At 38.9% G+C, this 72,089-nt stretch overlaps 1 protein-coding gene and 3 long non-coding RNA genes across 10 annotated transcripts in view; 1 reads left to right on the top strand and 3 right to left on the bottom strand.

The window, feature by feature from the left end:
* Nucleotides 1-1,430, bottom strand: part of LOC127511374 (uncharacterized) — a 4,890-nt gene extending 3,460 nt beyond the window's left edge. The window contains exon 1 of the long non-coding RNA XR_007930015.1: nt 817-1,430. This is a non-coding gene — a long non-coding RNA (uncharacterized LOC127511374). The remainder of the gene's footprint in view (nt 1-816) is intronic.
* The window catches only part of LOC127511373 (uncharacterized), a 10,463-nt gene extending 8,727 nt beyond the window's left edge, over nt 1-1,736 (top strand). For 2 of the 3 annotated variants that reach the window (XR_007930012.1, XR_007930013.1), the window contains one exon: nt 1,461-1,735. This is a non-coding gene — a long non-coding RNA (uncharacterized LOC127511373). Of the gene's footprint in view, nt 1-1,460 lie in introns of all 3 variants that reach the window. The other variant, XR_007930014.1, reaches the window with a different exon arrangement.
* An 18,958-nt stretch (nt 1,737-20,694) lies between these two features.
* On the bottom strand, nt 20,695-28,844 carry LOC127511376 (uncharacterized). Its single transcript, XR_007930016.1, has 3 exons — nt 28,689-28,844; nt 27,918-28,029; nt 20,695-20,781 (listed from the first exon to the last, which is right to left on the bottom strand). It is a non-coding gene; the product is annotated as an uncharacterized LOC127511376 (long non-coding RNA).
* A 7,704-nt stretch (nt 28,845-36,548) lies between these two features.
* On the bottom strand, nt 36,549-71,437 carry atp2b1a (ATPase plasma membrane Ca2+ transporting 1a). 5 transcript variants are annotated; one of them, XM_051889845.1, is made up of 22 exons: nt 71,183-71,437; nt 62,388-62,815; nt 54,279-54,476; nt 53,916-54,173; nt 53,570-53,695; nt 52,372-52,533; nt 50,717-50,755; nt 49,100-49,255; nt 46,941-47,155; nt 46,348-46,590; nt 45,662-45,903; nt 45,129-45,366; nt 43,714-43,893; nt 43,534-43,621; nt 43,319-43,425; nt 43,010-43,201; nt 41,271-41,484; nt 40,768-40,979; nt 40,513-40,620; nt 40,134-40,322; nt 39,637-39,723; nt 36,549-37,893 (listed from the first exon to the last, which is right to left on the bottom strand). In XM_051889845.1, the coding sequence occupies exons 2-22, from the start codon at nt 62,578-62,580 to the stop codon at nt 37,564-37,566; spliced, it is 3,777 nt and encodes a 1,258-aa protein (XP_051745805.1). In that variant the 5' UTR covers nt 62,581-62,815; nt 71,183-71,437; the 3' UTR covers nt 36,549-37,563. The 5 variants fall into 5 exon arrangements, with proteins under 5 accessions (XP_051745805.1, XP_051745807.1, XP_051745806.1 ...); XM_051889849.1 differs by lacking the exon at nt 71,183-71,437 and having other exon boundaries at nt 37,668-37,893; nt 39,560-39,723; XM_051889847.1 differs by lacking the exons at nt 39,637-39,723; nt 71,183-71,437.
* Between the last annotated feature and the right edge of the window lie 652 nt (nt 71,438-72,089).

The raw sequence follows: 72,089 nt of genomic DNA, 5'->3' as shown, positions 1-72,089 counted from the left end.
TGTTAACACATAGATTTGTGATCTTATTTTACTTCAATAATTGCTTATGGCAAATTAAAACCTGGTCTTAATCTTAAAAGATCCAAATAATGTAAATACTGCATTGAACCAACAAACATCTGTTTTGTTTGGTCAGCACTCAGAACTGAAGGATGGGAAGAAATGTGTTTGTTTCTATGCAGTGTTCTTATAGTTCTGTGGCCTGTAAGATATTACAGTCATTTAATTAAAAGATTATTATTGATACAGCATTCATAATATACTATGTATTATATTTCTTACACTGCACAGCTTTAGGACTTAAATTCATGTTGTCGATTACATTGAACTATTATTTAGACTAACTTTTAAATTCTGGTGTATTTAGTTATACAATGTGTAGTAATTAGGGATGCACCGATGTATCGGCCGCAGATTTTGTGCTCCATTTACAACCATCGGCATATCGGCTATAGCAGGAAAAAGGCCGATATAACAAACAGATGGTTTATTAATTAAATGCGTGAAGGCACTGAGCCGTATGTCTCTTATATAATCCTAGTGCTGCTGTCTGCGCTTTAATGTTAATCAAATAACAAAATAGCACACTAAATAACTTTTGTAACTTTCATAAATGTAGCGGACCCCATCCGAATGATGACCAAAACTTGATGTTTTGTTAAGCTTATTGCGTCCGTTTTCACTCCAAAAAAATCACCACAAGAGCTAAACAAAACACAGCACATTAAACTCTCTTTCTCCATTGCATTATCATCAACATACAGCGAATTAGACAAAACACTTGTTACAACTGACAGTTAACAAATATATACAGACCTTATGCCTTTTCTGGCGGTGCTTAATAAACTGGCAAACTTTAAATCTGCAAAATATCTCTGAAGAACTGCGTGCTCTCCATTACCCGTTTCACTCAGTAGTCTAGAACACCCGTCAAAATAAGAGTCCCGCCTCAGTAAAGGAGATCTTACACATATTTAAACTTACAAAAAGTATTAAAATGTATGCAAAAACAAATTAGAAGATTAATCATAATAAAGTAAATAAGGAAGGATAAATATGTATTTAATTTATACAGTGAAGAATATGCAGTATTATTTTACATTTGTTTACTTTATTTCTGTACCTGAAAACTGTTAAACCTACCTAAAAAGCACCGTTTATTTTATGTTATGAATGTTATGAATGATCCAATCCATGTTAATTAGAAATTATTTGATGATGCAGCAGCAATAAACCTGCTAGTATAATTTAATGCAGGTGTTTTTGAACTTTGCTGATTTAAAACATGATCAAAATACTATCTATTTTGATGACAAAATTTCAAATAAGAGATCAAGTGACAAATATCGGAATCGGAATCGACCAATAATTGTTTGTTAAAATTGGCATCGGCCCCAAAAAATCCTATCGGTGCATCCCTAGTAGTAATATTTGTGTTTATTTATGTGTTTCCCCTACAGGATAAAGGATGTGTTTGGAGCGTACAGTCAACAGAAGCAGAGCACTGGGACGTGTGGACAGACATTCACTGTAATGATTGACGTGTACAGGTAAGACTTTTAACGTGCGAATGTGTGTCATTTGGCGCTAAACATGTAGGTTATTATCAATTTCTTTTTGGAGGGTCACTCTAAAAAGCAAATGATGGTAACCTAAATAGGCGGGGAAGGGATGGCAGGCCAAAATTTTTATACAGCTAAATTTTTTTCATTGTATCAAGAAGCATAACCACTGCTGGACATCGTGTCGGGGTTCGGGGGGGGACCCGAATCATCCCCGCCCCTTCATGCACACACCATTCACTCATATCGCAGGAGATCTGGCTGGTATCGAACCAGCAACCTCTGAAACCATGAGGCAGCGCTCTTAACCTGTGAGCCACAGATCTCTTGTTGAGATGTTTGACGGAACTTATATTTCATTATTGTATGATTTTATAATAAACTAGAACAATGCGTCATTCCAACATGCTGAGTTGGGGTTTGAACCCGTGTCTCCAGCGCAACCTCACCAACAAAAACACCATGCATTTAGCCATTTGTGCCACTGTGGCTCTTCCTCTGAGTGTTGGTGTTTGGGGCACTTTGTTGAATATAGCATCAATAGATAATGATTTAATGTTAGTAGTAATGCAACAACATGCTGAGGTGGGGTTTGAACCCGTGTCTCCAGCGCAACCTCACCAACAAAAACACCATGCGTTTAGCCATTTGTGCCACTGTGGCTCTTCCTCTGAGTGTTGGTGTTTGGGGCCCTTTGTTGAATATAGCATCAATAGATAATGATTTAATGTTAGTAGTAATGCAACAACATGCTGAGGTGGGGTTTGAACCCGTGTCTCCAGCGCAACCTCACCAACAAAAACACCATGCGTTTAGCCATTTGTGCCACTGTGGCTTTTACTCTGAGTGTTGGTGTTTGGGGCCCTTTGTTGAATATAGCATCAATAGATAATGATTTAATGTTAGTAGTAATGCAACAACATGCTGAGGTGGGGTTTGAACCCGTGTCTCCAGCGCAACCTCACCAACAAAAACACCATGCATTTAGCCATTTGTGCCACTGTGGCTCTTCCTCTGAGTGTTGGTGTTTGGGGCACTTTGTTGAATATAGCATCAATAGATAACGATTTAATGTTAGTAGTAACGCAACAACATGCTGAGGTGAGGTTTGAACCCGTGTCTCCAGCGCAACCTCACCAACAAAAACACCATGCATTTAGCCATTTGTGCCACTGTGGCTCTTCCTCTGAGTGTTGGTGTTTGGGGCCCTTTGTTGAATATAGCATGAATAGATAACAATTTAATGTTAGTAGTAATGCAACAACATGCTGAGGTGGGGTTTGAACCCGTGTCTCCAGCGCAACCTCACCAACAAAAACACCATGCGTTTAGCCATTTGTGCCACTGTGGCTTTTACTCTGAGTGTTGGTGTTTGGGGCCCTTTGTTGAATATAGCATCAATAGATAATGATTTAATGTTAGTAGTAATGCAACAACATGCTGAGGTGGGGTTTGAACCCGTGTCTCCAGCGCAACCTCACCAACAAAAACACCATGCATTTAGCCATTTGTGCCACTGTGGCTCTTCCTCTGAGTGTTGGTGTTTGGGGCACTTTGTTGAATATAGCATCAATAGATAACGATTTAATGTTAGTAGTAACGCAACAACATGCTGAGGTGAGGTTTGAACCCGTGTCTCCAGCGCAACCTCACCAACAAAAACACCATGCATTTAGCCATTTGTGCCACTGTGGCTCTTCCTCTGAGTGTTGGTGTTTGGGGCCCTTTGTTGAATATAGCATGAATAGATAACAATTTAATGTTAGTAGTAATGCAACAACATGCTGAGGTGGGGTTTGAACCCGTGTCTCCAGCGCAACCTCACCAACAAAAACACCATGCGTTTAGCCATTTGCGCCACTGTGGCTTTTACTCTGAGTGTTGGTGTTTGGGGCACTTTGTTGAATATAGCATGAATAGATAATGATTTAATGTTAGTAGTAATGCAACAACATGCTGAGGTGGGGTTTGAACCCGTGTCTCCAGCGCAACCTCACCAACAAAAACACCATGCATTTAGCCATTTGTGCCACTGTGGCTCTTCCTCTGAGTGTTGGTGTTTGGGGCACTTTGTTGAATATAGCATCAATAGATAATGATTTAATGTTAGTAGTAATGCAACAACATGCTAAGGTGGGGTTTGAACCCGTGTCTCCAGCGCAACCTCACCAACAAAAACACCATGCATTTAGCCATTTGTGCCACTGTGGCTCTTCCTCTGAGTGTTGGTGTTTGGGGCACTTTGTTGAATATAGCATCAATAGATAATGATTTAATGTTAGTAGTAACGCAACAACATGCTGAGGTGGGGTTTGAACCCGTGTCTCCAGCGAAACCTCACCAACAAAAACACCATGCGTTTAGCCATTTGTGCCACTGTGGCTCTTCCTCTGAGTGTTGGTGTTTGGGGCCCTTTGTTGAATATAGCATCAATAGATAACAATTTAATGTTAGTAGTAATGCAACAACATGCTGAGGTGGGGTTTGAACCCGTGTCTCCAGCGCAACCTCACCAACAAAAACACCATGCATTTAGCCATTTGTGCCACTGTGGCTCTTCCTCTGAGTGTTGGTGTTTGGGGCCCTTTGTTGAATATAGCATCAATAGATAACAATTTAATGTTAGTAGTAATGCAACAACATGCTGAGGTGGGGTTTGAACCCGTGTCTCCAGCGCAACCTCACCAACAAAAACACCATGCATTTAGCCATTTGTGCCACTGTGGCTCTTCCTCTGAGTGTTGGTGTTTGGGGCCCTTTGTTGAATATAGCATCAATAGATAACAATTTAATGTTAGTAGTAATGCAACAACATGCTGAGGTGGGGTTTGAACCCGTGTCTCCAGCGAAACCTCACCAACAAAAACACCATGCGTTTAGCCATTTGTGCCACTGTGGCTCTTCCTCTGAGTGTTGGTGTTTGGGGCCCTTTGTTGAATATAGCATCAATAGATAACAATTTAATGTTAGTAGTAATGCAACAACATGCTGAGGTGGGGTTTGAACCCGTGTCTCCAGCGCAACCTCACCAACAAAAACACCATGCATTTAGCCATTTGTGCCACTGTGGCTCTTCCTCTGAGTGTTGGTGTTTGGGGCCCTTTGTTGAATATAGCATCAATAGATAATGATTTAATGTTAGTAGTAACGCAACAACATGCTGAGGTGGGGTTTGAACCCGTGTCTCCAGCGAAACCTCACCAACAAAAACACCATGCGTTTAGCCATTTGTGCCACTGTGGCTCTTCCTCTGAGTGTTGGTGTTTGGGGCCCTTTGTTGAATATAGCATCAATAGATAACAATTTAATGTTAGTAGTAACGCAACAACATGCTGAGGTGGGGTTTGAACCCGTGTCTCCAGCGCAACCTCACCAACAAAAACACCATGCATTTAGCCATTTGTGCCACTGTGGCTCTTCCTCTGAGTGTTGGTGTTTGGGGCCCTTTGTTGAATATAGCATGAATAGATAACAATTTAATGTTAGTAGTAATGCAACAACATGCTGAGGTGGGGTTTGAACCCGTGTCTCCAGCGCAACCTCACCAACAAAAACACCATGCGTTTAGCCATTTGTGCCACTGTGGCTCTTCCTCTGAGTGTTGGTGTTTGGGGCACTTTGTTGAATATAGCATCAATAGATAACAATTTAATGTTAGTAGTAATGCAACAACATGCTGAGGTGGGGTTTGAACCCGTGTCTCCAGCGCAACCTCACCAACAAAAACACCATGCATTTAGCCATTTGTGCCACTGTGGCTCTTCCTCTGAGTGTTGGTGTTTGGGGCCCTTTGTTGAATATAGCATGAATAGATAACAATTTAATGTTAGTAGTAATGCAACAACATGCTGAGGTGGGGTTTGAACCCGTGTCTCCAGCGCAACCTCACCAACAAAAACACCATGCGTTTAGCCATTTGTGCCACTGTGGCTTTTACTCTGAGTGTTGGTGTTTGGGGCCCTTTGTTGAATATAGCATCAATAGATAATGATTTAATGTTAGTAGTAATGCAACAACATGCTGAGGTGGGGTTTGAACCCGTGTCTCCAGCGCAACCTCACCAACAAAAACACCATGCATTTAGCCATTTGTGCCACTGTGGCTCTTCCTCTGAGTGTTGGTGTTTGGGGCACTTTGTTGAATATAGCATCAATAGATAACGATTTAATGTTAGTAGTAACGCAACAACATGCTGAGGTGAGGTTTGAACCCGTGTCTCCAGCGCAACCTCACCAACAAAAACACCATGCATTTAGCCATTTGTGCCACTGTGGCTCTTCCTCTGAGTGTTGGTGTTTGGGGCCCTTTGTTGAATATAGCATGAATAGATAACAATTTAATGTTAGTAGTAATGCAACAACATGCTGAGGTGGGGTTTGAACCCGTGTCTCCAGCGCAACCTCACCAACAAAAACACCATGCGTTTAGCCATTTGCGCCACTGTGGCTTTTACTCTGAGTGTTGGTGTTTGGGGCACTTTGTTGAATATAGCATGAATAGATAATGATTTAATGTTAGTAGTAATGCAACAACATGCTGAGGTGGGGTTTGAACCCGTGTCTCCAGCGCAACCTCACCAACAAAAACACCATGCATTTAGCCATTTGTGCCACTGTGGCTCTTCCTCTGAGTGTTGGTGTTTGGGGCACTTTGTTGAATATAGCATCAATAGATAATGATTTAATGTTAGTAGTAATGCAACAACATGCTAAGGTGGGGTTTGAACCCGTGTCTCCAGCGCAACCTCACCAACAAAAACACCATGCATTTAGCCATTTGTGCCACTGTGGCTCTTCCTCTGAGTGTTGGTGTTTGGGGCACTTTGTTGAATATAGCATCAATAGATAATGATTTAATGTTAGTAGTAACGCAACAACATGCTGAGGTGGGGTTTGAACCCGTGTCTCCAGCGAAACCTCACCAACAAAAACACCATGCGTTTAGCCATTTGTGCCACTGTGGCTCTTCCTCTGAGTGTTGGTGTTTGGGGCCCTTTGTTGAATATAGCATCAATAGATAACAATTTAATGTTAGTAGTAATGCAACAACATGCTGAGGTGGGGTTTGAACCCGTGTCTCCAGCGCAACCTCACCAACAAAAACACCATGCATTTAGCCATTTGTGCCACTGTGGCTCTTCCTCTGAGTGTTGGTGTTTGGGGCCCTTTGTTGAATATAGCATCAATAGATAACAATTTAATGTTAGTAGTAATGCAACAACATGCTGAGGTGGGGTTTGAACCCGTGTCTCCAGCGCAACCTCACCAACAAAAACACCATGCATTTAGCCATTTGTGCCACTGTGGCTCTTCCTCTGAGTGTTGGTGTTTGGGGCCCTTTGTTGAATATAGCATCAATAGATAACAATTTAATGTTAGTAGTAATGCAACAACATGCTGAGGTGGGGTTTGAACCCGTGTCTCCAGCGAAACCTCACCAACAAAAACACCATGCGTTTAGCCATTTGTGCCACTGTGGCTCTTCCTCTGAGTGTTGGTGTTTGGGGCCCTTTGTTGAATATAGCATCAATAGATAACAATTTAATGTTAGTAGTAATGCAACAACATGCTGAGGTGGGGTTTGAACCCGTGTCTCCAGCGCAACCTCACCAACAAAAACACCATGCATTTAGCCATTTGTGCCACTGTGGCTCTTCCTCTGAGTGTTGGTGTTTGGGGCCCTTTGTTGAATATAGCATCAATAGATAATGATTTAATGTTAGTAGTAACGCAACAACATGCTGAGGTGGGGTTTGAACCCGTGTCTCCAGCGAAACCTCACCAACAAAAACACCATGCGTTTAGCCATTTGTGCCACTGTGGCTCTTCCTCTGAGTGTTGGTGTTTGGGGCCCTTTGTTGAATATAGCATCAATAGATAACAATTTAATGTTAGTAGTAACGCAACAACATGCTGAGGTGGGGTTTGAACCCGTGTCTCCAGCGCAACCTCACCAACAAAAACACCATGCATTTAGCCATTTGTGCCACTGTGGCTCTTCCTCTGAGTGTTGGTGTTTGGGGCCCTTTGTTGAATATAGCATGAATAGATAACAATTTAATGTTAGTAGTAATGCAACAACATGCTGAGGTGGGGTTTGAACCCGTGTCTCCAGCGCAACCTCACCAACAAAAACACCATGCGTTTAGCCATTTGTGCCACTGTGGCTCTTCCTCTGAGTGTTGGTGTTTGGGGCACTTTGTTGAATATAGCATCAATAGATAACAATTTAATGTTAGTAGTAATGCAACAACATGCTGAGGTGGGGTTTGAACCCGTGTCTCCAGCGCAACCTCACCAACAAAAACACCATGCATTTAGCCATTTGTGCCACTGTGGCTCTTCCTCTGAGTGTTGGTGTTTGGGGCCCTTTGTTGAATATAGCATGAATAGATAACAATTTAATGTTAGTAGTAATGCAACAACATGCTGAGGTGGGGTTTGAACCCGTGTCTCCAGCGCAACCTCACCAACAAAAACACCATGCGTTTAGCCATTTGTGCCACTGTGGCTTTTACTCTGAGTGTTGGTGTTTGGGGCCCTTTGTTGAATATAGCATCAATAGATAATGATTTAATGTTAGTAGTAATGCAACAACATGCTGAGGTGGGGTTTGAACCCGTGTCTCCAGCGCAACCTCACCAACAAAAACACCATGCATTTAGCCATTTGTGCCACTGTGGCTCTTCCTCTGAGTGTTGGTGTTTGGGGCACTTTGTTGAATATAGCATCAATAGATAACGATTTAATGTTAGTAGTAACGCAACAACATGCTGAGGTGAGGTTTGAACCCGTGTCTCCAGCGCAACCTCACCAACAAAAACACCATGCATTTAGCCATTTGTGCCACTGTGGCTCTTCCTCTGAGTGTTGGTGTTTGGGGCCCTTTGTTGAATATAGCATGAATAGATAACAATTTAATGTTAGTAGTAATGCAACAACATGCTGAGGTGGGGTTTGAACCCGTGTCTCCAGCGCAACCTCACCAACAAAAACACCATGCGTTTAGCCATTTGCGCCACTGTGGCTTTTACTCTGAGTGTTGGTGTTTGGGGCACTTTGTTGAATATAGCATGAATAGATAATGATTTAATGTTAGTAGTAATGCAACAACATGCTGAGGTGGGGTTTGAACCCGTGTCTCCAGCGCAACCTCACCAACAAAAACACCATGCATTTAGCCATTTGTGCCACTGTGGCTCTTCCTCTGAGTGTTGGTGTTTGGGGCACTTTGTTGAATATAGCATCAATAGATAATGATTTAATGTTAGTAGTAATGCAACAACATGCTAAGGTGGGGTTTGAACCCGTGTCTCCAGCGCAACCTCACCAACAAAAACACCATGCATTTAGCCATTTGTGCCACTGTGGCTCTTCCTCTGAGTGTTGGTGTTTGGGGCACTTTGTTGAATATAGCATCAATAGATAATGATTTAATGTTAGTAGTAACGCAACAACATGCTGAGGTGGGGTTTGAACCCGTGTCTCCAGCGAAACCTCACCAACAAAAACACCATGCGTTTAGCCATTTGTGCCACTGTGGCTCTTCCTCTGAGTGTTGGTGTTTGGGGCCCTTTGTTGAATATAGCATCAATAGATAACAATTTAATGTTAGTAGTAATGCAACAACATGCTGAGGTGGGGTTTGAACCCGTGTCTCCAGCGCAACCTCACCAACAAAAACACCATGCATTTAGCCATTTGTGCCACTGTGGCTCTTCCTCTGAGTGTTGGTGTTTGGGGCCCTTTGTTGAATATAGCATCAATAGATAACAATTTAATGTTAGTAGTAATGCAACAACATGCTGAGGTGGGGTTTGAACCCGTGTCTCCAGCGCAACCTCACCAACAAAAACACCATGCATTTAGCCATTTGTGCCACTGTGGCTCTTCCTCTGAGTGTTGGTGTTTGGGGCCCTTTGTTGAATATAGCATCAATAGATAACAATTTAATGTTAGTAGTAATGCAACAACATGCTGAGGTGGGGTTTGAACCCGTGTCTCCAGCGAAACCTCACCAACAAAAACACCATGCGTTTAGCCATTTGTGCCACTGTGGCTCTTCCTCTGAGTGTTGGTGTTTGGGGCCCTTTGTTGAATATAGCATCAATAGATAACAATTTAATGTTAGTAGTAATGCAACAACATGCTGAGGTGGGGTTTGAACCCGTGTCTCCAGCGCAACCTCACCAACAAAAACACCATGCATTTAGCCATTTGTGCCACTGTGGCTCTTCCTCTGAGTGTTGGTGTTTGGGGCCCTTTGTTGAATATAGCATCAATAGATAATGATTTAATGTTAGTAGTAACGCAACAACATGCTGAGGTGGGGTTTGAACCCGTGTCTCCAGCGAAACCTCACCAACAAAAACACCATGCGTTTAGCCATTTGTGCCACTGTGGCTCTTCCTCTGAGTGTTGGTGTTTGGGGCCCTTTGTTGAATATAGCATCAATAGATAACAATTTAATGTTAGTAGTAACGCAACAACATGCTGAGGTGGGGTTTGAACCCGTGTCTCCAGCGCAACCTCACCAACAAAAACACCATGCATTTAGCCATTTGTGCCACTGTGGCTCTTCCTCTGAGTGTTGGTGTTTGGGGCCCTTTGTTGAATATAGCATGAATAGATAACAATTTAATGTTAGTAGTAATGCAACAACATGCTGAGGTGGGGTTTGAACCCGTGTCTCCAGCGCAACCTCACCAACAAAAACACCATGCGTTTAGCCATTTGTGCCACTGTGGCTCTTCCTCTGAGTGTTGGTGTTTGGGGCACTTTGTTGAATATAGCATCAATAGATAACAATTTAATGTTAGTAGTAATGCAACAACATGCTGAGGTGGGGTTTGAACCCGTGTCTCCAGCGCAACCTCACCAACAAAAACACCATGCATTTAGCCATTTGTGCCACTGTGGCTCTTCCTCTGAGTGTTGGTGTTTGGGGCCCTTTGTTGAATATAGCATCAATAGATAACAATTTAATGTTAGTAGTAATGCAACAACATGCTGAGGTGGGGTTTGAACCCGTGTCTCCAGCGCAACCTCACCAACAAAAACACCATGCATTTAGCCATTTGTGTCACTGTGGCTCTTCCTCTGAGTGTTGGTGTTTGGGGCCCTTTGTTGAATATAGCATCAATAGATAACAATTTAATGTTAGTAGTAATGCAACAACATGCTGAGGTGGGGTTTGAACCCGTGTCTCCAGCGCAACCTCACCAACAAAAACACCATGCATTTAGCCATTTGTGCCACTGTGGCTCTTCCTCAGAGTGTTGGTGTTTGGGGCCCTTTGTTGAATATAGCATCAATAGATAACAATTTAATGTTAGTAGTAATGCAACAACATGCTGAGGTGGGGTTTGAACCCGTGTCTCCAGCGCAACCTCACCAACAAAAACACCATGCATTTAGCCATTTGTGCCACTGTGGCTCTTCCTCTGAGTGTTGGTGTTTGGGGCCCTTTGTTGAATATAGCATCAATAGATAACAATTTAATGTTAGTAGTAATGCAACAACATGCTGAGGTGGGGTTTGAACCCGTGTCTCCAGCGCAACCTCACCAACAAAAACACCATGCATTTAGCCATTTGTGCCACTGTGGCTCTTCCTCTGAGTGTTGGTGTTTGGGGCCCTTTGTTGAATATAGCATCAATAGATAACAATTTAATGTTAGTAGTAATGCAACAACATGCTGAGGTGGGGTTTGAACCCGTGTCTCCAGCGCAACCTCACCAACAAAAACACCATGCATTTAGCCATTTGTGCCACTGTGGCTCTTCCTCTGAGTGTTGGTGTTTGGGGCCCTTTGTTGAATATAGCATCAATAGATAACAATTTAATGTTAGTAGTAATGCAACAACATGCTGAGGTGGGGTTTGAACCCGTGTCTCCAGCGCAACCTCACCAACAAAAACACCATGCATTTAGCCATTTGTGCCACTGTGGCTCTTCCTCTGAGTGTTGGTGTTTGGGGCCCTTTGTTGAATATAGCATCAATAGATAATGATTTAATGTTAGTAGTAATGCAACAACATGCTGAGGTGGGGTTTGAACCCGTGTCTCCAGCGCAACCTCACCAACAAAAACACCATGCATTTAGCCACTTGTGCCACTGTGGCTTTTACTCTGAGTGTTGGTGTTTGGGGCACTTTGTTGAATATAGCATCAATAGATAACAATTTAATGTTAGTAGTAATGCAACAACATGCTGAGGTGGGGTTTGAACCCGTGTCTCCAGCGCAGCCTCACCAACAAAAACACCATGCGTTTAGCCATTTGTGCCACTGTGGCTCTTCCTCTGTGTGTTGGTGTTTGGGGCACTTTGTTGAATATAGCATCAATAGATAACAATTTAATGTTAGTAGTAATGCAACAACATGCTGAGGTGGGGTTTGAACCCGTGTCTCCAGCACAACCTCACCAACAAAAACACCATGCATTTTGCCACTTGTGCCACTGTGACTTTTACTCTGAGTGTTGGTGTTTGGGGCACTTTGTTGAATATAGCATCAATAGATAACAATTTAATGTTAGTAGTAATGCTGAGTTGAGGTTTGAACCCGTGTCTCCAGCGCAACCTCACCAACCAAAAAAACTTGCATTTACTCACTTGCACCACTGTGCCTTTCACTCTGTGTGGTGCCGTTTAGGGCACTTTGTTGAATATATACATAATACTGAATATATAATATATATAATACTATTGAGGTGGGGTTTGAACCCAAGCCTTTGTCACAGCCCAATCTGCAGTCAACGTGTGTTTAGCCACTGCACCATCATGGCTCTCACACTGATTGTTGATGTTTGAGCAATTTTGTTCAATATAATACAATTTTGAGCTTTAACTTTGGCAATAATAGGATTTGAACCCAAGTCTTCATGATAAAAACGCAACACTTTACCTCCTGTGCCACTGATTTTGACGAGTATTGAGAGGGTTTTTGATGGGTTTTATTGGAAACTCTGTTTTATATGATTAAAAACTCTTAGTACCTGTGGGATTTGAACACAAACTTTCATGTGGGAGAGACAGACAATTATCCTCTGAACCACAGAATACATGCTGATATTTTAGTGTTTTTTATGGTCTTTTATGCACTTTATATACTGACAAGCATCATGAAGCTTCAAAATTTTTATGAATCTTTTTTTTTGAATCAGTGTTTCAAAGTGAGCATCAAACTGGCCAAGTCATGTGATTTCAGAAAACGAGGTGTCTTTATGTCATACTGTTTTGCAACATTTGGACATTTCTGTGGTTCGCCACTAGGGGGTTCGTGAAGACAAGCGCCAATGTTAAATACATGGTTTCAACTGATCTGGGTCAGTTTTATATTTAGGTTCAGTTTTAATGACAAACACAGTTGTGTATAATGGAGACTGATAGTTAATTGTCTTTCAGTTAGTCAAATACTGATTAGTCAAATACCTCCTAAAACCACAAACTACAAATTATTAAAATTACACAGTTTGTACATACACTTAATATTTAATAGTATTTAATGATTTGTAAATTACATTTAATTAATTACACTTAAATTGAAATATATAGGGTGTCTTTGCACTTCTTTTGGCTGTTTTCTCATTGCATTTACACCATTTTGACCAGCAGGTGTCAGCAGGTTTCCCATCACTTTCCACAGCTGGAGGATCCCACAGGTTTCATCAATGCATATCCATTCAGAGCAAGGTAGTGGGATATATTGTGCCATCCTGTAATGGGAATGAATGTTGGGACGTTTTTTATCTAAAAATAAATTTACTACATAATTTCTGTTAATCTTGCACAATGTGTGATATGAATATGATGATTCATCTAAACTTGTCATGTTTATTTTAAGTTTCAATTATTTCTTGAAGTAATAATTAGGGTCATGCAGTATTGTTTTCTATGAATGAATACCAGGACAAACAGATAACATGGTTTGGAAACGGCTCTCTAGCCAGGCGCTCCTCTTCCTTTCATTCCTCAGAATTCCTTCTGTCTCTTTAATCCCGCTGGTGTCGTCAATCATTACTGCAGATATACTTCATGTCCACAAGGAGGAGCTGTCAAATGTGCCGCATATGCTGCATGAATCTGCAAATACTCATAAACAAACCATTCAAAGAGGACTGGAATGTCTTTTGTTCCTTTATTTGTGTTTGTATTTCAGCCATATGACTTTTAGTTCAACACATCAGACATTTTTACCCTTCCACATCCTGACAAAATCAAAGATTTACTTTAAAATATATAAGATTAAACATTTCTGTGGTCTCACTACAGATTGCTAAGAGTTTTTATCATATAAAACAGTTTACAATAAAATCCATCTCAACTCACCAGAGTCAGTGGCACAGGAAGACCTGAGTTCTAATATCATGGGTTCCCTCTCCCCAAAAAACCCCAATGCAGTTTAAACAACTTTGATTACATTATATAGACAGAGGTACTGGAGGAGAGTAATAACTACTTGAAATGGCTGCGAGTCTTTCATCTCACCGGTTTGTCTGAAAACAGAGTTAGAGAATCCCAGATACAAAACAACAGACAAATATTAAAAAAAAGCTCCATGAGCAAACTATGCACAATGATAAACTTAAATGTATAAACTAGTGGGGTGGGCTGTAACATATTTAGAAAGCATGTGTTTAACTGCATGTTAGACCCATCATACAGGTCATAATAGCAGGAACATTAAGCTCATAAATGTGCCATTAAGCAGCAAGAACCTCAGAGCTTCACACAACACCAACTATTGTGTCATGATAAACCAAAGCCCAGGAAGTCGAGGGCATCGACTGTTGAAGAGCTGAGTCAGAGAATCCCAGATCTACATAGCAACAGAAAAACATCATGAGAAAATGCTGCTCAATGAAAACCTCATTGTGTAAATTAGCAAAAACATCAGAGCTTCACAAAACACCAACTAACTCAAACATGAATCCAGAAGACTACAGTGACACTACAACATCAGCAGATAAAAAGCTCTACTGCTTATTATTCTACTTTATAAGCTTTATAGGAATCATCTCCTTAGATTCACATGATAAAGATCATGCAACAGCAGGGTTAAAGTTAGACTTTTAAACAGAGAATGACAGTGTCTGACAAACAAAGAGCAGCTTCACCCAAATAATCCAGCAAACAAATTAAAGCCCTGCTTTGACACATCAGAACAATGATACATCAATACAAACTTAAATTCAATGATGACTGCTATATAATGTGCGGTACTGACTTTACAAGAGAAAAGCACTTTTAAGTGGAAAGTGACTTACAGGTGAGTCTTGTGATATTCTTGATTCCTGCACTTTATTACAGTGTGTGTCGGTTGTTTTTGCAGATGAGCTGAAATATGTGCTGTTGAGTGACATGATGAGTCTGTCACTGAGCTGTCATCTGCAGGATCTGTACTTGAATGGCCTTAAAACTATCAGAAGGTGTTGTGACTACTGTCATCAGGTGTCATGTTGTTGACAACGTGAATCCCGCTTCCGCCGCCTAGTGGAGCGGATGGCAAACTGCACTGGTTTACCATCTGGTTTCTACCAGACAAATCGTATTGCCACCAAAAACAAACTGAAAATAACTTCAGGTTGGGTCATTGACTCAGTTCTTAGACTTCTAGCTTATCTTAACATTTTCAGACTCAAAAATCCCTGTTTATTACTTTAAATACAAGACAGCTGATCACCGGCTCCCTCCTGTGGCCAATAAATGTATCAACAGCATTAATAGATGAAATGCCTAACTCAAACTGGCCGTCTTTGGTGAGACGACAGAAATGTTTAATCGTATAGATTTTAAAGTAAATCTATGATTTTGTCAGGATCTGGAGCAGCAAATAAACTTGGAAACTACTAGTTAATTGACTCAGATCAGCTCTCAACTGGAAGGGTAAGACAGATAAAATGTCTGATGTGTTGAACGAAGAAAGTCACATGGCCGAAATACAAACACAAAGGAACAAACGACATTACAGTTACTCTTTGAATGGTTTGTTTATGAGTAAAGAAGATATTTGAATCTTTTGATTCAACGTGATCTTTATTATTATTTTTTTTATTCACAATTAAACAACGTTTTCGTTGTGTTGGTATTTTTAGATTCAAGCAGCATATGCGGCACATTTGACAGCTCCTCCTTGTGGACATGAAGTATATCTGCATTAATGATTGACACCAGCGGGATTAAAGAGACGGAAGGAATTTTGAGGAATGAAAGGAAGAGGAGCGCCTGGCTAGAGAGCCGTTTCCAAACCGTTATCTGTTTGTCCTGGTATTGTTTGTCCAACGTTGATTCTCATTACAGGAAGGCACAATATATCCCACTCTTGCTCTGAATGAGTTGATAAAGCTGAGATACGCATTGATGAAGCCTGTGGGATCCTCCAGCTGTGGAAAGTGATGGGAGAACCTGAGCTTTATGAAACTGAATCAAATGAACCGATTGCTTTGCAAGAATGATTCACTGTTTCGAAGCGCTCTAAACACCACACGCTAGTGACACCTGCAGGACAAAATACAGTAAATGCAACGAGAAGACATCTAAACCATGTGTAATGATACATTACCATTAAAGTGTCATTTAGTGATTGTAGTCTACAAATAATTAAATACAACTATATATGAAGAGTATGTACAAACTTTGTAATTTTATTGATTTATAGTTTGTGGTTTAGGAGGTTTTGTCTAACCAGGCCAATTAAATATTATCACTCTCCATTTTTATGCTATACACATTTGTATTTGTCATTAAAACTGAACCTGAATATAAAACTGACCCAGATCAGTTGAAACCATTAAGCATTGGTTCATGGGTTCACCTGATGGTCATGAACCACCTAGTGGTGAACCACAGAAATGTCCAAATGTTTCGAAACAGTATATGACATGAAGAAAGAAACCTTGTTTTAAATCACAATACTTGGCCAGTTTGATGCTTGCTTTGAAACACTGATTTGAAACAAAAGATTCATGAAAATTTTCAGCTTCACAATGCTTGTCAGTATATCAAGCAAAGTGCATAAAGACCCTAAAACAAACAATTCATCAGCACGTATTCTATGGCTCAGAGGATAAATGTCTGTCTCTTCTACATGAGAGTTTGGGTTCAAATCCCACAGGTGCTAAGAGATTTTATTCATATAAAACAGAGTTTCCAACAAAACCCATCCCAAACCCTCTCAAAATTGCTCAGAGTCAGTGGCACATGAGGTAAAGTGTTGTGATTTCATCAAGAAGACCTGGGTTCAAATCCCATTATTGCTGAAGTTAAAGCTTACAAATTGTATTATATTCAATAAAATGGCCCAAACGTCAACACCCAGTGTGAGAGCCATGATGGTGTAGTGGCTAAACAGATGTTGACTGCATATTGGACTATGATAAAGGCTTGGGTTCAAACCCCTCCTCAGCAGGTTACATGTATGTGATAACTCATGCAGCAGCACTTTAACTGGTTTATTGGAAAATCCCAGCTCACATACAGGTGAAATATAAGTTCCTGCACATGTCCAGACAAGAGATCTGTGGCTCACAGGTTAAGAGCGCTGCCTCGTGGTTTCAGAGGTTGCTGGTTTGAGTCCAGCCAGATCTCAGTGATATGAAGGTGTGGCGTGAGTGAGAAGGTACAGGGGATCATGGGGCTTCAGCTTGATGTCTAGCAGTGGTTATGCTTTTGCCTGAAAAAATTTTTAAAAAATGCTATAAATAAAAAAAATTAGAAGCCTTACATGTATGTGAGCAGACGTCCATCGTTACAGCCAATGTCTGTCCACACGTCCCAGAGCTCTGCTTCTGTTGATAGAGTGTAATGGTCCAAACACATCCCTTATTCTGCAGGGCAAAGATATAAATCAACAAAGACGTTACTCCATATTCTATATATACATTACATTTATAAAAGCACAAAGAATCTTCATTTACAAATTTATCACCCCCCCCCCAAAAAAAAAAAACTATTTAAATATGCAATTTAAATAACTGATTAAATTATGATTAATAACATACATTATATAGACATAGCTTTGACTTTGTGCTACAGGAGGAGAGTAATAACTCAAAAAGTCTTGAAAAGTCTTTCATCTCACCGGTTTCTCTGAAAAACCAAAGCCCAGGAAGCCGAGGGCAATGACTTTGTTGAAAAGTTGAGTCAGAGAATCCCAGATCTACAAAACAACAGAAAAAGATTAAAAAAACATCATGAGAAAATGCTGCTCAATGAAAACCTCATTGTGTAAATTAACAAAAACATCAGAGCTTCACAAAACATCAACTAACTCTATTAACAAACATGAATCCAGCAGACTATTACCTACAGTGACACTACAACATCAGCAGATAAAAAGCTCTACTGCTTATTATTCTACTTTATAAGCTTTAAAGGAATCATCTCCTTAGATTCACATGATAAAGACCATGCAACAACAGGGTTAAAGTTAGACTTTTAAACAGAGAATGACAGTGTCTGACAAAGAGCAGCTTCACCCAAATAATCCAGCAAACAAATTAAAGCCCTGCTTTGACACATCAGAACAATGATACATCAATACAAACTTAAATTTAAATTCAAATGATGACTGCTATATAATGTGCGGTACTGACTTTACAAGAGAAAAGCACTTTTAAGTGTAAAGTGACTTACAGGTGAGTCTTGTGATATTCTTGATTCCTGCACTTTATTACAGTGTGTGTCGGTTGTTTTTGCAGATGAGCTGTTGAGTGACATGATGAGTCTGTCACTGAGCTGTCATCTGCAGGATCTGTACTTGAATGGCCTTAAAACTATCAGAAGGTGTTGTGACTACTGTCATCAGGTGTCATGTTGTTGACAAGAATCCAAAGGTATCGTGCTGAACGTGAATCCCGCTTCCGCCGCCTAGTGGAGCGGATGGCAAACTGCACTGGTTTACCATCTGGTTTCTACCAGACAAATCGTATTACCACCAAAAACAAACTGAAAATAACTTCAGGTTGGGTCGTTCACTCAGTTCTTAGACTTCTAGCTTATCTTAACATTTTCAGAATCAAAAAACCCTATTTATTACTTTAAATACAAGACAGCTGATCACCGGCTCCCTCCTGTGGCCAATAAATGTATCAACAGCATTAATAGATGAAATGCCTAACTCAAACTGGCCGTCTTTGGTAAGACAACAGAAATGTTTAATCTTCTAGATTTTAAAGTAAATCTATGATTTTGTCAGGATCTGGAGCAGCAAATAAACTTGGAAACTAGTTAATAGACAGATCAGCTCTCAACTGGAAGGGTAAGACAGATAAAATGTCTGATGTGTTGAACGAAGAAAGTCACATGGCCGAAATACAAACACAAATAAAGGAACAAACGACATTACAGTTACTCTTTGAATGGTTTGTTTATGAGTAAAGAAGATATTTGAATCTTTTGATTCAACGTGATCTTTATTATTTTTTTTATTCACAATTAAACAACGTTTTCGTTATTGTGTTGGTATTTGCAGATTCAAGCAGCATATGCGGCACATTTGACAGCTCCTCCTTGTGGACATGAAGTATATCTGCATTAATGATTGACACCAGCGGGATTAAAGAGACGGAAGGAATTTTGAGGAATGAAAGGAAGAGGAGCGCCTGGCTAGAGAGCCGTTTCCAAACCGTTATCTGTTTGTCCTGGTATTGTTTGTCCAACGTTGATTCTCATTACAGGAAGGCACAATATATCCCACTCTTGCTCTGAATGAGTTGATAAAGCTGAGATACGCATTGATGAAGACTGTGGGATCCTCCAGCTGTGGAAAGTGATGGGAGAACCTGAGCTTTATGAAACTGAATCAAATGAGCCGATTATTTGTAAGAATGATTCACTGTTTCGAAGCGCTCTAAACACCACACGCTAGTGACACCTGCTGGACAAAATACAGTAAATGCAACGAGAAGACATCTAAACCATGTGTAATGATACATTACCATTAAAGTGTCATTTAGTGATTGTAGTCTACAAATAATTAAATACAACTATATATGAAGACTATGTACAAACTTTGTAATTTTATTAATTTGTAGTTTGTGGTTTAGGAGGTTTTGTCTAACCAGGCCAATTAAATCACTCTCCATTTTTATGTTACACACATTTTTGTTTGTCATTAAAACTGAGCCTGAATATAAAACTGACCCAGATCAGTTGAAACCATGTATTAAGCACTGGTTCATGAGTTCACCTGATGGTCACGAACCACCTAGTGGTGAACCACAGAAATGTCCAAATGTTTTGAAACAGTATATGACTGTTTGAAATCACATGACTTGACAAGATGCTTGCTTTGAAACACTGATTCAAAACAAAAGACTCGTGAAAATTTTCAGCTTCACAATGCTTGTCAGTATATCAAGCAAAGTGCATAAAAGACCCTAAAACACACTAAAATGTCAGCACATATTCTGTGGCTCAGAGGATAATCGTCTGTCTCCTCTACATGAGAGTTTGGGTTCAAATCCCACAGGTGCTAAAAGATTTTAATCATATAAAACAGAGTTTCCAACAAAACCCATCCAAAACCCTCTCAAAATTGCTCAGAGTCAGTGGCACATGAGGTAAAGTGTTGTGATTTCATCAAGAAGACATGGGTTCAAATCCCATTATTGCTGAAGTTAAAGCTCACAAATTGTATTATATTCAATAAAATGGCCCAAACGTCAACACCCAGTGTGAGAGCCATGATGGTGTAGTGGCTAAACAGACGTTGACTGCAGATTGGGCTATGATAAAGGCTTGGGTTCAAACCCCACCTCAGCAGGTTACATGTATGTGAGAACTCATGCAGCAGCACTTTAACTGGTTTATTGGAAAATCCCAGCTCACATACAGGTGAAATATAAGTTCCCGCACATGTCCAAACATGAGATCTGTGGCTCACAGGTTAAGAGCGCTGCCTCATGGGTTCAGAGGTTGCTGGTTCAAGTCCAGCCAGATCTCAGCGATATGAAGGTGTGGTGTGAGTGAGAAGGTGCAGGGGATCACGGGGTTCCCCCTACGCTCCAGCACAATGTCCAGCAGGGGTTATGCTTTTACCTGAAAAAACTTTAATTAGCTGAGTATAAAAAAAAAAAAAAAAAAAAAAAAAAAAAGAAAGAAAGAAAATAAATAAATAAATAAAGAAGCCTTACCCATCCATGAGCAGATGACCATCATTACAGCCAATGTCTGTCCACACATCTCTGGGTGTAACGGTCCAAACACATCTCTTATTCTGTAGGGCAAAGACATATCAACAAATACGTTACTCCATATTGTACTAGTAGGATTAAACTTCAGCTTTAGGAAGCAGCTAACATGTTAAAGACATATCTTTGTTTGCATGAAGTTTAGTGAAAAAATAGAGCTCACTGATTGGCTCTGATATTTTTAAACAGAACAAGTTGAATTTTAGTCTTTAGAGCCTTTAAATCTGCAGTGATTGCAAGTGTTTGTTTTAAACTTGTTAGGTTAAAGTATATTTTACCTATTGTAATTATAGGTAAATCAATTAAAAACAGTTTTAATAAACATTCTCAGACTGATTCTGGGATGACTTTGTTTAAAACCTTTTCAAGGGTGTCAGCAGAATGACACAATATTACACTCCAAAGAGCATGAAAAGTGAGGTTTAAGACTGAAAATGGTCTCAAAAATCATCTAGTCTATTAACAGAGTGTCACCATTAGAGATGCTCCAGTATGTTTTATGTAGCATAATTTCACAAACCTAAAGTAAGACCATTCTGCTTTAAGTCTTGAAATTATACAATCTAACTTCAAAAATAAATAAATAAATAAACTGCTCATACTACATGTGTGTAACATCTTATTTTGGATCGTCATTAAAATGCAGTGGTTGCCTCTAATTTCAAATGGCTACAGATATTTTTTGTTTAAGGCCAGTTTGGCCTGTAATAGAGCAAATAAAAGACAAATAAATTTGCTTAAAGGAAAAAAAATCGGAAACTGGTATCAGAATCAGCCCATTTGCTTGAAAAATCATCAGAATCGGACATGAAAAATCATGATCAGTATACCTAGTCACCGTAAGACTATTAGAAAACATGGATATTATTTTCATTATTATTATTAATAATACTATTGCATGTGCATTTATTTTGTCAATCAACTTTGTTTTTTATGAGCGCAGTCACATGTCTGTTAAATTGCTGAAACAGACGCGTCGAATGAGCGGTGCTTTACAACAGGTTACTTACTCATAGAAATAATCTTAGACGAGCTGTGCGTGATTATTGCTTGCTTCAGTATGTTTTTCTCTTTTTATCGCTCTGATTATTGTTTATGCATCATTTATATTAATGAAATGACGTGTAGTCCATCTGGATGCTAATGAGTGTTATTTATATAATAATTTCTATTCCCAAAAATAATGATGTTTAAACCCCTTTCACACACTAGAAAGCACCCCGTCTCTAATGCTTCTGAAATTGACTCTGGGGATGTCAGAATTTCACTCTTCTCTATTTTAGAAACATTTTGGACAGCTACACAGAGTGGGGTCATCCTTCTGGGTCACAGCAACAAATTACATAGGCATATTTCTTTTTTAAATCTTTTTTTTTTTCTTCTATGAAACAATTTCATTTTACAAAATTTTATTTAAAACTTCTCAGATGCTAATGTTTTTCAACATTGTACAAAAACTATCATGTCACAAATCTCCAGTTCCAGCACGTCCCAAAGGTGCTCTATTGGACTGAGATCTGGTGACTGTGGAGAGAACTCATTGTCATGTTCAAGAAACCAGTTTGAGATTATTTGAGCTTTGAGACATCATGTGTTATCCTGCTGGAAGTAGCCATCAGAAGACGGTACAATGTGGTCATAAAGGGATGGACATGGTCAGCAACAATACTCAGGTAGGCTGTGGTGTTTAAATGATGCTCAGTTGACCATATGCACGGTTACTTCCTGGTTTTCAAGAAGCCAGCTTGGCCATTTCCGGTGAACTGTTAGCTGTCATTCTGTACTCGCTGTACATCGACACAAAACCATCAATGGTTGACTTTTTAATGTTGTATTTATATTTTAATGCAGTTATCACACTTAACTTTCACCGAACCGCTCAAGATCCAGAAAGGTACTAAAAACATATTTAAAACAGTTCATGTGAGTACAGTGGTTCTACCTTAATATTATAAAGCGAGGAGAATACTTTGTGTGCCAAAAAAAAAGAAAAAAAAGACGACTTTTCAACAATATCTACTGATGGCCGATTTCAAATCATTTGTTTCGAATCAGTGATTCAGATCGCGTATAAAACTGCCAAACTGCTGAAACCACATGACTTTGGCACTCCAAACAACTGATTCGAAACAAAAGATTCGTAAAGCTTCGAAGCTTCATGAAGTAGTGTTTTGAAATCGTCCATCACTATTTATTGTTGAAAAGTTATTTTTTTGGCGCACAAAAAGTATTCTTGTCGCTTTATAATATTAGTCAGTTATAATATTATAGTCACATGAACTGTTTTAAATATGTTTTGAGTACCTTTCTGGATCTTAAGAAGTTCGGTGACATTGGTGGCAATAGAGGACTCACTGAACCATCGGATTTCATCAAAAATATCTTAATTTGTGTTCTGAAGATGAACGAAGGTCTTACGGGTGTAGAATGACATGAGGGTAAGTAATTAATGACAATTTTTATTTTTGGATGAACTAACCCTTTAAAGCTACCTCAGGACATTGAAGATACCGACACACTAACAAGTGACATTTCACGGTACGTTTTCCAGCTGGTTTATATTATTGCGGAAGTTCTAAAGAACGCTCTGTGCATATAGTCCATTGGTACTAAAGGGCCCAAAGTGTGCCAAGAAAATATCCTCCACACCACCAGCACGTGTTCACAACAGACCAAAGTGCTTTCTAAGATGTGAAAGATGGGTTTAGACATAAGCGTTATTTTGGGAACAAAAGTTATTATTATTATTATTATAAATAACACTCATTAGCATTCATATTGACTACACATCGTTTTATTAATAGGCCTATAAATGACGCTTAAACAATAATCAGAACGATAGAGCAAGCAGTATTCACGGAGCACGCTTACGTCTTATAGGCCTACGATGCAACTTTTTGTATGGAAGAAAACAAGAAGAAATGCACTTTCGGTAAGATACTGCCTAATAGATTTATCATTTATGCCGCGCAGCAATTTTCATTTGCACGTATCAGAGTATTATTACGAAGTACGAAGGCAGCTGACGTTAATGGAGGAATTTTGCAGCTTTACTGGCAAACTACAATTCCTGTTCATTAATAAGGTGAAAACCAGACCCGTTATAAACCCAAATACACTCGAATTAAGTACATGAATTGAAAAGTGTACTATCAAAGTAGTAATAAAGATGTTTGCCGTGGTAATGATGACAGTAGCGCACACAAAAGTAGTAGCTGTTCCGTGCTTCGGCACGGTTAGCGTTTACACTGCATGCGAACCGCGCTCGAGCCCAACCAACCGAACCGCGCTCTGGCCCTCCTCTTCCAGGCGGGTCAGGGACGGATAAACGAACCGCGCCCGTGCACACTTGTCAAACGAACCGGGCTTTGGGGGTCAAACGCGCTCGGGCACGGTTCAGAGCGCCTAGTGCGAGTACACCCAAGTAACCTGTTGTAAAGCACCACTGACTCGACGCATCAGTACACAAACACGCGACCGCGCTCGCCTCACGATAAGGTGCACGAGTTCTCTGCGAGACGCCCTAACCATAAATATCTATGCTTCTAATAACGTACTGATTCCATCACTGACGGATGCGCATAATCTTCAGGAACATTGACATTTCTCTGTTCTTGCTCTACTTCATCTGCCAGTTCATGCCTCGCTCCTCACAGCCTTGCTGCCGCCATGTTTCCAACACCTGGCCTTGCCTTGACGTAATGATTGACAGGGCGGGGCGAGGGCGGGGCGAGGGCGGGGCGGGGCGAGGGCGTGATCGGCTCGGAATGCATTTTCAAATCCACACTGAATTTTGCTATTTTCATTGCGGGACATTTAATGAAAATGCAATCGCAAATGTCTTAACTTGTGAGTGCAAATGCAATTAAGAAAAATAACATTTAAATGATCATTTTGCTACAATTTTTGCTTGAACATGTTCAACATATATAAACATTTCTGTTTAATTTTGCAACTTATAAAGTGTTAAATAATTATATGTTAAAATTAGTGTAGGAAATAGCAAATGTACATGTTATTATTGAATTTGAATGATTATTTTACTCCAAACATTGCACATATGGGTATGGAAAATGTAAATTTAAATACAGAAATTCATTACCATTTTACATATTGTTTTGCCATTTTGCATATTACATTTCAAATTTGAAAATTGCTACACGGGTGCTTCCCATAGACTGTAAAAAAATATATAGACATAGTGTCTGTGACGTCACCCGTAGGTTTCTGAAGGGCATTTTTGAAGCCTAAAGTGGGCCGCTGCCATCTTGGCAGCGCGTCACTCCCGTATAACTAAAAAATAAGCAAAGAGGCGGGATGTGGTTGGAACTGAGGTGCCCGGTTGCTGAAAGTAAGCTCAGGCAAAGGAGCTATCTATCTAAAATATTAATAAGATAACAAATCATATCATTTGAAAGTTCTAAAGGTTTACTGTCAATCTACAGTGTCTGTTTTACAATATAGATGCTCTAGCAACAAGACTTCATACCTTTGTGATGAAATAGCGATCGCGAGATGAATCTAATCTGTCGCACTTGCAGTGTTGCCAATTTTGTCACTAGATTTAGTGACTTCCCTGCCCCTTTTGAGACTTTTTTTAAAAGTTTAGGGCCAAATCTAGCAACTTCTTGGACAAACATTATCTAGATTCTTATTTTGCCCACTGATCTATATTAATGTTTATGTAGATCAATGAATTTGCCATTATAATGTAATCTAGTGACATTTAGCTACCAGTTTTAGCTACTTTTAATTGAAAGCAGTTGACAACACTGCGCACTTGGGTAAAATGTCCATGAGCGTCCATTGAAAAACATCCAACAGCACTTTTTGTCCACAAAAGCATTATATCCATGAAATATTGATATATTGTCCATTGTTTGCATCACATTTCTTCTGAACGATCTGCTCTCCATCATCGTTCTTCAAGAAATTATGCAACCTGAGCAGCGTTTATGTTGTAAAACTGTATACGATTGTATTGGACTCATTTGTTTGTCACAAACAAATGAGCCCGTGTCCAAAGTATAATTTTTCAAAATAGTGCAGCAGTTTTAGTTATAATATCCAAGTAGTGCTGTCGGATTTTGTGGTGTCTTGAGAGGCATATTCTCCAGCCATTGTCACTGTATCAAATCTGGCAGACAAAACTTTTAGCTAATGCCAAGACGATCCAACAACGTGTCTTCTGTTTATCTTCTGCATCTGTCTCTAACATTAACCGCACAGCAAGCCATATTATTTGATAATTATATGAAATAATCCCAATAAAAAGCACAAACACGGCAGAGATTCCAAGTCCAGCGGCTGTAATCCTCATAGCCATAGAGATTATGCTGATAGAGTGGTATTTTTAAGTTCTTTGAGGTGCTTTACTGATATAGCAATGCAATGTAAAAAATATGAAATTTGTAATTGCGTTTTTATAGTTAGGCCTATTATTTAGGAATAGAAATTTGGAATAATAAACAGAACATAAATTACATAAAAGTACAAAATAGAACTATATTGGTGGTTGCTGTTGTTTTCTTTGAAGTGTAAGTAATGTTAATTTAACCTGAAAAATATGTTAACATTAGGTGTAACTGGAACAATGCCATTGGTTACTCCATGTTGTACTAGTATGAATGCAAGTGTCTATCACTTTCATACCACTTTTAAATATTGAAAACCTTGACCAAGACAAGACCAAGACTTTGGGGGGTTGAGACCAAGACAAGACCAAGACCAAGGCGAGACTGAGTCAAGACCAAGACCAGGGGCCTGTACCATGATGGTAGTTGAACAAACTCAGGGTTATAGGATTAGTTTCAAGTTGACAAAACCAAACCACTCCAATCTGGCTTTGTTGGTACCATGATGCTGATCATCAACTTTATCTATCAACTCAGGCTTTGAACCTGAGTTTGTGGAGCGCGTGCACATGAATGCGTGACATCAGTGGTGAACATATATATATATATATATATATATATTAATATTAATTTAAACTAAATGCTTAATAATAACTGTTAAACTAAAATTGCTTGTGTGTAATGGATTAATATTAATATAGATCATAAAATAATTCTAATTATCATTAAAGCCAGACAATTTCATCTTTAAATATTTGTTTTTACTATATAGTGACCTTTAATTTGGAGGAAGTGAAACCGGGGGCGTGACTTTATTGCGTTGGATGTGTCAGTATCACTTTGCTCACATCTGATTGGTCCAATTTCAGTTTGATCTCTTATCCAGAACATAACCTGCCCCGGAGCAGGTTAGCTGTGGAGCGTAAGTTACTTTGGTGATTAACACTGCTAAAAGCCAAGTCACTTTCATGGTACCTAAAACCCAGGATTGGCGCAAACTAATCTGAAACTTACCTGGCTAGCCAGTGAATCCGACTTCATGGTACAGGCCCCAGACTAGCACTTCTCAAATTCATCTGAAAGTCTTACTGCCTAAGAAATGTCTTATTTTTAATCAATAATTACATGTAGAATAATAAGACACTATATAGAGGTGTTACCAATCAATTGATATCACTAACAACAACAAATTAATCTTTATGCGGCAGAGGTGGAACAGAAGTTGCATCTGAATTGGTACAATTACAAATGCATAAATAATGTTGAGATTAATGTTTTGAAAATAAAATTTTGTTTATTTAACATTGGTAAAAAAAATCAATATCACGTTGATGAATTGTGCTCATATTTGTGAAAACAGCCTTCTTTCTTGTGATATTGCTTAATTATTGCTTATGTTATATAAATATCAAGATCTTATACAAGTACTTTTTTGCAATCATATCTTTAATTTTGTGGGCATTTGTATTAATTTTGGTGACATTTTTGACACAATCCCTTGTTAATTTCTGACCCGGCACAACAGTAACAAAATAAATGAAATTAGAGATAAGTTATTAATTGCATTTGAGGCAGGAGGTTTTACATCCAATCACATTAATGTTAACAAAGAAATCAGACAATGCAACGGTAATTTAGCGATATCCCCGCAGTTGTGGTCTTGAAAGTCCTTTTAGTCTGAAACCAAGACAAGACCGAGACCAAATGTGGCTGAGGCCAAGACCTTCAAAACAATGGTCTTAAGACTGGTCTCAAGTACTACAACACTAGGCTAAACTAAAAGATAGAGGAAAAGCAGTTTAACACACCTGGGTTTCTGCCAGAAGACTTGAAGAGCTACAGTGTCTCCATAGTCATGGGACTGGATGTTGATCTGCTCAATGACGCAAATGAGCAGCCAGAGTCTCAACCCAAGGAGGTCTATATTACATGGTAAACATACATATTTTAAAGACAGTTATTTAATGCTGTAAACGCTGACATAAGTCAGAAAAATCTAAATTTTTGAAATGAAACAGTTTAAAAGTTTATTGAAACTTTAGATTTATTTGGTGCAGTTGTTGATATTTATATGGCCAAAAAGTAAGCTGCAATTCTGATAGCTTGTAATGTAAATCAATAAGATCTTTACTTAGGCTACATAAAATGCATATAAATATCAGTTGTCACTCTATATTTCCCAATAATATGTCTTAGTATGATGATATTTAAATGCTTGATCGAGTTATCAATTGTAGTTGTCACCGTGGAGCAAAACATGCAATACAACGATAATTGAAAGATGTGCAAATATTCCTGTCGTCGTTTAATGCATATACTTAATGTCCACAAGAGGGAGCTGTCAAATGTCCAGTATAAAACAAAACATTGAGTCCTGCGAATTGTACTGACACAACAACAAAACGTTATTTGTTAACAAAAACGATAAAGATAACGTTAAATCAGAAGCTTAAAACATTTACTTTACTAATAAACAAATCACTCAAAAAGAGTCTTGATCTCTTGTCCTGTATTTTATGTGTTTGTATTTCGGCCCTGTGACTTTCAGTTCAACACATCAGACATTTTATCTGTCTTACCCTTCCAGCTGAGAGCTGATCTGTGTCAATTAACTAGTAGATTCTAAATTTATCTGCTGGTCCAGATCCTGACAAAATCATGGATTTGGTTTAAAATATATATAAGATTAAAAATGTGTATTCTCTCATCAACGACTCGCAACTGACACTTCCTGTTTGGCGGTTCAAACGGTGCAGTTTGCCATCCGCTCCACTAAGCGGGTTTTACTTAAGCATGACACCTTTGGATTCTTCTTGTCAACAACATGATGCTGAGACCTGATGACAGTCGCCAAAACACGTTCTGGTCGTTTTAAGGTCATTAAAGTACAAATCCTGCAGATGACAGCTCAGTGACAGACTCATAATGTCACTCAATAGCACATATTTCAGCTCATCTGCAAAAACAACCGACACACACTGTAATAAAGTACAGGAGGAATCCAGACTTACCTGTAAGTCACTTTGCGTTTCTCTGAAGTCACTATATTATACTATGTACGTATTTAAGTCATTAATGTTTTATCGATGTATGCATTTATCTGATATGTCAAAGCAGGACATAATATGTTTATGTTTAGTATTTGGGTGATGCTGCTCTTTGGTAGACACTGTCATTATAGTCTAATCCTTAAAGGACTAACTTGTCTTTGACCATGTCTGAAGGCAATATGTTCCATTTATGTTACTATGTTTCCTTTGTTACTTGGTAAAAATAAAAGCTTGAGAACCAGATGAATGTGTGTTGTGGGGTAGTAAATACTTACCTGTCATTGACATCAGTATTTACTACTCTACAACACACATTCTTCCTGTCATCTTGGTTGAGGGAGAGATTGTAAAACACAGAGACAGACTGAAGGCCATAACCTCAACTTCAACACCACGTGAGTCCCATAGAATTCATTCGACATTGAAAGATGAAGCACTTATTAAGTGAACATTCACATAGTTGAGTGCAGAAGTGTGAAGCACGACATAGCATCAGGCAATACGGTGTGAAAAAACACTCAGCAATGGGAGGGTTGGTTTTATGAGTGTTATATTTAGTTTGGTGGCTTGTAAGACAGTAGGTAATAGCGTCATTACAGCTAAACATTACATGATTTGTAGTCTGGAGGAGCTGACGCTAGTTGCTGAATGTCAGAGCTTGTATGATCTGCACAAATTCAGTTTTTTTAGCTTCAGGCTATGATTCCATCCTGTCTGGGCATATTAAACATGCTTGATATTTTGAGCTGATTTTAGAAAACACATATATTATTTGTCATATGTCCCCTAGGCACATGTTATATGTAAGTTTGTTGTTTTTGGTACGATTTGAAAATCTGGTAGTGTGTGATCCTCAGTCGTTCAGTGTAGTATGCCCTGTATTTTTCTGTAACAGTTGGCAAGTATATGATGCCTTGTGTTTTAAAATAATTAATATCAACACATATAATATGCCACATATTTTACTACAATTATGGTTACTACGATTATGAGCTTAATCACATCAATTTGATCAGTGTATTGTTTACATGAGGTAAGGTTTAATTGCAATATTGCCTCGGTCTCATTATAATCGTATTATGAGGGTGCATGTTAACAGTCATTGATACTGCTTTACTGAAGTATAATATTCTCTTGCTGTATTTATTTCACATTGTAGTTTTAGCATTATCTAGACATTATAGTGTGATTTTTGGACCACCGCTAGATCCACTTAATCCACCCTCGGTTTGTCCTGCTCTACTGGCGAGTGTGTATGTCACTTGACGTATGAATATTTAAAAAAAAATTAGAAGCTAATTTTTTTTTTTTTTTTCAAACTGTGTGCATATGTTTTCTCTTTAAATGTTACAAAATAACTTTTCTTTTTGTGGGAAGTTGATGGTCTAGTGGTCAGAGCTCATGGTCTGAAAGCTATACCTAATGGAGGAGACCAGGGTTCAAACCCCCCTTCTGCTGTTGATTTAAAATGGGTTTTTTTTTCCCAAAAAAAAATGTCTTATATTTTTTGTTTTGTAAGGTGGGATTTGAACCCAAGCCATATTGTAGCCTTGTCCGCAACCAACGTGTGTTTAGCCTTTAGTGCCATCATGGCTTTCACACTGAGTGCTGGTGTTTGGGGCACTTTGTTGGATTTAATGACAATTTAATGTTAGCAATAGTGAGATTTGAACTCAGGACTCCAAGATGAAGATGCATCATTTTATCACCTGAGCCACTGAGCCTGAGTTGCTGATGAGAGTTTTGGGTGAAGTTTTATTGAGTGCTCTGAATTAAATAATAAAAAACATTAGCAGTCAAGGGGCTTGAACCTGTTTCTCCATTGCAACCTTATCATTAAGTAAGGTGTGTTTTACCACTGCGCCACTGTGGTTTATTTGAAACACATGCTAATTTAGGAGCTTTGTTCTATGTAATGGCAACAATTTAACTTAATCAGCAGTGGGGTTTGAACTCAGGACTCCAAGACTAAAGCGCAACGCATTATTCCCTGAACCACCGAGTCTGTGGAGACTAGTTTTGTTTTGGATGTAGTTTTATTGAAGTTTATTGTCATCAAAATAAAAGAAGCATTGGTAATTGTGGGATTTGAACCAAGATTTTTCACACACAGCAGGCAAGCAATCAACCACTCAGCCACAGATTTTGTGATGTTTGCACAGATTTTGTATTAGGTGATTTAGATTTTCAGTTCAGCTACAACAATGTTTAGAACAACAATTTAACACAAGCAATAGTGGGACTTGAACTCAGGACTCCCATATTATGACGCAACAATTTATGAACTGAGCCTGTGTGGTAAAGTGTTTTGGATGGAGTTTTATTGAAAGCATTGCTTTATGTGATAAAAGAAAGCAGTAATTGTGGGATTTGAACCAAGATTCTCACACACAGTAGGCAAACACTCAACCACTGCGCTACAGATTTTGTGAGGTTTTGTCAAGGTTTTATAAAGGGTGATTTAGATTTTCAGTTCAGCTACAACAATTATTAGAACAGCAATTTAACACAAGCAATAGTGGGATTTGAACTCAGGACTCTCATATTGTAACGCAACAACTTATGAACTGAGCCACTGAGCCTGCAGTGTTCAAATGTGTTTTGGATGGAGTTTTATTGAAAGCTTTGGTTTATGCAATGAAAAACATCAACAACTGTGGGATTTGAACCAAGATGTTCATGCACAATAGGCAAACGACCAGCCGCTGAGCCACGATTTTCACGACGTTTGTGAAGGTTTTTTAACAGGTGATTTAGATTTTCATTTCAGCTACAGCAATAATTAGAACAGCAATTTAACATAAGCAATAGTGGGATTTGAACTCGGGACTTCCGTATTGTAATACAACAACTTATGATCTGAGCCACTGAGCCTGCAGTGTTCAAGTGTGTTTTGGATGGAGTTTTATTGAAAGCTTTGGTTTATGCAATGAAAAACATCAACAATTGTGGGATTTGAACCAAGACGTTCATGCACAACAAGCAAGCAACCAGCCGCCGAGCCACGATTTTTGCGAGATTTGTCAAGGTTTTTTAATAGGTGATTTAGATTTTCATTTCAGCTACAACGATAATAAGAACAGCAATTTAACACAAGCAATAGTGGGATTTGAACTCGGGACTCTCATATTGTAACGCAACAACTTATGAACTGAGCCACTGAGCCTGCAGTGTTCAAATGTGTTTTGGATGGAGTTTTATTGAAAGCTTTGGTTTATGCAATGAAAAACATCAACAATTGTGGGATTTGAACCAAGATGTTCATGCACAATAGGCAAACGACCAGCCACTGAGCCACGATTTTCGCAACGTTTGTGAAGGTTTTTTAACAGGTGATTTAGATTTTCAGTTCAGCTACAGGAATTATTAGAACAGCAATTTAACACAAGCAATAATGGGATTTGAACTCGGGACTCTCATATTGTAACACAACAACTTATGAACTGAGCCACTGAGCCTGCAGTGTTCAAAAGCGTTTTGGATGGAGTTTTATTGAAAGCTTTGGTTTATGCAATGAAAAACATCAACAATTGTGGGATTTGAACCAAGATGTTCATGCACAATAGGCAAACGACCAGCCACTGAGCCACGATTTTCGCTATTTTTGTGAAGGTTTTTTAACAGGTGATTTAGATTTTCATTTCAGCTACAACAATAATTAAAACAGCAATTTAACACAAGCAATAGTGGGATTTGAACTCGGGACTCTCATATTGTAACGCAACAACTTATGATCTGAGCCACTGAGCCTGCAGTGTTCAAGCATGTTTTGGATAGAGTTTTATTGAAAGCATTGCTTTATGTGATAAAAGAAAGCAGTAATTGTGGGATTTGAACCAAGATTCTCACACACAGTAGGCAAACACTCAACCACTGCGCTACAGATTTTGTGAGGTTTTGTCAAGGTTTTATAAAGGGTGATTTAGATTTTCAGTTCAGCTACAACAATTATTAGAACAGCAATTTAACACAAGCAATAGTGGGATTTGAACTCGGGACTCTCATATTGTAATGCAACAACTTATGAACTGAGCCACTGAGCCTGCAGTGTTCAAATGTGTTTTGGATGGAGTTTTATTGAAAGCTTTGGTTTATGCAATGAAAAACATCAACAATTGTGGGATTTGAACCAAGATGTTCATGCACAATAGGCAAACGACCAGCCACTGAGCCACGATTTTCGCAACGTTTGTGAAGGTTTTTTAACAGGTGATTTAGATTTTCAGTTCAGCTACAGGAATTATTAGAACAGCAATTTAACACAAGCAATAATGGGATTTGAACTCGGGACTCTCATATTGTAACGCAACAACTTATGAACTGAGCCACTGAGCCTGCAGTGTTCAAATGTGTTTTGGATGGAGTTTTATTGAAAGCTTTGGTTTATACGATGAAAAACACCAACAATTGTGGGATTTGAACTCGGGACTCCCATATTGTAACGCAATACCTTATGAACTGAGCCACTGAGTCTGTGGAGTTTAAGCGTTTTTTGGATGGGGTTTTATTGAAAGCTTTGCTTTATGTGATACAAGAAAACATCAATAATTGTGGGATTTGAACCAAGATTTTCACACACCATAGGCAAACAATCATCCACTGAGCCACAGATTTTTGTGGCATTTGCCAAGGTTTTTTAAAAGGTGATTTAGATTTTCAGTTCAGCTACAACAATGATTAGAACAGCAATTCACCACAAGCAATAGGTGGCTTGAACTCAGGACTCCCGCATTGAATCACAACAACTTATGAACTGAACCACTGAGCCTGCAGTGCTCAAATGTGTTTTGGATGGAGTTTTATTGAAAGCTTTGGTTTATGCGATGAAAAACACCAACAATTGTGGGATTTGAACCAAGATGTTTTTGCACAATAGGCAAATGACCAGCCGCTGAGCCACTACTTTTGTGACATCTGTCAAGGTTTTTTAACAGATGATTTAGATTTTCAGTTCAGCTGCAGCAATAATTAGAACAGCAATTTGACACAAGCAATAGTGGGGCTTAAACTCAGAACTCCAAGCATTAAACACAATGTTTTATTTCCTAAGCTTAAGGAGTGAAAGTGTGTTTTGAACTGAGCTTTACTGAGAACTTTATTTTATATGATGAAAAAAAATTGCTATTGTGGGATTTGCAAGACAGTGCAACAATGTCTATGTTAAAACCACAATGTCAATGTTCATGAACTGAAATAATGAAGTACTGTATCAAATGTACAAACAACCACAAAAATGGTAATTAAGAACTTGGAAAATTCTGTCAAACTCAAACTGATAGCACATACATAATGTGAGTAAATAACATCACTTGTTTAATCAAATAAAGTTTTTGTGTAAAAAGAGTACATCAAACCAGCCTGGAAGTTTCTAGTAATCACAAAGACCTTGATTAACTGCTTCAGGTGTTTTTTAATTAGGGCTGGAGCTAAACTCAGGAAAGTGGGATTAGGCACTTCTGCTAAATGTACAGATTCTGCAGATGTCAGCTCAGTAACAAATTCACTCATGTTAGTCAACAGCACATATTTCAGCGAACAAATCCGACTCGCTGTGATAAAGTGCAGGAATTTAAGATGTCACACGACTCACCTGTGAAATGTCTTTCCCATACAGTGTATTTCTCCTGTAAGAATGCTAGCAGTATCTAGCAGTCATTCCTTTGTGTATTCAAATCATTATTTAAGTGTGTGATGATGTGTAATTCTGATATAACCATTTCATATTCTGTGATGGTTTAATACAGATTTTGTTTATATTCTGCTCTATTGCTTTTATCCCTGTTAGTCCTTTAGAAGAACAAACAAATTAGTCGTTGCATTACTTTTATAATCTTTGAATGAATCATCCTATAATGTTCATATTATAAAGTACAATAATAATCATGGGTTTTCACTTTGTTGTTGTAGTCTTATTGTTGATAATAATTTACTGTCTTACAAGCCACGAAATAAAACATGTCATTACAACTAAATTTATTCCAAAGACTTCAATATTTAAATATACAAAATAATATCTTTCCACTACAGAATATGAGATGTTTGGACCGTTACACTCAGCCATCCAGAGATGGTTATATAATTATAAAATTATATTAAAAACGAAGGCTGATTGATTACGTGGCATCTGATAAGTGCATCCTTGCTTTTGAGAAGCAGCCATCGAGTCAGTAAATTGAACCGGACAACCGGAGGATTATGCTCGAGTCGTTCAATTGAGGTGGTTCTTTTTAAAGAACCAGTCAACTGTTCATTACACAAAGCTAGTCGTATGGCTTCTGTAGAATTCTAATAGATGAATTGACTGCTTTTTGGAACTTGCATTATGATTATTAAATCTAATGTGTGCTCAACATGAAGGAAAACATGGCCCTCAGGTTACGCTAAATATCAATTTTTATTCTTAAAAACCATACACGATACTCGACAAGTTTAAAATGTAAGTTGAATCACGATATCCATTTACATTGCGCAAGATAAACAGACATGATCTTTTATTTCCAAACGTTAAGATTAAAAAAAAAAAAAACAGATCCTTAAAACAGATGGATAAACATTCATTCCCATTATAGGAAGACGCTATAGAAAAAAAGTTATGGATTGTTTTAATATATCTGCTCTAAATTGCAAACTCAAGCATTTTTTTTTATTTAATAAACATGAAAAAAAAGAAATAACTTACTCAATTAAAAAAAAAAAAAAAAGTGCAGTTGCAATGACTGAACCAATCCGAATCCCTTTCTCCTGTTTTTCTTCCTGTCTTCTCCTTTATTACACCCTTAAATGAACGAGTGGAGAGAAGCAACAGTCTGAACTGGAACCCGCTGCCAAAAAAGTAAGTCTACTCCTAAACATTACAAAAACACAAAACATTAGTATTTTGACCATAAGTTTCATGCTATAAGCCACCCTGAGTATTATATTACTTGGAGAACCAATCACGACCCTTGTTTTAAGAGTTCCCCTCCCCGCCCCCCCATGAATATAATTTATGTAAAATCCCTGTAGGTCTGGTTCAGCAGGTTGAGATGTTCTCATTTCCGCATAAAAAATACAATTTATTTATATGGTCTGTATCAAAACGTTCCTTGGGAATCTGAAATAAAGTACCCTGTGCTGTGATACCAGTGTTATACGCATGTTTTTTTGAAAATTCTTCATGTTGATTCCTTTGTGTTTCCAGTACTTCAGGTCTTAAATATATTCTACAAACAATTGCAATATTTTCTTAACTGACAGCAATCTTTATGGAATATGAAGGAGACAGAAAAAAAAAAAAAAAAAAAAAAAAAAAAAAGTACAAACTTTTCATTTTCATATTACCAACAAACCAAAACACTTAAGGAAATTATTTTTCAAAAAACAAAAACATGAAACAAATTTTGAAAACAATTCACTCTTTTTCCTTCCTTTATTTTTCCTTTTGACCGAGACAACAATGTACTACCTAAAAGACAATCTTAAGTTAAAATTCTTTACTTTTTAAATCATTGCATCCTTTTCAATTCAATTTTTTGTTTTTTTTTTTTTTTTTTTCAGCCTGAGTAAACAAACTTATGATACATTGGCAGGAACTTAAATGTCATTGTTTAACTGACTGTGGACCATTTCAAATAGTTAAATCACAGATGCATTCATTCTTTAAAGGCTGACCTGGTGCGGCCTCCACTTCAAAATCACACCGTTAAAAGTGTGAAGACTTCAGCCATTTCACACAATTCAACTTCCAAATGAGAATGAGACATGGAATATTGAAACTTGAAAAATTGAATATGAAAAACAAAAACAAAACTAACAACTTTAAGGGGTGAAATAGTAAGTATGAGAGGAGATGTATGGACAGAGATCCTCGTCTACGGCTCTCTCTCGTCACCAGTCCAATGAAAAAACCTCCCATGGACCTCAATACCTTCTCTGCTATACAAGCCTTAGTGTTTTCTATTTGGCTAGAAGGTTCTATGTATCTACAAATATATAACAAATAAAACTTGCAGGCAAAAATAGTTTGGTTTCCATAGAAACACCCTTTTTTTCCTGAAAATACAGCAGTATCTGAAATATTTCTCTTATTTCAATTGTCCCCATTTCTCTGCATCAGGAAGCTCTTCCACCAACAAACAGAAGAAAAAAAAAGTATCTACAAACTTTGTAAACAGACCTGTGTCTTCCAAAAAACATAAATAATTCAAAATATTAACAGCCAAATGATGCAGAAATCAGTGTTTGAATAAGCAAAGGGCAAAAAAGAACAAAATGTACAACACCATCCAGATAAAGAGAAGCAAAAGCTAAGAGCTAAGCTCCCGAGAGATCCTTGGCTCCGCCCCTCTCATCCAATGAGTTCTCCGGGCTTTAGTCTCTGCGGAGACGAGCAGGTGTTGAGTGTCGTACCGAGGGGCGGAGCTGATCAAAGGGACGTCTCTAGGCTGTGCATGGGGCTCCCGGGAGTTGAGGGTGTGGCTGGCTTGCTGGGATCCAGGAAGAGGTGAATGCCGCTGTCTACGGCGTTATTGTTCTGATTGGGCGAGGGTGGGGGAGGAGGCGTGGGTGTGGCGTTTCTCTTAGTGGGGGCGTCGTCCTCCGCGTCCGTGTCATCGATGAGGGGGATGTGGGGTTCTGAGTCCTCTATCCGGAACTCCGGATGGGTCATGAAGTTGTGGATGGAGCTGCGAGACTCTGGCTTCTCCAGGCCCTCATAGGGCGACAGCGAGCTGCGGAATGCATTCACCACTCGGATCTGTGGGAGAACGGGACGTGAAGTCAGCCTTGCCGCTCTCAGAGATCTACCTCTCATTTGCACACACGTACACAACAGGCATACAAATTCAAACATCACTTCTTTTTTTTTTTTTTTTTTTTTTTTTTTTTAAGTAAAAAGTTAAACCAAAGGTCAAATGGACTGGTTTTAATTGATGAGTGGAGAGCAGTGAGGTTAGCGCACCAAAACCGTCTGAGAGAGAGTGTGTGAGCGGTCAAATGTCGTGCAACTTAGAGAGAGAGAGGACGAAACTCTTGAAAACCTGATGCTTGTGTTACGGTGAGCTTATCCTCTGACCGAGGGACAGAAAATCCTCTTTTCTCAGGATTGAGAAGTAACAGATGTACCAAACTGGAAAAAACTTAGGCGTCTTCTCAGTTGTAAATCACAGATAGCCAATTATTCAAAATGCAAATGAGAGAGAGAGAGAAAGAGAACAGAAGAAAGAGGACAAGGTAACCCCAGAGGACACAGCTCAACACATGAGGTTAATATTTTTGGGCATGCTTTTATTGGTGGGGAGGGATCGATCACTTATTATGTTGTGAAGTAGAGACGCAATACTTTAAAGCAGCCAAGCAAGATTAAGCTAACCAGCACAAGTAAATTCACAAACGGTCTAGAGACTGGACCCATGCAGAGCAGCGCTACCTTGTGTTTCAACAGAGGTAAACCTTTGAGTATAGCCCATGACACATTTCACAGAATCTAAGGAGGAATATGCGGCAGTCAGTGTGGTAGCGTTTCAAACTCAGTTTCCCAATGTCCAATATCCATTTCATTAGCAAGACTAAAACAAAAGACGGTTTTAAACAAAAGTGCCCTAAACAGAGAAAAAGGGTTTGTGGACAGCCAGGACCTGATGAAAGATGGAAATATTGATGTGGTTAGAATTGTGCTGAAAGACAAACAGAAACGACATGATTCCACCAGCTTTTCCTCCAGTCTCCAGATCTTCCCTGTAAAATAACAAAGTTACATAAAAAAGACAGACAGAGAGAGAAAGAGAATGATAAAACTGGCACTGAGTACAGTATGAGAGAGTGTGAGAAAGAAGAAACCGTGTTGAGTACGGACAGTAACGCCAAGAATGAGTGAACGAGCAAAAACTGACACCACAGGAAAGGTGACGAACAGCAGAGAGAGGAGAGGAAGTTCACTTGTGGCTAAACTACAGCACAACATCCAGTATCTCATTTGTTAACAGACGATCCTACAGAAACCCGAAATACTTACCAGAACGACTCCTTTAAAATGCCCCGCAAACCCATTCACAAGACCAATTTGGTGTGATTGGTCGGGTTATCAGTGTGACCATGGGCGTATACTCAAAACATTTACACGCAGAATACTAAGAGCCTGGAGAGCACGCGCAGGGCTGCAGACACACCAGACGGTATTAGACAACGACTCTTCATTGGTGAAACCCAGCCAAAGCCATCAAACACAGACACAGATACCTCAACCTTAACACTTAAGATATACAGCCGTTAACATTGAGAAGCAATGTGGAAGATGTTTCGAGATACAATTCTTTTCGAACAAGAGAGCGAGAGAGAAGGAAGGACATTAGGAGAAGAATGAAGACCGTTAGGCGAGAGGAGGAAATGTTAATTGTCATGCACTAATAAACACGCACTCACACCCGACAGTGGCAGAAGCGGTGTTGAAGGCAGTAGCAGGAGATAAGGCTACATGTGTAGGGCTAGAAACATTGGTTACATCGTGCTGTTGGCTGGTGCTGGAGGGCTGGCGCCTGACGGCCGCCTGAAAGGAAATTCCGCTCTGGAACGCACTCACTACATCCATCTGGAAGGAATCAGAGAGTGTGATAGGCCCAGAGAACGCACAGGAGAGAGAAAGACAGAGTCAGAGGAAGAAGTGAGAAAAGAGAAGGGATAGAGGAAGAAGGGCACCCATATAAAGAAGACAGAGACAGAGCAGCTGAGAGAGGAAAAAAAGGCACTGAATTAAAAGAACCTGACCTGACATTTGCCTTTAGCATTGATCGGCTTATTGCACTGATAAACTGCATTAATAAACCCTCTTCCACCAGTATAAGGTCACCATAAGTGGTGAATCGATTGGAGGGTGTACTAACACAAACCATAATCAGAGAAAGGGAAATAAAAATCGAAATTGATTAAGCAAGGCGGGCGTTTGGGCTCCTGAGCTTGGACAGTGGGGTCTGCGGAGTTGTGCTGTTTTTGAGAGGTTACCTGAGTCTGAATGCGGTTGAGGCCTCTGAACCAAAGGATCTGCCCTCTGCGGAGCTCTCGCTCAGCATGGTCGATTTCATCCAGGTCGTCCAGCTCCTCCAACTCCTCATCTGGGATTTCCTCCTTCTGCGTGCCGTGACCAGCAGTCTTCAGGAACTTCAGCCGACTCGTGGGGATCGAGGAAATGACCTGAATGAGAGCGTAGAAAGATATCAAGTGGCAGCAGGAAAAAAACAAAATTCTCTCAGTCAGGCAATTTAGTTCACTGCCATTAGGGGGCACTGCTCTATTACTTTTGAGGAGTTTGGATTGGTGCAACTTACAGGCTACAAGAAGCTGATTTCTATAATATAAGGAGGAATAGTCGGATGATGCTCACCTGTCCCCAGAGTAGACATCCAAAGCCCAAGAAGACACACCATAGCCACTGTTCAATGTTCAGCCCCACACAGCTGAATGGCTTTCCTCCAAACTGCACGATCACAATCTGAATGGGAAAGTTTTTTTTTTTTCTTCACTTATCGAGTTCATGACATTATGCTTTGATCACACTAGCGTTTTTAATTCAAAAATATCTCTTTATGTTTAAGTAGTCAATGTGCTTTGATTATGGGCCTTCATAAAGTGGACATACCTGAATAACAAAAGTCCCAAAGACGATGGAACAGAAGATCAAATTATTGAAAATGCCTTCAAAGACATTTCGCTCCCCATGGATCTTCCGTGCATTGATTTCATTAAATAGCTGCATCATCACAAAGGTGTTGAAGACGATGGTGTAGTGCTCAGAGGGGGGAGCGTGAAGAGGGGCATTACGCCCACTGTCAATGTCAAATATCTTCTCACCTGAAAGATGAGCAGAAAGTAAAAACATTGCAGTATGAGAAAGAATACTCTTGAAAGACATGGCTTTTCATGGCATCATAACATAATACAGGATATAACAGCAGTTACAATAAACAGGGTGCAGTCAAAACAATTCAGAATAACAATTGTTGGCTATTATTAATTATTTAAATTATTTTAATATCACAACCTGCAGGCTCCTCCATTTTCATGGACGTTTGCTTTATGCTATTAAAATGTGCTTGGCTTACTTCTAATCACTCTGTTGCCTGAACACGTGTTAGTTCTTACCAGCAAAGAGCAGAGTGAAGATGATGGTGAGCTGGTAGACCGCATGACCCAATATGTTCTTCATCATTGTCCTGGAGATGAGGGGTTTATTGCGGCCGTAAGGCTTCCTCAGCAGAAGAGATTCAGTGGGGGGTTCAGTGGCCAAGGCCAAAGAGGCAAATGTGTCCATAATCAGATTTACCCATAACATCTGTACAGCTTTCAAAGGAGAGTCCTGGGAGAGTGAGAGAGAACAGAAGGTGACGGTTCTGACCTCATTCACTGCTGCCACCTTCATAACATTCAAAAACACCCTCTCAGTTCTGCATTTGCATGAGTACTGCCTTTTTTGTATTTTGTGCACAGTTTTTCAGGAGAAATCTGTATAATTTTGCATAATTAAAGCTGCAGTCTGTAGTTTTGCCTCTTGTCGCCATCTCTGTTTGTCACCTGCAATTGCAGTTGTCTGTGGAATTATCATTTTTACGTGCATTGTGCCTCGGCGTGACTCTTTAGCGCGGATGAATCTATTGTTTGCTGTCAATCACCACATCGGTGTGGATACTGTACTTTGGAATCACAGATTGTAGTCTTGGAAGTATGACCAATATAAGAATTTTCAACGGAAAATGTCATCTGAACAAATAAGTATCATGTCTGCCACTTTTGTTCTGACTGAGGGAAAAAATGCATTACAGTATATCGCGCTGCCAAAGGTGAATAAATCTAACGATCGTTTAGCTCAGATCACATCAAACCGTGTAAATTATTATTATTGTTATACTTTCTCAAATTGTTAATGTTAACAACATCAGCATTGCGTGACTATGTGTATTTAGTGTGTATTAACGTTACCTATAGATCTAATCTCAAACATTTATTTGTCATACCATACAATCCGCCATCAAAATGATTATTTTGTGCAGGCGCTGTGAGGCTGTAAATGATCCATCTCACATGCGATATAACCTACTAGCTGGGACTCGTTTATAGACGTGATGCAATGACGCAGAGACAAACGATGACCTCCTCGAATTTCCCGTGGAAACCCACCAGTATCACCCAAATTATAAAACATTACAAGCTTACCATTGTGAATCGGGGTAAGGTAAGGAGATAGTTTTGAACACTGGCTGGTTATGTACATGCTGAAAATTTGATTTTGGATCATTTTTTTTAACCAAAAAAAGTTACGGACAGCAGCTTTAATTTAAACACTAGAATACCAAGCTGAAAAATAATCAGTTTCGACAAAATATTTAACACATAAAGCATAGAACTACATGAATGGCAGGTGCTGAAATTCTGGTGGATCTGCTCATTTACAATATCCAGGAAAAATTACATAGGAAACAAGCAGAACACCTGAGGCTGGAGGCCACATCCAGCCTTGGCTATTGACAGCAATGCAAAGCGCAAATGTGATCCTCCCATTCATTATGCAATAATACAGGACCTCAACTGCAATCAGCCTGACTATCATTCCATTTAACAGAGGAGAGCTGGCTCATTTTGGACTGGTGCTTTGCCTGTGGACAGCAGTGCCAGATCCCATGCTGACTGCCTGCAAGTCTTCATGCCTCAGACTAACAATTTCCAATCACTTCACACAGGATGGGTAGCAATCAGCTGCTTCCATCAGCCACCACGGTGCATCTGTTAAGACGCAATCCTTTACGCAGAACTGCACTATTTAGCTTAACAGCTCAGTCAGCCACAGCATTATTGTGCTTCATGGTAGAAGAGTTTTTTAGTGATACCTGTGTGATGCAAGCTCCAGTGAAGGCCACGATCACAGCCACCACATTGACGGTGAGCTGGAACTGGAGGAATTTTGAAATGCTGTCGTACACATTCCGCCCCCACATGACTGCCTTGACAATGCTGCTGAAGTTGTCGTCAGTGAGGATGATATCGGAGGCTTCTTTAGCCACGTCTGTGCCGGCAATGCCCTGAGAATAACAAGCACACTATATAAAAGCCATTCAAAATCATGATATAGTGCACAGACTCCTTATAGAATTTTTTTTTCTTTTCTTTCTGTAGCCCTGTCAGGTAGACCCACATACCATGGCAAACCCAACATCGGCCTTTTTTAAGGCAGGGCCATCATTGGTGCCATCTCCTGTTACAGCCACAACCTGCCTCTGTTCCACAACAGTGCTGTCAATTATACCTGAAGGAAAAGACATTTGTCAAGACAAACTACACAACATTACACAGCAGAATTACACTTTTTAAACAGAATTAATCGCTCATACTGTAGGAGCGAGTCTCTGAGCACCTTTGACTAGTGTATGCTTGTCGGTCGGCGAAGATCTCGCCAGCACCCGGAGTTTAGGCCATATTTTGTCAATCCGCTCTTGTTCAATCTGAAAAAAAAAAAAAAACCCAGAATCATATTATGAGCTTGTGAGCTTCTGTGTTTGTGTGAAAAGTCCTGCTGTGTGACTGTGCCTCTCACCTCTCCCTTTTCATTACGGATCCGGCGGTTGAACTCTTTGCCCTCAATGCAGAGGAAGTCATCTCCTACCTGCAGGATGCCACATTTAGTTGCTATAGCGCGGGCAGTGTTAAGGTTGTCCCCGGTGACCATACGCACTGTGATTCCAGCACGCTGGCACTTTTTAATGGCATCAGGGACCTGAGCAGGAAAAAAATAAGTGAGCATGACCGATTATTATCTGACTAGTTTTGCACGATATACCGGTAGTAGAAAGGTATCGTGATACCCTGCTATTAAAAGCGGTACGATATTAAATTTTATTAGTAACGGTACTTTAAGAATGACAGGATTCTAAAAAAATCCGTATTTCTTAATTTGCTTCGATGTATGACAGCAGGAGTCAAGACATCTGTGCAGAGATCTGTTTCCACTATCTGCAGGGAGTAAAATATATCTGCGCAGTGCATGACTCTAAAGAAAGCAACAAAGAAACACACATAGACAGGCGCGATCACAGCTTCAGGTCTCTTTCACGGATTATTGCCCTTGAATGGTCAAAAACATCAAAAATGCACATCCTGGTGAGTATTCACTAAACATAGTCGACCGAGTTGGGTATGTCTTTACTAGTGAACAAAACAGGAATCTGGATGTGTTCCAGTGTAATTGTACATTTGGTATACTAAACTGGTAAAATGGAACAACTAATTTTGTACTTAATGCACTTTAATTGTGCGGAAGTAGTGCGGAGGTCCAACTAAAGATATACTGAAGTATATTTGATTGTGCTAAAGTGGAACTATTGCAAGTATATTTAAAGTGTACCTAAAACACTTTAAATATCTTGCATTTAAAGACTGATATTATACAATGATCATACAATCCTTATTAATAGTGATATTAAAACACTTTTTAGGCATAATATTAAAAAATTTACATTGTGCAATAAAGAAATGCTCCAAATAAAGTTTAATTATAATTTTTTATCAGTAAGTCTTAAGTGATGTCAATAAATGTGTTAATTAATTTGAAGTATACTTGGTATGAAATAAATATATCTATATGCTAGGGACATCTATATGCCATCACAATATTCCTTTTTCTGTTACTGCTCTCATTAAAAAAAATACAATTACTCATGTTACATGTAGAATTTTAGCCTTAAATTTAATGTCTTTAATGTAAACAAGAAATATTTTAGAAAAAATTATATTTTAGTTAGAATTATTGTGCCCCTATTATATCGTGCTCCGTCTGTTTGTCGCGCATACACATGCTGGTGCCAACTTGCTTCCTGTCAGGACAAGCCTTTATGCAAAATGGAAATACTTGTGTGACTTTCTAAAATTTACACATAAGGATATAACCATAAAATGTAAGTCATGTGCTGAAGTAAACAAGGAAAACTTGTTACAAATGGCTAAGGCTTGTACCTCTGGTCTGACTGGGTCTTCAATGCCAACGATACACACACAGGTGAGCCTGCTGAGGATTTCGTTCTCATTATCCCAGTCTGGTTCTCCTTCAGAAACAGGGAAGTCCCTGTAAGCCAGGCAGATGGTTCTCAGGCCCTCAGAGGCCATAGGCTCGATCACTCTCTTCACCATGTCATCTCGGTCTCTGGGCCGGAAAACCTTTGCCTCACCCGTCGCTGTCAGGATTTTAAAACACCTGGGTGAGGAGAAAGCAGGTAAGATATTGCAGATACACAACAGCACATAGCAACTAAGCTATCCAAGTAATTTCTCTGGGGAAATCTATCAGTAACACAGCCTAGGGGCTTTGGAGGGGGAGGTGAAGCTTTTGATCTGCCAATCAAGTTTGCAGACACACCTCTCACACACTCTTTAAGAAAAGCTCTAGAATACTACAATGTTTTACTCATCCTATAAGATGCAAAGAAGTGAACTGGTGCCAAGCCATTAACAATGACCAAACCAAGCATTTATGATTGAGCATGGCATACTTCTTCAGCAGAATCTCGGAGGCTCCTTTGCTGAACATCCGGAAGCTTCCGTCAGCATTCTTTAGCACGGTGCTCATGGATTTCCTGACGGAGTTAAAGGTGTAGACTTTGTAAAGCTTCTCTTCAGGGATTTCGTTGCGGATTGCTTGATAGTCTTTTTTCAAGTCCATGGTAAAGCCCAGCAAGGCACATTCAGTTTTGTTGCCCACCTGACGATTCAGGCCTCCCTCCTTCTCAGGGGGCTGGACGAAAAGATAAACTAGTTAAAAATCGTAAAAACTGTAATATGCTTTAAAACATCTTTCAAAAGGTTTTTAATTGAAACTGCGCAAATCAATATTAGTAAATACTGCATTATGATATACTGTTAACTTAATTTCAGTCATTCCTAAGGGGTACTTAAAGCTTATAAAATAATCTGTTTAGTATTATTTATATGCTATTATTATTATCATTATTATTATTATTTCAAATTAGCTTTTATTTTTATATTTTCAACTTTAAGTTTAATCATTTTACTATGTTTTTTGTCATTTTTGTCATTTTAGGTTTAAATCGAGTCATTATTGACTGACAATGTGTAGATAAAAATGCTCAATCAAAAAATCTAATTTAATGAAAATAACAACTGAAAAAAAAAAAATAATAATAATAATTTTATGGGCATTGTTTGTTTAGGGACTCACCATGATTTTGGTGGTGTAAGCGCAGTTTACACTGATGCCCACTGTGAGCAGGTCCATAATGCTGGCAGGAATGACATCAGGCTCAGGGACTTTCTTGTAGTGCTTGTCAGCGATACTGACCTGAACAACTTTCATCCGGTTCATAGTCAGAGTCCCTGTCTTATCCGAACAGATGGCTGTGGCATTGCCCATGGTTTCACAGGCATCAAGATGCCTCACCAAATTATTGTCTTTCATCATTTTCTGAAATACAGCATCAAAGTAAAACAATGAAAAAATTGGGTTGGTAGGGGTGGGGGAGGTGATAAACAGATTGATAAACAATAAACAGATTGAGCGCAAGATTAAACAGGAAAGTCCACTAATCCCCAATTAAATGGCAGAAATCCAGGGAAGTAATATTACTGTAACAGCAACAAGGGGTGGGTAATAAATGCAAAGCGATATGTGAAAAGAGATGGCAAATCATGATTATTAGATCAGCATATACTGTACATTGTCAGAACAAATGGCTAACGTCACACCTCTAAGATGGCCAATAAAGACACGTCATGAAAACCATGAACATTTAAACAGAAGATGTAGGGTCATACTTTGACAGAGTAAGCCAGTGAGATGGTTACAGCCAGCGGAAGACCCTCAGGGACGGCCACCACCAGCACAGTCACACCGATGATAAAGAACTTAACAAAAAACTGGATGTAGATGGGCGTGCATTCTTTTTCCCAAGGAAGTCCCTGGACCCAGAAAGTGTCCACTACGAAAAGCACCACCAAGATGATCACTGTGATGGCTGACATCACCAGACCTGCACAGAGACACATACATTAACACCTCTAAACCCCATGCTGCACATATCTGACGTCCCAGCAAAAACCATTACCACTGTGAGATTGACTGTTAGGCTTCGAGACCTCACAAAGTCGCTTGACAAATGCAGTTTTCTGTTGTGTGTTGACATATGTCCAATTGAAACCAGAAGTTTGTTGAGACATCCATTTTTAAATAGCCAACAGGCTTTAGTTATGTCACAGCCATGAAACTATTGCTAGTCAGTTGAGGAAGGTTTTAAGGCCCGTTCACACCAAGAACAATAACTATAAAGATAACCATAAAGATATGGTTCTAAAAATCATTCTAAATATAAAAGAATAGCCCTGTCCACACCACAGGTATAATGATATAGAGAAACGATATCGTTAGGATCACTTTAAGATCACTTTTTTTCCCAGCTGTTGACCGATAAAACACTGACAGCCAATCAGAATTAATTCTAATTTAAGGGCTTGCGCATTTAAAATGTCAGCCGACATTGCGGAGAAGCTAAAGGGTTAGTTCACCCAAAAATGAAAATTCTGTCATTAACTACTCATGTCATTAACTGTCGTTCTACACCCGTAAGACCTTCATTCATCTTCGGAACACAAATTAAGATATTTTTGATGAAATCTGATGGCTCAATGAGGCCTCTATTGAGAGTAAAGCCACCGGACCTCTCAAGGTCCATAAAACTAAAGGTACTAAAAACATATTTAAAACAGTTCATGCGAGTTCAGTGGTTCTACCTTATTATAATAAAGCGACAAGAATACTTTTTGTGCGCCAAAAAAACAAAATAATGACTTTTCAACAAGATCTACTGATGGCCGATTTCAAAGCACTGCTTTGGAGCTTTACGAATCGAATCAGTGATTTGGAGTGCCAAAGTCACATTATTTCAGCAGTTTAGCCGTTTGATAGGAGATCCGAATCACTGACTCGAAACAAAAGATTCGTAAAAAAACTGTTGAAATCGGCCATCACGAGATATTGTTGAAAAAATTCGTTATTTTGTTTTTTTGGCGCACAAACAGTATTCTCATCGCTTTATAATATTAAGGTTGAACCACTGAACTCACATGAACTGTTTTAAATATATTTTTAGTACATTTATGGATCTTGAGAGGTTTGGTGGCTTTGCTCTCAATAGTTGCCTCACTGAGCCACTGCATTTCATCAAAAATATCTTAATTTGAGTTCAGTAGATGAATGAAGGCCTTACGGGTGTAGAACGACATGAGGGTGAGTAATAAATTACATTATTTTCATTTTTGGGTGAACTAAACCACCACTGTTTGACAAGTCAAACCCCCTTTTCAAGGATACTTTAAAGAAAATGGATATATGGAAAACAAACGGTCACACCCTCGGAATAAACAGTGAGAAGTATTAACGATGAGATCATTATGCCAGGCTAGCAAACAGTGTAAATCACCTCAGGTATCCAGTGCTAGTTTCAACAACATTGTCTTGCTGCCTTTGAAGTTGCAGTGAAAAAGACTAGGCATTGTTTTTATTCCACTATATTGACATCAGTTAAATTCTGTTAGATTAGATAGATTACACTAGCTATTCACTCGAAACATAGCATGCGGAGTACATTTGCTGGTTAAAGCCGTGTAAATGCAACAAGCACATTAAAAACATGTTGTACACACTTTGAAACCACAGCGCATGAACTTAAAATAAACACACCGTTATCGTTTGTTGGTGTGGACACAAATATAGCTTTATATTCTTGGTGTGAATGGGCCTTGAGGGGGTGGGATTTTTTCCATTCTTAAAAGCATTTGATTTGACAAAAATCTGTGAAATGCAGGATGAGTTGCCAATATATTTAGCTAGTTTTCCCAGAAGAGAAAGACTGCAGATTTTAAAAGCATCTACCCACTAAACGCTAGCATCTAGATGCCCTCAAAGAAAGCATGCTTACCTGCTTTTCCGATTTGGACCGCTAATTTGGTCAGCTTTCCTTGCAAGACCGATTTCTCTTTCTTTGGCAAGTTGGATTTTTTCTTCTCCTCACCATCAGCCCCTTCATCACTGTTTAGAGGCTGCATCTCCATTGCAGCACCATCCTGGGCTTTAGCTACAAAGAAAAAGAGAGAAAACAGTGAATATGCAGTGGGCACAGGAATTCAAGTATATCACTGCTCGGACCACAGGAAGCATTTTCTAATTAAATTGTGGTTCCTCCATGTGACGAATATAATTGAGAAGATTAATTATAATAGTGATTATAAATAAAGGATAATTTTATTACAGTCTTCAAAAACAGAGCTCAAGATCGTCCTCGCATTTAAAAGCCACATGCAAACCCATGTGACCAAGTAACCTAGGAGACATAAAACCTCAGTGCCACACTCAGATGTCCAGCCCATCACTTATCACTATCAGCTATAAAAGATGACACGCACACACTTAGCCTGATCTCAAGGCCATTGCTCTGTGTGCTGAAAGTACAGCCTGCCAGTGAGTTGAAATCACACAAACAAAGATCTCAGCATGCGTGCAATCATACAGACAAGCACTCAACAGGGTATCTTCATCCAATGCTGCTGAAGCGTGACGTAGTCGGCTTGTGTGCAGGATTTAACAGGTGTGTGATGTGAGGTAATGCGACTGCGTCTGAATTAGCGGGGGTTAAGGGGCGACATGGAACTGCTATTCTACTGTGCTGTGTTGCTGCGCCCTACTAACAAAGCTGTAACGCTAGTCTGGTGGATTAAAACTCATTTCTGGCAGGGCGATCTGTAGCCAGGACTTCAATAAACACCAGCGTGCTCTACTTTTAGAGTAAAGGCTACAACAAGAGTTTGTTTCTGAACACAGGGTGGCCTGAATGTGGGCTCAAGACAGATGCACATATCTGCACACTCCTATTCAAAAGTTTAAGGTCGGTAAAATTGTTTTTAAAAGAAGTCTCTTGTGCGCAACAAGGGTACATATATTTCATTAAAAATACAGTAAAACAGTAATATTGTGAAATATTATTACAATTTAAAATAACTGTTTTCTATTTTAATATATTTTTAAAATGTGATTTATTCCTGTGATGGCAAAGCTGAGTTTTCAGCAGCTTCAATGTCACATGATCCTTCAGAAATCATTCTAATACGCTGTTCTGGTGCTCAAGAAACATTTCTTATAAATGTTGAAATCAGTTGTGCTGCTTAATATTTTGTGAAAACAGTGATTCTTTCAATAAAAAGTTAAAAAGAACAGCACTTATTTGAACTCCAGAACTCTTTTAAAACATGTAAAAATTTCACTAATGCGTTCTTGCTGAATAGAATTATTCATTCATTTCAAAATCTTACTGACCCAAACTTTTGAACGGGCTCCAAAACACTCACAAAACCAACCTAACCTCTCAACACTACACACACACACTTCTTTGCACCTCCCTAGTGTGGATAAGCTTTAATGAAGATCCAATAGCACTAATGGGTTAAGGCGATGGTTTTAATGCAGGCTGCAGCATGTAAGAAGGTGGCCTGCTAAGCCAATATGGTGTTCATTATGTCATTAAGTCAATAGGGTTCCTCACCTTTCTTTCTGTTCTCCACAGAGCCATCCTGCTTTTTATCTGTATAGACAGAGAAAGAGAAGCCACATAACAAACACTCACTAATTTATTCATTATTCACCATTATGCAAGCGACGGTTCTGCAGCACATTTAAACATATTTCCAATTATGCAAATCTTCTCTTTGATTTAACAGGATGAGAAAAGGCGAATATTTACGAACAGATGTGTGCCACGACCTCATGAGGCTTGCAAATCCACTGCAGTGGCTAGACCAAAAACGCACAAAATTGCAAAGAGGTGCAACGTCACTGAACAGCAACTTGGGGCCCCAACCTCTGAAAGTACTGAAATATTCATGTATCTGCAGGCACTCATTTGGAGCCCCAACACGCAAGTCACGGGCTGCGGGAATGCATTAAATGGCAGCTAGTTAATGGAGTGCACAAGAAATCGTTACACTTTTCTATGAGTCACTGCTTCAGACATTTTATACCAGAGAGAAAAAAACTGCTAAATTAAAAAAAAAAAGAAAAAAAAACAACAAAAAAAAAATCTCTTCTGAGATAGACAAAAGCACATTTTCATGAACGCAGGAACACACACACACAGGCACACAGCCTATTCAATTCATCTCTCTGCAGCCACAGTAGCTACAGACTGAAAAGGCCACTGGTTGGTCTATTTTAGTTTCTGAGGCAGACTAAAGGCCCCGATATACTTCAAGCGAAATCGAAGAACGAACTGATGGGACGTCATTTCGAACAAAATCAGGCCAAAACGAAGTTCGTTTTGGGAGTTTGAAACAGCATCCTACGGCTGGTAAACACCTTTGTACTACCATTGGTCCGCGGCTATTACGTACAGAGGTGTCAAGTAATGAAGTACAAATACTTCGTTACCTTAAGTAGAAATTTTGGGTATCTATACTTTACTGGAGTAATTATTTTTCAGCCGACTTTTTACTTCTACTCCTTACATCTTCACGCAATTATCTGTACTTTCTACTCCTTACATTTTAAAAATAGCCTTGTTACTCCTATTTAGTTTCGACTTGTTTTCATTCCGGCTTGTCATCATTCAAAAAGAAAAACAAACAAACAAAAAAACCTATCCAGATAAATTGCACCACCCGGATAGAGTGAATTTTATTTGTGGTTGGATGAGAAGTATAAACATACCATTACCACATATACCACAGCGACTGAAAACATGAACACACTGGAGAGCAGCTTTATAGTATAAAATGAAGTTGTACTTCTGAAGAAATAAGACACTGACACCGTTTTTCATGTTTAATACGGTAAAGCTGCTTGATTTTGAGCAATCTATTGTATAAAGTGCTATATAAATAAACATGACGTGACTACTAGAGTGCCAAATTGTAAAGCTCATGCAAACGTCCACATTGCTATGATCAGATGCTTTTCTTATGTTTAATTAAAAAAATGCTTGTTGTTTTCTTAATTTTGTTGTGTGTTTATTTTGTTATTGAGAGGAAAGCGCTCAGAAAATTTACATATTCATCTAAACGTCGCTCTCAGGAGCATGGGTAGGCGTCGGATGTTCACTAACAGTTTATCGCTGGTCACACATTTTGAACTTCGCTTTACCCCTAAACGAAGAACGAGTATATCGGAGCCTTAAAAAGACACCAAATAATACAGACAACTTACTTTTCTTCTCTTTCTTTTTCTCTTTTTCTTTTTTCTTCTTCTCCTCCTCCTCATCCTCGTCATCTTCTCCCGCCCCCAATAATGTGAAGATGATTCCAGTTTGGGAATTGACTCCGACAGCAGTGACCACCATTTTTCCAGAACCCTCCATGACATGAGTACCTGCACAGAGGAGGATGAGGTGAATAAGGGTCAGAGGGCCATGCGGTTCATTTTTGTGTTCTGGTAATGGTCCAGAACACAAATATGTGAAAGACTAAAAATGTGACAAACCATCAGATGACACACAGCTTTATGATAACTAGTTATTCAGAGTTTAGTCCACACAGAACTTGCTTTTAAAAATTTTGGGCTCAGTCTCATTTAGTGTACCAACTTCGGTACCAGGTTGGCACTGAATTTTTAAAAATGTGATACTTTGAGCGCTGTTGAGCGGATTCATAAACATGATTGGCTGTTGTGTTCACACGCTCATCAGATATGTCTGTGATTGGCTACAATGATCAATGCTTCAAAAACATGTTGTAAATAGACATCAATGACGCTCTTCATCAGTACTTTTGACAACACTACTCTCATTTGGTGAGAAGGTAACAATTTTTAGCACTCTAAAACAGAATAAAAACCCTTTCTGATTTTTTATTAGGCTCTATGAGCACTAGTCGATGGCATTTTCTCATTGTGCTTTAAAAAAAACGGAAATGACTGGCCATTTTTCTGCCCCCCAGTTTGGCTTTGAATGCAGCCCTCTGCAATTATTTAGGCTTGAGGAGGGGGTCTATAAAAAAAAAAAAATGTCAGGGAGCGGTTTCTGCTAGGGTAGACTCAGCATGCTAACGCAAGCTCTGCTGGAGGAGTGCCCACTCAGGCTCACAAATCCCCCTTCATCTCCTCTGGGATGGCACACAGCAATGTCATTCTATCAGAGGATCAGCTAGCTTTCATAAAATGGGATTAGCTGAAGATGTGCAATAGCCCTGCTGAGAGGGAGCAGGTCCTACATAGCCAACATCTGAACTCCCAAGCTGGTCATTAATTTTTGGTTTGACTTGAGTTTTGGATAGAGCAGAGACAGGACTCAACAGAAAATAATAAAAATTCTAATGCTAAATGCTAAAAAAAGAAAGAAAAAAAGTTTGTTTTGCATTAACACTAATGATCTGTTGAAGTCGCTGTGGATTGTATCTTCATGTCCCACCTGACAGCAGCAAAGGATCTTTCTCCAACGATTTCTTCACATGGTCAGACTCTCCGGTTAAGGAGCTCTCATCTATTTTGAGGTCATTGCCCTGGATGAGAACGCCATCAGCAGGCAGGAGGTCACCTGACAAAGAAGGCATCTCATCATCATAATGTTCATTTCTGTCAGCAGTTTTTTTTTTTTTTTTTTAACTTATTTCAACTATACAGGAAAAGGTAATAATCACTCCACACCAAAAGGAATGTTGACTGGTAGAGTCACATTTTTTAAATGCTATACTGGCACTTTTGACTTCCCACTAAAAAGGAAATGAGAGATCTCCAGCAAATTAATGTCAGCTTACCATATTTAATTTGTGCAATGTCCCCGACGACAATCTCGGCCACAGGGATCGGAATGACTTGCCCTCCCCGAACCACCGTAAACTTTTGCTCTTGTTCTATGCGGCTCTGTAAGCCACGAAACTGTTTCTCCTTGCTCCAGTCATTAAATGCTGTTACGAGCACCACGCAAATAACAGACAGGAGGATCGCTGCTCCTTCTATCCATCCAGCCTCAGATTCTCCTTCATCCTCTACTCCAGCCGCTGCATTCCCGCAATCTGCACACACACACACACACACACACAATAAACTCAGCTCAGAACAGCCTGAAATTGAGATGATAAGCTATAAATAAAGCAGAAATAAATAAATAGGTTACTTACTTTTACTTTCTGAATCCGGAGGTTTATAAAAAGAAAGGCCTAAAGAAACTATTGCTGCCACTTCCAAAATAATCAATGTTACGTCTTGTAATGCTTCCCATACTAACTGAAGAAAGGTTTTTGGCTTTTTCGGAGGTATAAAGTTCTGTCCAAATGCTTCTTTTCTTTTATCAATATCTAAGGGCTGCCCACTTAATCCTGGAAGAAAAAGAGTGAGAAAGAAACACAAAATTAGTAATTCAAGTAAACACAGAACACAGCCCTTCTTATATAGCAGCATACGATACTTAATGAGTTTCTATGAAAGTCAGGATTAGTGAGGAAGAAAAGACCTGTGGGTCAGCGACAGTAGCTTAGAGATAAAGTCTTTCGGAATAAGACCAAAAGGTCACAGAGAAGAATATATTACAACTTAAAATAACTGTTTCCTGTTTGAATACGTTTTAGAATGTAAATGTATTACTCCAGTATTCAGTGTCACATGATCCTATAGAAATCATTCTAATTCTACTAACTTTTCTCAAGAAACATTTCTTATTATCAATGCTGAAAACAGTTGTGCTGCTTAATATTTTTTTTGGAAACAGTGTTACAATTTTTTCAGGATTTATTGAAAGTTCAAAAGAACAGCATTCATTTAAATAGAAATCTTTCGTAATATTATAAAATGTCTTTACTGTCACTTAACCAATTTAATGCATCCTTGCTTAATAAAAATATTCATTTCTTTCAAATCTTGCTGACCCAAAACTTTTGACCAGCAGTAGAACAACTATATTGCATTATTCTATATGATATTTTTTGACTGTCTGCACTCTTTAACTAATATTTCTACAGATGTCTGACAGAAAAGGTAACAATTTTAGCCATGTCTGTCCATGTCCAGGCTAAAATCTTTGTTAGAAAAAAATACATTTACAAAAAGGCTTACACTCTTTTGTATTTCATCGATTAGGAGCTATTAGCACAGCTAATCCATTAATACTGGCTGTACAACAGTAAAGCGTGTGGGGATTTTGACACAAGATCCTGAAAATTTCCTGGGTGAGAAAACTTAGTTAATCCAGGCCCAATGCCAAAACTGACAGTACAAAAACAAATGTTAAGTTCATTGTACACTCATTCACAGGAATCATTCAAATGCACTGGTTTGCCTCTGGTTTGCCTATTTGAATAACTCTCTATATTCAAAGCAGGTATTCAAAGAAGTCATGGTATGTGCATTCAGTTCACTCACACTCATCACATGTTAAGAGACAAAGAAAGCACATCTAGATGTGGTGAATGAGCCATGCGGACAAAAGCATGCATGAGTGTGTGTTTATGCATCTAGTGTCTGGGCGTCAAAATGAATGTGTATGTGTCCTGAACAGGATGATGGTTTGCCAGCCAGACCAGAGAGTAGCCTGGTCAGCAGAGCCTATTGTCATGACAACATCCGCCACATTACTCAGCAAAGCCATAGAGCCGCTTGACTCTTGCTGTCTCCCACTGAGCTGAAGGTTTCACCGCATATTAACACTCAGTGTCTCAAAAGCACATTTGTGCTACTGGATTACACTCAGCTTTTGACTACAAAACCAAAAGCTTTTCGTCTGGACAACTACAGTATCTGCGACATTTGCATTAATGAATTCATTTGACCGAAGATAAGTAACAGCATTTAAGGTATACATGGGAATTCCTGTAGCTCAAATAGTAGAGGTCATTGGTTTGATTCCCAAAGAAGGCATGAACTGATAAAATGTATACCTTGAATGCAATGCAAGTCAATATGGATAAAAGCATCTGCCAAATGCATAAATGTAAATGAAAATATGTTGATTAATTTCACATTGCTAGCACCATGTTCTACCAATACATTAAAAAATGATTTTTCGAAGTTGTAAGATTATTGAGAGCATGTTTTACAAGAAAACACGATTTAAGTCTTTCTATTTCATGTTTAATTCAATTTGTTTCTTGCCATTTCTTTGTAATGAAAATGGTCTCAAACTAAATTCTATATGGCTAGATTCTTCACTGCTGCTTAAAAACTTGTCTAGCAGTTTCTATTCTAGTGGAAACTATTTCACAGAACAATCTGAATGTTATGATCTTTGTGACTGTAATAAAAAAAATAAGTTTTGTTGGGGGCAATGTCATGCGACACTGGTGCATTTAGACTAAACGGAGGGTGTAATGAACTTTAAATAGGATTTTAGATGACTTCAGCAACGACACATACATACATAGATTCTGAAAATCAGTTAATAAGAAAGAGGAACCAAAAAGGAAGCAAACTAAAAATGTTTGTTTATATTGGTAACCAATACTTCTTGATGACAGCAGCTAACTGCTGAAAACTTCTGCCTGCTTCAACACCAGTGTATTAAATCCAGGTTTGTGTAGTGTGGAAATTGAGGCTGAGGATTACATTCTCTCTTCCTGCTTGGAGAGAGGGCTAAGGAGCAGATGAGTCAGGTCTTACGCCTCTGTCAAAAATGCATTTATGCTGCAGTACACATCCCAATTCCACTCTCACTCCAGATCATGCAGACAGCTAGTCTGAAGCATCACTGAGGCGAAGATTAAACAAGAAAAAAAAAAAAAACTAAGACCATCAAAACATGGGCATTTAGACAGCTAATTATTCATTTGCATGCTATTGAGCGTAGAAGTAGCGCTGTGATTGCTGGACGTACTAATACGTTTTAGGTGTTGTAAACCTAAAACTAGCATTTGCACTAACTGCTGTGAAGACTCCAAGGTTTTTGCATTTTTCCCCAAAGGAGACCAAATCATTTGACGTCAGTTTCTATTTTCACCTGAGACCTTGACAGCCACAAAAACAGGGGCCTCTATGGAGAAGCAAATGTTTTGCTAATCTATAATGCGTTAATCCAGGAAAGAAACTGGATAAATTATTAACAGAATTTACAATAAATATTTAACAAGCTAGACAAGACAAGAGAAAACATTAAATAATAAATAACTATGCTCATCAACCCATTCGATATACATCAACAAAGCAAATTATGAGCGATGGCTTTGTATACCTCACAAGCGCATCATTCTAGTGCTCTCCCACGTTGGTTAAATTGTAGATGCAATATTTCTTTTTTTTTTTTTTTATTACTAACATCTATAGTAAGCACTCAAGACAGAATGATATTTCTGACAGGTGCAACTGCACTTAAAGGGTTAGATCACCCAAAATCAAAATTTCTGTCATTAATTACTCACCATCATGTTGTTCCAAACCTGTAAGACCTTCGTTCATCTTCGGAACACAAATTAAGATTTTTTTTTATGACCCTTCCATAGACAGCAATTTAATTACCACTTTCAAGGCCCAGAAAGGTAGTAAAGACATTGTTAAAATAGTCCATGTGACTACAGTGGTTCAACCTTATGTTATGAAGCGACTAAAATACTTTTTGTGCGCAAAAACAAAACAAAAATAACGACTTTATTCAACAATTTCTTCTCTTCCCTGTCAGTTTCCTACGCTGTTTATGTGGTAGACACAGTGCAGCACTTCTGTGTTCTACGTCAGAACGCCGACTCAGTATTGGCCAGCTCCTGTGTCAGTATCACACACGCGTCGTGCTGCTCATGTGTACAGCGTCGGCCAATATGGAGTCGGCGTTTTGACGTAGAACCTGGAAGCGCTGCACTGTCTACAATTTAAACAGCGTAGTAGACTGAGAGGGAAGAGATGAAAAGTATACTTGCACACAAAAAGTATTCTAGTCGCTTCATAAAATTGAGTTTGAACCACTGTTGTCACATGGACTACTTTAACGATGTCTTTACTACCATTCTGGGCCTTGAAAGTGGTAATTAAATTGCTGTCTATAAGCTCTCAGATTTCATTAAAATATCTTAATTTGTGTTCCGAAGATGAACGAAGGTCTTACGGGTGTGGAACGACATGAGGGTGAGTAATTAATGACAGAACTTTCATTTTTGGTGAACTAACCCTTTAAATGCAAAATGTGTCTTTTCTGTGCATGTAGACAATTCGGTCGCCAACTTCCTCTATCTTTTGGGCCAATGTCGCTGTGACGGTCTGGCTAGGATGCTCGAACAAACAGAGCAATGTTTTGAAGTATCCACTTTTCATGGAAATCAATCTACAAATGTCTTGCTTATAAAGGTGAGAAAGAAGAAAAAGCTAGAAAACACACACTTTACCTTTAACACACTTAAGAGAGTGCCAGAGCCTGGGTCATATAGTATTAAGAGCACTGGATGAAGCTTGCAGCGGGTTGTATACCTTACAAACATCACCTTCCACTTGATTTAAGTCTTTTCTGAGATATCCTTCAGAAATATTTGTATTATGTCCTTTAAAAAGAATTATGAATAGCAAATTTATTAACCTTACTGCCCCAGTAAGGTTTGTTCTGAGGGCCCATGAAAGGGAGTCATATATACTAGTAGCCCTTTTCAATTAAAAATTCCATTAGTTAAAACAAATCATCGGCCCTTGCCTTTAATTTGCAGCAAAAATCCCTCGTGTCTACACATGCAAATTGTGTAATACATTAGATTCGAGGACCCTTTCAATGGTAGTCAAATGGGCTAGCATAAAAACGTATTCACATGAATAAAATGAAAAGAACGTCACAATTTAAAGTGATGCCAAAAGAGCTGTAAAAAGTAACTAGTTAAATCGAAAAAGTAGAAAGATTAGTGGTGGCTTTGCTACGAAATTGAGAAATGGACTACTTACTAATTAGAAATCCCTTTTCAATTGTCAAAGCTCTTGTAATCTTGAATGACTGCTTAATTTCCTATGGCAAAGCTGAGTGATCTGATTAAGCTGTAAAACGTGTCATAACAGCAGGGCTGCCTGCCAGCGTGCTATTGTGAAGCAGAGGGAACAGGGCAGAGCTAAACTGGCGGATCGCTGTGGGGCTCCGATCTCAGTTAGCCGCGTGCCGTGTAGCGAGACTGGCTATGCGACAGGGCCCTCTATCAGTCCGGGCACTGAATAGAATATCTAGGGGGGAAATTCTCAGACTATTCTTCTATGACTAATGCACAATTCACACGGTATACAAAGCTCGGGCACAGCATGGGCCAAATTTCAAACAGTCTATTCAGGAAACAAAACACATTTTTAGAAGTCATATCGACGTTATCAGCGTGACCCCATTATTTGAGCCATGAAGTCGAAATATACATTTCCACTGACGCTATAGTTTCCACTGACACCATGACAAAGGTATAGCTCTGGACTGCAGACAGCACAGTAAGCCTTTGTTTCAATCACTCAGTATTTCATCACCTGCTAATAAAAGTCAGACCTTGTGAGGGCAGGATGCAGCAGGTGACACTACATACAAGCATGCCATGCATATCAGAATGTAGAATTACCTCATTATTAAGACCGAAAGATAGAGTTTGCTGCTCTGCCAAATATATTATTCATAATTGTCAGATACATTTAATGCAGATTAGATATTGTTTATGACCTAGCAGCAACATTAATACTAATTAGGGTTGCATGATATATCATTTTAGCATCGAAATTGTGTGTATCTGCGATAATCACATCGCAGAATGTGTGATGTCAAGTATAGGGATCATTAATCCGTAAGGACCCGACACCACGGTTCAAAAAGCATGCGATTCTCTGATTAATTGCAAAGTCTGACCATCATACAAAGTGTATCATTTGCACGTGTTTTAGGTCCTGTTAGTTTAAACATTCAAGCGATTTGAAATTATTTGTGCGCACAAAGACAAGAAAAAACTGAATTCTAAACGTGCAGTGTTTTCTGTGTGCGCGCACAGAGCTGCGCAGACGCACATGAACACCAAACGCCGTTCTCTTCCGTGTCTATTTGTGCCTGAACGGACGCATGCAAAAAAATAAAAAATAAATAAAATTGTCAAAATGCACGTAAAACATTGAGTATCCTCGTAAACACAGTTGCTCCTGGCTTAGGTGAACTAAACAATTGAGAAAGTGACAGCAGCTTAATATTCCTACTGCTTTCTGTGTCATGAATGTTAATCAAACAAAAAAAAGACAAAAGAGAAAAATCACTTTTGTAGCTTTAACACAGATCAATTATATTTAATTTATACTGTGAAGACTATGCAGTGTTATTTTACATTTGATTATTCAATTTCTGTACCTGAATACTGTTCGACTTACCTGAAAAATATAAAGCACTATTTATTTCATTTGTATCTTTGTTCTAATATATTTATCTATGCTTATAATTTGTTTATTATTTTCTATGCGCATTCACCCACCTACAAAATCACCCAGAATCATCCTAGAATGATTAATTCTTTCCAAATATAGCTATTCAAGTCATCTGGTGAGTTATTTAAGACAAAATATCGCAATGTCAGTTTTTTCCAGTATCATGCAGCACTAATACTAATGCAAGCATCACTATTATTATTGTTGTTCATACTGAAATATTTTGTTGTACGGACATGAATGATACCTCAAATGCTATTACTTTTCTAAGTGACTGGATTGGACTATAAAATTGGCCAAAATAGTCTAAAGACTTACAATGAAAAACGGATACCAGAATATCATAGAAACTTGGGACTGTCACCAAACAGAACATCCCAGCAAGCACCCATAATTCCCTATTTTCAACATTTTCTTCAATGGAGGAGCAAAACTAATTGCAACAGTCTTAGTCACTAAGACTGTCGCTTTATAGCTCTCCATCAGGAACATGTGCTATATTTTGACTTTCAATAACAAAAACGCATTACTGCTGATCAAGCCTGCATGCTAAATAGGTAAGTGAAGTATTCTCATGGAAACACTGGCAAAAGCTCCCAAATGACATGATGAAATATTGATCTGCGACCCCTAGCGTGTTCAAGCATGATAAAACTACGTCTCAAAGAGCCTGCAGAGAACTGCTATGGACATGGTGCCGTTTTAATCTGGGATCAAACTGAAAATCCCTTCCCCCAAGAGTTCAATCAAGGTCAGGTCAGCGATTAAACCGAATGTCTACAGAGAGGTAATAAACCAATGGAGCTGCAGCTGTGGGCTGCACACTGACTCTGCACTTTTCTATATGTTACCATAAAGACTATATACCTGCTCACACACCACTTCCAATGAAAGAAAGAAAAAGAAAATGTGCAACTGTAAGCGGAGACGGTGAAGAGCAAAAAAAAAAAAAAAAAAAATAGAATAATGAAAATAATCAATAATGAATTTTATTGTCGATTACTTGAATTTCTTTGATGTGCCACAGAGAACTTCTGTCAATGATGTCATTTTGCACTTTTTACTGGGAGGAACAAGTTCATGACCCAAGTATGGGAGGATTTCGTATTAAAAGCTTCAAAGAAAGTCATGAGCATATGGCTGCATGTGGGGTGTCAGGTGCTTCGACAGATTGCTTGCGCTTTTTAATACTTGCATGCTGTTATATTGCTAAAATAATCTTATTGGTAAATGTTATAAACTCAAAGTTAATTGAGCACATCCTACCAGTAGGTGTTTTGCTGTAAAAATTAAAATGCTCCTGAGAGAGAATTTGTGATTTAGCTTTTCTATAAAAAGATTAAAACAGTAGCCCTAGAGACAAAGAAATGGATAAATAAACTGTGAGCAAAAGAAAAATACTAGTCAATACAAAAGCTGTTAAATTCCTGCTGTAACCATATTCTCACAAACTATATCGGATGGGATGGTAAATGCATCTGTGTTTGACATTAAGGACTTTTACTTGAAATGTCAAACACACCGACATGCATGCAGGCTATATTTAGGATATTCTCTGTCTAGTCTTGCTGTTTAGTAAAGAAAAAAGATCTACATCTCAATTAGACATTGTGTAAGATATCAGCATACTGTCCATGTCCTGCCTGAGCCCTGGCTCATGTAGCGAGCAGCAGCAGCAGCAATGGGACAACAGCAGCAAACCTTCCAATAGACTGCAGATGCACTAAAATGCAGCAAGATGCCATTCAAGTGTAACTGACTTGCTTGCAATTGCTAACATCTATTTGTTTAGAGTGTGATGCAACAGTGCTGTTTAAAACCATCCAAAGAGTGGGTGTTCCTCCTGGAACTGTATTTTGATTCCTGCAAAGCAAAGTAAGAGCAAGATAATGATTATGTACCATCTACGGGCGATGTTTTCAGTCTGCTGCAAAGTCCATTAACGTCCGCAAAAGATTCCTGGATTTTGTATAATCCTTCAGCCCCTCGCAGTTCCATGAGAGAGCGCAGCTCTTTAAGCGAGCAGCCAAACTCTCCATCGTGATTGGGCTCGGCCACAGAGTTCTTCACCCCGCTGTATGAGTTGTTAGCCATGTCTCCCGGCTACACCGCGTCTCAGCAAGGGTGGAAAAATGGCGTCCCAAAAGGAGAGCTATATCCTCAGGAGACCAATGCCAGTAGTTCCCATAAACAACTGACGTCCTTCAGAGGAGGAGGAGGAGGATGCCTGACTGCAGGTGGCAGGACTGGGATAATTCACAAGCCATTCCCCTCAGCCTGTGGCGTTGCTTTCATTGTGAATAAAACCTTAAACAATCAGCCCAAGGACCTGCAAAAAAAGAAAAGAATGTTTGATTATAAATTAATTATTATATATTAATATTCCTAAATGCAAAACACAATAGATTCTGTGCGTTAATTTCAACACAAAACATCAACAAACACCTTCAATTTAGAAAACTCTCCATCGGGCCTGGAATTAGTAAGAACAAACTCACTGGCTGAGTTTCAAGGTGACATGCTACCCACTGTTACAGGCAGAACTATGTGGGTTTTTTTGAGAAGTAGCGTGGGAACTGACCTGCCATCTTAACTATGTGAGAGACAAAAAAGCCTTTTTCCCCAAACATTATACATGGCTTTTTTAAGCAACATGAAAATGCTTTAAATTTGGAAACTGAAGGAATAGAGCACAACTGAAAGCAGTATATTAAATGTTAATGTAGAGATTTAATTGCCAGAATGACATTTAGTTATATAGTCAGTCAATGCACAACACAATAATTCTTTTTTTTTTTTTTTTTTTTTTTGAGAGCATGGTCATAGGTTCAATTCCCAGGGAATGCTTAAACTGATAAAATGTATACATTGAATGCAAAAAAAAGCATCTTCCAAAACCACAAAAAGTAAATGCAATAATTGCACTTGAAGTGACAAAGTGTAAATAAGCACAATGAGACCTTGGAATGCTTGGACAAAGTCCAATCTATGATGTTTCATATTTTCATGTACACAAACAAAAGGGAACGTTCCATATCTATAACATGCCCTCAAACAAAATAACACACTCTCAGACTTCACAGATAAATCCCACTGGACTTTCAATGAACAATTTCTTTGGGACTATTTTAGTAGATAACAGGGCTAACTAAAATGCAGACAATCAAGACATTGTCTGTCCGAGCACCATACACCCTGTCTTTCAAACCAACACCCTTGTCATGTGGCCATTCATACCCTCTGCTCTCCTTGCCTTTATCAGGAAGATTTCATTAAATTACATTATTAGAATTATATAATAAAGGAAATTACCAACCAGATCAGCAGTATGGGTGATCTGAACAGGTTTAAGGAGGACCAGAGAGAAAATTCAAACTATGAGGATATGAAGATGGTGTTGCTGAGTGCTTTCGTTTTGTAAGCAGAGGTAAAACATGTAGTAGCCTTCCAGGACTGATTTACCTGCAGCAGTACATGCAGAGCGTGGAACAGCATGCTGCTCTGTAACAGGCTACTAGCTGGGCAATCAACTTCTCTCACAGGCAATGTCATGAACAGTGCAGACAAATTAAGAGAAAAATCTTTAGCTAAAACTACTCACTCAGGTGCAGAAACTCTGAACTTGACCTTTTTATGAAGCTGCGACAAAAAGCGTTCCTGCACAACCAAAAATAAATACAGTAAAACGCATAAAGAGCATTAGCAAATAAAGTCTAAAGTACGTCAGTCAACAAGCTCACTTTTATCTCTTATTAAAACTGGAAGTCAAAAGGGAAACACCCAACAGCCTTGCACTGCGGCAGCTAACTGTGTTCCTCCCTTTTGAAATTGCAACTGGTCCTAAAATGTGTGTGAAAACCAATGATGGGTAAAAACAGAACTTCCTGAAATGACTGTCACCTAAAGCAGTCGTGGTACACATTTCACAGTATAACAATTCAAAAAGAAGTTACATTGTAAATAACAGAATGTGTGCAGGTTAAGTAAGATAACCTCTGTCCCGTACAGTCGACCTTTTTTCTCCCAGTTATCATCTATGAGTGACTGCATTGCCACGATGAGGGAAGTGCCAAACCTGTGCTGTGCCGTGACAGTTTCAGGTTGCAGAGCAGGTCACATGTCACAACAGTGGAAAATCATTGTGATTGGATCTTCAAACTAACAGCTAGCACAGTATGGTTGAGCAACAGTAATGTTAACCCTTGCAATACAAAGCTAGAGGACGGTTTTGGACCTGCACCTGTAGTGGACTGCCTTAAGACCAATAATTTAAGCATCATATCATATACTTTTATGAGATTTCTGACAGTCCACACAAAGAAACAGGCATTTACAGTACATCCGGCACTGCGTAATTTCATGTATTTAGCCAACATTCTATCCACCCTAAAAACTATACACTTGTGAATAAATAGGCAGGTTCACATGCGATCTAAGAGCTCCCCAATTACAAAATGCAATGCATTTGAAAGCAGGCTGCAAGAAAACCTAAGGAAAACCCTCTCGGTCTTGGTTGTCAATTGGAGACCCTACACTGTACAAGCCAACTTCACGCTAGTCAAGGACAACGATTCCAGGGATCCCTCTGCAGTAGAGCTGTCGGTAATGGGGTATTTTTAGCAGCCTCAGACTGCCCATCCCCCTCGCTGGCTGTTGCTGAAATGGGTCAGGCCATTTCTATGTGGAGGGTACAATGCAGAGACGCCCCGCCTTACTCATGCTACATGGCTCAGTGCACCTAAGGCCACTTCACACCACCGACTGGGCACTTCTACTATACCCTCAGACACTGATCCTGCCAACTCACAGCAGCCTGCCACCCACTCAACCACACAAAGAACAACTCCTCAAGAGGAACCTGAATGACACCTCCAAAAAAAGCCCATTAAACAAAATGAATCCTTCATGCTGAAAAATAAAACTCTTCATATTTCAAGGGCGCTGTTTTCCGTGATGCAGAATGCGGAATCCAGGCATAAAAATGGGATTTACTGTACAATGCGAAATGTCATGGAATTTGCCTAAATTTGGATGAATAAATCAGAAGATTGTACACTTACTCAAATTGCAATATGGATAGTGTCTGTGCAAAAAGACTGCCATTTAAATTTGTATTAAATCATAAAACACAGAATTTCTGAGAAAATAAAACATTTCATAGGGCACTATTGTTATTTATAAATTATTAAATTGTTATCAAATTTTATGAATTCAAATGAGACATCCATTTTGATTATTAAAATTGAAGAAAAAATAAAACGGATTTCATAGGGCCCCAAATAATTCTTTGTTTTGTTATGAGCAGTGGGAAAAAATACTAAAAATGCAAACAGCTATGTATTTAAAGGCTCAGTGCTTTCGTTTTCTCACCAGGGCCTAAAACAGCATATCTAAAGAAGTGATTTTGAAGAACAGAAACCTTTAAGTTGATTGTTATGGGTGCCATTCACAGCACACAAGCCATCCATTTGCTCCGATCCCTGCCTCCATGTCTGACACTGCATAGTAAATCAGAGATGACGCAAACCATTAGACGTGACGGGATAATGGGCATGAGGAGGCTTCAAAATTTATATTTGCTTAACTCATTGAATGTCACTTGGTGAATGGATGAGGGCATGACCGACATGACTAAAGGTTCTGTTTCTGTCCAAACACAATCTGTTTATATTTAGATGCACACTTTATAAAGACAGCACCTGTAAGCACCAGTCAAAGAGTACTGCTTCCACATTCATTGACTGGGGGAAAAAGGGATTTCACTAACTGTTTTTAAGGAGCATCAAGTTGAGTCCATCGAAACAAAACATAAATTTGATTGCAAATCTGATTTTAAATGAGAATAGAGCCTGAACAGCAATTCTTCATTTGCTAATTTAACTCACTCATTTAAGGTCAAAGAAAATATAGAACATTTTTTCTTATTTACAGACCTCACTTAGATTGAGGACAGAAAACACATTTGCCCCTAAGATGGCCATTTTATCTCTGTCATCAACATCTGATTAAGACATAAAGCATGATGCTATACAGTAATTAAATAGCAACATTATTCAAATGTACTTTATAGCACAACACTCTATTTTTAGCTGTTTATAATAGCTTATGAGGGGTTGAATGTCACCTCAGATTAATGTGACACCAAGGCAGTGGCCTCTTACATAAACAATACTAGAGAGAGGGGCTAAGTTACCCTTTTTCCATTCTAGTCATTATGGAACACATTCGCATTTACTTAATTAATATAACATTACAGTTTGTAATATATACGTTGTGCAAAACCATGCCCATTTTGTTTGACCACACTGTTTAGTTTGATCTCATTACTGGAGGTACAACCAATGTCTATAATCATATAATTTGGGTTTACAGTGTTGAAATCAAACAAAACAATATACTACAGAGTAGTGGTGCAACGGACCACAAAACTCATTGTCCAGATCAGCAAAAAAAATATATATATATAAGATAAAAAATACATTTGGGTGGGGGCAAATGTAACTTTGCTTTCCATTTATTACTTAAAGCACACTTACTTCGATACCACATAAAAAAAAATAAAAAAAAACTACTAACTATTAAAAGTTCAGACATTTTTAAAGACAAATGAACAGTCAGTAATAAAATAAGAACAAATACACTAGACTGTAAACCCGAATAAGTTGGCAAAACTCAAAAATTTGAGGTAAGTAGTTACCTCAACTTGTTTGAGTCATGATATTTCCAAGTTTAAGTACAACTTTTAGATTTTGAGTTTGTAGTACTTGTGTGCTAATTTCTCTTAACTTTGGATATTGAGTACATTGTAAACCCTAATTCAAAAACATATAAAATATTTTAAGTTAGTAGAAATTTAAATTTTGTACCATACAAGCACGTTCATTCATTGTATGTATTTTGAAATTGATGAGGCTGACTCTAACAATTCTGTTGCATCATATTAACATTGTCTCGTGCAGTAAACTTTTAATAACCAAAAGCACACCAGTGCTAATATAACTAACAAAGAGACTACCACTATACTTGCATGTACACAGTTAAACAACATGCAACATATGTAGTCCTGAAGTTTCACAGCCCACTCTCGACCAAACCACAGGCTCTACTCCTCAGCACAATGGTAACCACTAAAACTACAACAACAGAAACCCCTATAAATCCCAACATAACTGAACATTAAACACTAACATATCTCTCCATATATTAATCTTAAGCAAAAACACACAAAACACTTAATTCATAATTTTTCTCCTCATACAATCTGTCAGTTTCATGAACTCAAAAGAAAAAGAAAGTTCTGAATAGTCATAAAGGTTAATTTGTTTGAACCAATTTGTTTAAGCTTGCCCTACTCAAACCAGTTAATTACTCTCATCATTAGGGTTTACAGTGTAATTACAAGCTTAGATAAATACAATATAATAAAGTAAGGTCTAATAGTAGCATTCAGGCATACAAAAATGTAATAAACAGGCTAAATGTAAAATCGTGTTCACTGTATAAATTAAATCTAAATTAATCTTTGTTAAAGCTGTGTATCATTTAATTAGCATTAGAGAACAGATAGCTATATTAAATATTAGATGTATAAATAGCTGCAGATATTTATAGGCTGTTTTCACTTTAAGCGCTAATGCACCGATCCAATGTACTGATACACATCCGATTTCTTCCTCAACTGTTTACATTCACTTTAGACATAACTGACTGGGTTTATGAGAACACTTGCCAAGATAGGTATTTTAACATAACCTTGTGTGTATGTGTCCATTCAAGCGCAAGGAGATGCGAAAAAGGAATCAATTAAGTGTTCGCGCACTATCTGAAACGCTCCTCTGTGTGTGCGGCTGTGCGCACAGATAATAGCGTGCGAGTAACGAATTGAGTTCTCTTTCGCCTTTTCTAGTGCTTGAATGGTTTAAAATCGCTTGAATGTGCAAATTGGCAAGACAAAATACATGCAAATGATAAACTTTTACTCTATGATGGTTAGCCTAAACTTTGCAATTAATCCATGAATCACACGCGTGCTGAACCGTGGGGCCTGGTCCGTACGGACCAACTACGATCAATCTGTTTCGACCCTAAGACAGAGCAATGCATTGTTCCAACATTCGTTAAGAAAACTCCTTAAAGTCAGAATGAAATGGAAGTTGCAATAATCTTTTCTTCCCTATTGTGACACATCCGGCTTCTTGAAGCAGAAAAAAACGTAGATCGGGACTTGATTTTGTCCTTTGGGATAGTTGGATCATTGTCATTTGCTATGATCTCATGCGAGTGACAGGTTGTCCCGCCTCCACGCTAATGAACACGTCATCAGAGAAGAGATATCATTACGGGGGTGTATTAAAACATACACCCATCAATACAATATATAACACTATAATATGACTATAATAATATATGCAAGCTGCTTCTCACAGAGCTTAAGTAACAATACTACTATAAAGTTTTACTAATAAGAATATTTCATTGCATATTAATATCTAGGTCAAAATAAAGAAGATATTAAATCAATAGATATACAACTGGGCCATGCTCGTGCACACAACAGTCCAAAGGCCTCTGAAGCTCACTTGACAGTCAAAGGTTAGTTTATGTTAAGGGTAAATCATTAAAATATGAAACCGTTACTGAAGTCAAATAATATATTTCCATCCTGCAATAAATCATAAAACACTCATCTCTTTTAACAGAGGCAGTTTAATGCTTTGCGGTTACAATGTGGACAATTTTGCTCTGAAGAATACTGGATTGCAACAAAATCCTCAGTATTTGCTCTGAATCGGTCTCTGTTATGCACCACAACTGTTGTTTTATCAATGACTTAATATGTTCACCACAAATTTAAATCTCAATCTCAAGTAGTGATCTACACATATCAAAAGTCAGGGTACACAAAGCATTTGTGTAGACCAAAAAGTGCACAAATACACCCTTACGATTTAAAGAAAGCTGAATAAACTGAATAGACTCAAGGTCAAATTCAGCATTGCTGTCATACAGCGAGGTATTATCAGGGACTATAAAAGCTTGAGCAAAAAGAAGCAACACGGCAGCGAATGATGTACGCCAAGGAGCAACAGACCTGACATGCTATTTAAACTCACACCGGGGTCTATCTAGAAATTCTAGGTGCCACATTCAATCTCAACACATTAGGCAGACAGTAGACACAATAAGTCAGCCGATTAGGTTGGGTACATTGTGTTTTGCACATCTGCTCCTTCAAATACGATCCTAGCAAATTTGACGTGTCGCACAGCGCTTGTTCCAGTCTCCATGCCCAGTCACACATGACAGGAGGAATTAGGACTGTATACTACAACTGTTGACACGAATGAGCCAAGCTTAAAGGGACAGTTCACCCAAACAGACAAAAAAATAATTTACTCACTCTTATGTTGTTACGCACCTTACTGTCTTCACAAATAAATAAATGTAAGAACCGATAGCCAGTGACCAATGCATTTTTCCATACAATGAAAGTGAATGGTGGCTGCGGCTGTCATTCTGACCAACATCTCAACACGAAAGTCGCACGGGTTTGGAACAACACAGTGGTGAGTAAATGATGACCCAGTTGACATTTTATGAGAGAAATAGCTCTTTAATGTTGGTTGAATAATGCGAAATGTGATAACTGACATGTAATGCTTCGAAAGGCAAGTTGACTGCTGAAGCTTCCTCGCTTTTGGCTTTAGCCTGCTAGCGGTCTCAACTCAAGGCATCCTGTCAAAAAGGGTGCACTGTTTTAAGAATAATAATGACACCAGACCAACACCATATCTTTTCCCGAAACTGAAACGCTCTCCAACTTTCCGCCGCAATTCAAACGGTCATTTTCGGGTAAACCCCTAAAAATACCCAGCTGGCTAATGTCACAAGCCACCGACTGTCCGACGGACAGAGACGGTCGCTTAGCTGAACACCTTGGCTCGTTTGACAGCATTTCATAAGAGCGAACTGTCATTAAACGACACAACGCTCGCGTAAAATAAGAAATTGTCGCTTTAAATCCAAGAAAATCATAGACTTTCTAGTGAGTTAGCACTCTTATCTCAGAGACCCGACTGACAGTCAAGGGTTCTGTAACGGTAACAACGCCAGCCTTTAAAACGACTGACGGCGGATAAAATAACATTATGGTCACCCTGTCTATGTTAACGGTTAAAAAAAAAAAAACACACACACACACAAAATGAAAATATTTTCAATTAGGTTAAAGCTCCAAATGTATATATTTCAACAGGAGTATTTCGAAAATATACGCTGTATCGCGTGATCATATCTGTAGAAACGCGGCGCGCGCAGGCGAACACATTTTAGAAGCTTCAGACGTCAAAAGCAACTTTCCAGCGTGCACTACACATCATCCCAGCATCGCAACATGGTGTGATATATTAAAACCCCATTGATTTTCTACACACCCCTCCCCTGCAGTCACAATAGGCAGGTGTGGGTTAAAAATGCACAGCAGCCTGGTTGCCTGGTTGCCTTCTTGCCCCTTTCTCTGCCTGCTACCAACTAGCAGGAGTTGCCTAGCCAATTTGGCTAGCTGATAATATCTCAGGCTAACGGAAAGCACGGTTGGATATAGACAAACAGCAGAGATGAAGCAAAAAAAAATGGTGCATTTCAAATGCAGCAATACCACAAGCATGCATGCGAGAAATGGTGAAATTACACTCACAAAGCTCTCCGAACGGTGCCTCTGAGATCCCCCTCACTCTCTCGGTCTCCCTCAGACTCACTCTGCCGTCTATCTAGCTCCTGCAATCTGCAGAAAAATCCCTCCCACAGCCTCGCGTCGCCTGAGACATGTGATGCACGTCAGGAGGACGGGCACTGACATACAGGATGATCCTCATTGGCTGAGACGAGATGTCAATCACATTAGGCGCACCCTCTGCTCAGCGTCCGCGCGCATTAACATAATTTATAAAGATGTTCCTGAGACCGGTTAAATGTAAAATAACTTGTTCCGCGTCGTTGCTTATTTTAACCTAATAAACGGCACGCTTCAGCACGTGCTGTCGTGGTTAGCTCCGCCCACAGTCACGGACGAGTCTTCCCCGGCGGCTAATTAAACCTGACGTCATTCTTTCCATGACGTCGCCCGCTCTCTCTCCTCGATTCTGGTGTTGTTTGATTCGCAGTGCGCAGAAACTCATTACACTCTCTGATCTGAACCGGATTAGTGCATTCTGCAGTCTGGATTCTTGCTCACCTTCTTTCCCAAGAATAGGAATTAAACTTTCGTCAGTTAGTTAACATATCACTGTTAGTAATTTGAATGGTCGTGTTGAGACTGATTCACTGAAATAGATAACCAAACAGATTGTGAAAAATATTGTGCAATCCTCTGTTCTTTCTTTCTCATGCTAATAGAGTGAACTTGCATGACCAGCATTTTTTCCCTCTGCATTTTCATCAAATTCATGTCTGAAGCACTTAGTTTAGCAGCCAGTCTGGCATCTTCCTTTAAAACTGCAGTACAAGCCCGGAGCATTTTTGTTTGTGAACCTTCGTTATAATATATACTAAATCCTCATGTCAGGGACTACCTGTACCAGAGGCGAATGGAAAACTTTTTAAAA

Source organism: Ctenopharyngodon idella, chromosome 4 (assembly GCF_019924925.1).
Source record: "Ctenopharyngodon idella isolate HZGC_01 chromosome 4, HZGC01, whole genome shotgun sequence".
Lineage (NCBI taxonomy): Eukaryota > Metazoa > Chordata > Actinopteri > Cypriniformes > Xenocyprididae > Ctenopharyngodon > Ctenopharyngodon idella.
The sequence above is the reverse complement of the archived record's forward strand: the minus strand, read 5'-3'. Positions and strand labels throughout refer to the sequence as shown.

Bases quoted from the DNA above. Each gene is read 5' to 3' on its own strand.
- atp2b1a (XM_051889845.1), bottom strand. From the start codon at position 62,580: ATGGCTAACAACTCATACAGCGGGGTGAAGAACTCTGTGGCCGAGCCC. The intron at 46,591-46,940 runs GTATGACCCTAC...GCTGTATTTCAG, and splicing joins CACTGGCTTACTCTGTCAAA to AAAATGATGAAAGACAATAA. The intron at 39,724-40,133 runs GTAACCTCTCAA...GATTCCTTCCAG, and splicing joins TCAACCGCATTCAGACTCAG to ATGGATGTAGTGAGTGCGTT.